This window comes from Cornus florida, unplaced genomic scaffold, assembly GCF_030987335.1.
Source record: "Cornus florida cultivar Cherokee Brave unplaced genomic scaffold, ASM3098733v1 CherokeeBrave_3.0.0_Hap2_Chr04, whole genome shotgun sequence".
Taxonomy (NCBI): Eukaryota; Viridiplantae; Streptophyta; class Magnoliopsida; order Cornales; family Cornaceae; genus Cornus; species Cornus florida.
The window spans coordinates 10,366,045-10,438,133 of NW_026775574.1; the positions used below are offsets into that span (position 1 = coordinate 10,366,045).

General features: G+C 37.9%; 2 protein-coding genes across 3 annotated transcripts; both read left to right on the forward strand.

The window, feature by feature from the left end:
* The first annotated feature begins 13,926 nt into the window (after positions 1–13,926).
* On the forward strand, positions 13,927–14,663 carry LOC132304707 (uncharacterized). Its single transcript, XM_059802438.1, has 2 exons — positions 13,927–14,133; positions 14,550–14,663. The coding sequence occupies exons 1-2, from the start codon at positions 13,927–13,929 to the stop codon at positions 14,661–14,663; spliced, it is 321 nt and encodes a 106-aa protein (XP_059658421.1).
* Positions 14,664–35,110: 20,447 nt separating this feature from the next.
* On the forward strand, positions 35,111–49,326 carry LOC132302713 (uncharacterized). 2 transcript variants are annotated; one of them, XM_059799637.1, is made up of 2 exons: positions 35,111–35,365; positions 47,632–49,326. In XM_059799637.1, exon 2 carries the CDS (start codon positions 48,411–48,413, stop codon positions 49,107–49,109), a length of 699 nt encoding a protein of 232 aa, XP_059655620.1. In that variant the 5' UTR covers positions 35,111–35,365; positions 47,632–48,410; the 3' UTR covers positions 49,110–49,326. The 2 variants fall into 2 exon arrangements, with proteins under 2 accessions (XP_059655620.1, XP_059655621.1); XM_059799638.1 differs by having other exon boundaries at positions 47,632–48,245.
* The last annotated feature ends 22,763 nt before the right edge of the window (positions 49,327–72,089 follow it).

Here is a 72,089-nt window from a genome sequence, read left to right on the forward strand (position 1 = left end):
TGTCAATGGAGCGGATCCTGATCCGGATCCGATCTAAATCCGATCCGATTAGTCGGATATGGATTGAACAAAAAATCTGATAACTTGGTTACGATTCGAATCCGATAATCCGTTAGCTTAACAAATCGGATATAGATTAAGCTGATCCGATCCGATTGAAATTATATATATAAATAATTATATTTATCAATAATTTTACACATATATATATTGAGGTAACCAAAAATTCAAAATAATAATAATGTTATATATAAATATTGTGGTGTTCTCATCCACATGTTAATAAAACTCTTAATAGACATACTAATAAAATCATACTCTTTATATATATATATATTAGTAAATATTAATTTAATTCAATTTCGAATCCGATCCGAGTTCGAGCTAAATAGGATATGGATTAGAACATTCAGTCCGAAAACCCGTTGGTAATCCGAATCCGATAATCCGTTTGCTTAACAAATAGGATATGGATTTAATCGATACGATCTGATCCGAATCAGATCCATTAAGTAAAGTTGCGCCTAAAAAATTAAAAGTTTTTTTAAAGAAATAAATAAAATAAAAGATTGAGAGTTCAATTTCTTTAGTTTCTTACCTTGTAGCTAGATAATTGCATAAAATAACATTGAAGTGTAAAAAGTTATTATTTTATTTATTTATTTATTTTAAAAGTTAAAACAAACACACATCACTATATATATATATATATATATATATATATATTTTTAACTTGATAAGAAAATAGATATACGGCAACTGCAAGGCAAGAATATAAAATCATTATCAAAACAAAGAAACACAATCAACGCCGAAACACAAAACAGTCCCAAACTAACTCTCACTGCTGTCAAGATATCATCCTCGACAATAACCAACATCTAAAAACTGTCAGTGACATCGGAAGGAAGTGCTAGTACCCACAAGCAAAGCACCGGATTTTCCAAAAAAGATTCAGATTGGGGACGCCCAAAGCACCTAAAGATCTCGTCAAATGGCACCGCCTCACACGAAATCCCAAAACACTCGTGGCCATAGCCCACCAAAAGCCAAAAGGAAACTTCCAGAGTAATTTTCATGACATCAGCCATGACGTCGTAGTTTTCCCAACTGAAGAAGCAAAAGCCGACCATGTCGTTGAGCCACCGAGGAACCAACAATCACAAACCGGCAAACACCATGAGCATCGAACTCCCAAAGTCATATTTAGAGTGGGGCCAGCCACGAATCGCGATGCCGCACGTGCCCACGTCCCACCAATCTCCACAGAGGCATTCTAAAGACGCTTCTGCAACAGTACTCACTCCCATTATATACAGTACGCCGGCCAATAGAACCGAACCGCCGACCATGCCACAGACTGCTGAAATTTAACCTCATGACTAGAAAACAGCAGCAGCAACAACCAATTTTGAATACCCAATAGAAACGGTTTACCCCAAATTTCTTTCCACGAGCCAACAAATCAAAGATTTGACCATCCCATACCCGAACCCTACGCAGCAGAAAAGAAAGAAAAGCACGGACCAGATCTCTTACCATACCCACAAGCACTCTAACCAGCAACGCACCCAAATCGACCAACCAATATAGAGTTAAAAAACGAAAGACCAAGAGGGAAATAGAACCGAGAATGCATCACCGGCATGATACTCCACCATATCGGAAGGAATATGGTGAAATTTACTAAAACAAAACGATACCAGGAATAACTACAACCGGGCGACATAGTAGATCAAGATATACATACCCAAGCCACCCACCGAAAAAAGAAACCCACAGCAAGAACACGCACCCAAAGCACTCCTAGATTCGACTTAAAAAGGACAAAAAAACACACAAAAACATTCCACGATTCCCCCCAAGACCAGAGGAAAACAGCATCCAACCAGCCAAGATCAGAGCAAAACGAACTCACAACTTCTCGACAGGAGCGAGAACACTTGCACTCAGACAACCTCGACAGATGTGAGGAAATTTTTTTTGATTGTAGACTTCTGTTTTGGCGCTATTTACCCTTGTGCCTTTACATCACTATATCTTCTTTCCTATACCAGTACTCAATCACTTTTCATTTTCAAAGAAAAATAAGAGCTTACACCATTTAAATTAGAGTTTATTGGTATTATTTTCACATCTCATGACTGTCAAATATCAGATTTTGACTTATTTGATACCCTTAAATCGAAAGTTGTTGTAAATAAAAACACTAAAATATAAATTTTTGCAAGCATCTCCTTTTGTCAAGTTTATCCTTATTCAAAGCAATTGAAACCTCTCTTCATTCTTTTTTTTTTTTTTTACAAAGAAATTAAAAAATCCAATTTAGTCAATTAGATTAATTTCATAAATCACCTTAAATTATAAATAAAAAAAAGGTTCTATATTACCCCTCCCTTAACGTAGGTAATAGGTAGTTGCAATTTTCTTTTCCCTTTTAAGAGTGTTGTGGAATTAATCTTGAGGGAGATTTTGTAAAGGTTGATACTTGTTGAATTTATCTGTAAATTTTAAATTGTTCACCCAGTTTAAGAGGGGCAATTGACAAAATTTTTATAATTTAGGGGAGTGTTATACAATTAATCCTAAAAACCAAAAGATAACGATGAGATTCAACCCAAGTAAAAAAAATAAATAAATAAAAATAGTAATCGAATCCCTCAAAGAAAACAAGAAGAAAACTGGTCCCTGACAAATCGTCGTCCTCCTCCTCCTCCTTCCTCACCTGTGACAGCCCGAAATTTCTTTTAGGCCTTTAGTCTTGATATAAATTTATTTATTTTTAGTGTTGATTTGGTGTTAATTATTGGAGAGATTTGTTTTGGAAGTTTTATTTAATTATTTTTTTGTTAGTGGCTATTTTTGTATTTAATCTTTGGTTTTTGTGTTTAGATAGGCAAGTGCATAAGATAAGGCTTATCTTTTGCCCTTCGTTTATCCTTTTATTTGTTTTGATCACATGGGTATGTGATGACAGCTGGGATGTTTTATATTTATATATTAGGTTTATATAATGTGGTGAGACATTAAAGCATTATATGGTGCCGAAAATAAAAGAAAAGTTAGGGACCAGAGAGAAAGGCCGAGAATTACACAGCGGGCCGAGAGTCAGAGAAGATGATCCTGAGGAAAAATAATCTTATGTGCAGAGTTTTCTGTAACTTGAATGGTTTGAAATGATTTTGCTTCAATTAATTTTTTTAATTGTTTTAATCAAATATATATGTATTTTGTTTATATATTCACATAATATCACTATAATAAATGAGGCTATTTACAAAGCAAAAAGTATTGTAAAATCTCAAAATTAGTGTCAGAAAAGTGTATTAGTGACCCAGAAGGGGGTCGCATATTGGGTCAGCATTGGTGGAGTCGCAAAAGGCACTGTTATTTATTTATGGAAGAAAAAAAAAAAAAAAAAAGGCATTGTTATTTCCGACTCCTATTTGGAGTCAGGAATAAATAGGAGTCGAACTGGCGGAAATATATCAGTACTTACGACACTATAATTTGGCGTCAGAAATATGTGTCTTATTGTGACTCAAAACAACTTATTACCCACCCTTCTTTGACATCACAAAAGGTCAAAAAATAAATTTTTAAAAAATATAAAAAAAAATTTGGTACCTAGTACAAAATTTTTAGATTTTATTTATTTTTAATATACATGCAAAAGATATTTTCAATGAAAAAATTAAAGATCATAACCTGGAAACACCTCACATTGTTCATCTTGCAACAATCTCGTAAAACTATCTGCACCCCATTCCCCCTCACCCTCAAGGATATCACATGGACTACTATTATGCTGAATATCTTCTTATTCAGTATTCATGTATTCTCCAATCTGTATGTCTTCCAAGTATCCATGCACCTCGCCAACATTTCCACTTTGGTCTTCTACATCATTAACACCAAGCTAGACTAGATTATTATTTGAGTTTTGAAAACTCTCCATGATATATCTAAGTTGTGTATTGTTTGTACATTACATACTTGCATATAAATGGTCTTTCACCTTTTTTTATTTTTTATTATTATTATTTTTTTTATCTATCTATCCTGGCAAACAACCACAGCAACAAGATCAACTCAAACTTTCTTTTGCTGCCAAATCCAGAATATCTCCAGGAATATGAACAAGAGTTATATCATGTTGAATATGCGGCCGAGAAAGCTGGGCAATAACATAAGCGACCCCATTGCCATGTTGACGAACATGACTAAAACGCGAAAAGGAGAAACGCCCAAACAACACTTGCACATCAAATGAAACAACATGAATTTCAACCGGTTCATGTAACGACCCACTCTACCACATGGTATAATATTGTTCACTTTAGGCCCGAGCCTGCACGGTTTTACTTTTGGACTTTACCCCAAATCAAAACTTGTTAATCAATTTTCTCCCGAATATCCATCCTAAATATTTATCATGTCTCAATCAAATAAATTCCGGGCATTGTCCGTAATTCCGTGCACTTGACATCGTAAGTCATGTAACACATACTCGGTTCACGGGCTACTAACTCGTTGGGTATGAGTACCACTTGTCCAAGTCTAAGGTTTTTCACCTAAGGGCACCGAGCCCTATCTTACTTTTCCGGTATAACCCCATTAACCAATCAACAACACTTAAACCAAATTCCACACCTTTACCAAGGGTGTCAAATATCACCACTCAATAAAATATTTTATCAAACACCTTGAATGCATTAATTCTCAAATAAATCAAATATCAGAATTTAAACTCCAAATTGTGCAACAATTTATGTCCATGATCAATGGCAATTAACAATAGTATATTCCTGATTAATACACAAATTAAATCAAAAAATTACTTTACTTTAAAATAATTAAACAATAGTTAAAATAAGTATATAGAACATGATACGCAACAAAATCACAAAGAAGAACAAATCACATAATTAAGGGTTAGTAAGGTTAGTATACCCCTACCTCAACCAAAGAGAATTAAAACTTCCAGAAGATCAATAATCATGAATTGTTGCTCCAATTGTAGAGCACGTTGAATAGAGCAACTTTAATTCTTGAACTCCTTGCAAAATCCCACTCCTAGATCTTCAAAGTTTAGAGAGAAAGATTGAAGAAAAAAAGGGTTGGTTTTTTTTTTTTTTTTTTTCCCTCTTATCAACTCTTTGCTTCGCACCATTCTCACACCACCGTTCTTCTGTTTTTTTTTTTTTTTTTTTCTTTCCTAGTTTCATTATTAATACTGCATATATATATATATATCTACCCAATCCAAGGGGGGTGAATTGTGATGACCCTGTGGGCGGGTGCTTATATGTAGGTATGTCACCTTAATTAGTATGAGGCCTTTTGGGATAAATCCTAAGAGTAAAACCGTGAAGGCTCAGGTCCAAAGCGGACAATATCATACCGTATGGTGGAGTGGGTCGTTACAAATGGTATCAGAGTTTCACTCAGGCGGAAGTATGCCGACGGGGACGAAAGGCCTCTAAGGGGGATGGATTGTGATGACCCTGTGGGTGGGTGCGAGACACTGGCAGGCTATCACACTAGACGAGTTACGGGTGCACAATCCCACATTGCCTGGGTAAGGGAAAGGTGAAGTGCTTATCTGTGGTGGTGTTATCTCCAATTGGTATGAGGCTTTTTAAGGTAAAGCCCAAGAGCAAAATCGTGCGGGCTCGAACCCAAAGCGGACAATATCATACCATGTGGTGCAGTGGGTTGTTACAGCCCACACAATTAGCACCATTCACCACTTGAACCACCAATAAAGAATCACATTCAAACCACACCTGATCAAAAGACTTGCTTAAAGCCCACAGAACTACTTTGCGAAGAGCAATAACCTCTGCCTAAGAAGCAATATGTGCAGGAAAAGGAGAAAAAAAAACCACCGTCTGCAAGATCTAACCCAGGGAGTCCTGAAAAATAGCACCCCCACCTCCACCCCCACCCCCACCCCCACCCCCAATCTAAGTTGAAAAGCAAAATGATGTATCCACATTACATTTAACAATACCCATAGGAGGGGGCATCCAGTGTGAAGGAGATAAAGGACGTGGCAATACAGAAACAGCACCTACGTGAATGGGATCCCAACTATGGATAGATGAAGAAGATGCATCCTTAAATTCCCAAAATTGAGAAAAAGCCCAACTAACAACCCTAAGAGGAGTATAAAGCTCCCCCTCGAAAACAAATCTCCTCGCCTTCTAAATACCCCAGCAACAGAACTCCACCAGGCCCAACACATCCTGGCCTCTATCCGATGCACCCATTGGGCCACCAAAGACATCCACCAATCCTTAAAAGATAGAGGACGATTAGATATAAAATCAAACCTCAATGGTGATAATTTTTATATCTAGATAGAATGAGGGCACTAAAACAACAAATGCTCAATGTATTCCTCCACAATACCATACCGAGGGCACACTGGCTCCACATCCATGCAATGCACCAGAAGAAGCCTACGAACTGGGATAGCAAGTTGACATCATTTCCACAGAAAATGCTGAACTTTGGGAGGAACTTTATATTTCCACAAACTACGCCAACCACTAGTATTTGGAAGATCAAAATCAGAAACATCCTGGGATTGGGATTTGCCATTCCATGACATGCGATTAGCCAAACAATAGGCAAACTTCACAGAAAACCTACCATTAGCCTCACCATCCCATCCCAACTTGTCTTCCTTAGAGCAAAAATTGAAGCTACAACCAAGAATATCGGCAACAATGGAAGGCTGGAATAAAGAATTAAGCAATTCCACATTCCAACCAGAACGTGAAGAATTAAACAGCTCATGCACAAAATTTGGAGTCACCATAAAAAATAGCAGTAAAAGTCTACCAGATAATCCAGGGACCCATCGATCCTTCCAAATATTAATAGATTGGTCTTTCCCCAAATCCTACCTAGAACCAGCAACCAGGAGAGGTTGCGGACCAAATACTTCTCCAAGCCCAAGAGGGGTTAGATCCCAATGGCACTTCCAAAAAGGAACAAGTCCAAAAATATTTAGCTTTAAAAAGTTTAAAAGCTAACCCTTGTTGATTAAATTGAAAGTTCCAACCTTGTTTAGCAAACAATGCTTCATTATATGCCTCAAAGTTACAAAAGCCTAACCCCTCTTCCTCCTTCGTAGCACATAAAATATCCCATTTAACCCAACTAATATTAGAAGACTCGTCATCTTTACCCCACCAAAACTCACAAATAAGCTTCCTAATTAAATTACAGAGATTGCAAGGCAATTTAAAACAAGACATCACATACGTAGGTAATGCATTCAACACTACTTTAATTTAAATTTCCTTACATGCTGAAGATAAGAGTATGGATTTCCAGCGCGCCAATCGAGTAGTAAGCGGTTCCGAAATGTAATGGAAAACATCCCATTTAGAACGACTGATAAGAGCGGGCATACCCAAATATTTAGCATGCAACCCTTCCTCCTGAATACCCAGCAACTAACACAATTTAACACGATCCTCAGCACTGGTATTTCTAGAGAAAAAAATAGAGGACTTAGAGAAATTAATTTGTTGCTTAGTGTAATACCCCTAATTTGAAAAGGATAGTCTCGGCATTTTTAATAATTATTTTTTTGCATTTTAATTCTTTATTTGCTTATTTGTCTAATTGTTTTATTTGTTGTTAATTGGTTTAGTTAATTTTATTAATTGTTATTATTTAATTGAGTATTTGACCGGTTGCCTCGTTTACAAGGGTCGCGATACCAAGTCAAGCTTGAAGAGTTGTGAATTTAGGAGGTGGCCAAGTTTTACATTTATAGAAAGCCACTACTACCTTTCTCTATATAAAATATAGATAGGGTGAGTAGGGATCGTCCCAAGGGATTATACGTGTTGGAGTTTCAATTTCGACTTTAGCGTACCAAATGATTGCAAAAGAGAATTGGGTTGGTTGATTATACTAAATGAGCGAAACAATAATAAAGCAATGCAATAAGATAAAGAGTAAGTAAAAAGGAAAGGTCTTGGGGTGTAGAGATCACCACCAAACACTACTATTCCAAATCATAATCAAGTGACTAATGAGGGAAATGAATGTGTTGCAACAATGTTGTGTGTGTAAAAGACATTCAATTGGTAAGGGTGACTCAACAAGTACAGATTGTCTCAATCAACATGTGTGAGGCCACAATATATCTTTTGGTAGAGGAATATATTGTTTAAACATCATGTGAAGGTAACAAAATAACAATTCAAGTCATTGAACCTTTCATTAAGCTCATAGTCCAAGCAATCCATAAGGATGATTTAGTTAAACATGCATTATCTAAACATCATGTGAGAGGTACAAAATATCTATTGGGAGAGGAATAAATTGTCTAAACACATGTGAAAGATACCACATATCATAACTAGTCATTAATCCTTCATTAAGCTCACAATCCACATACAACACAATATTAGAGGAATATGCCATTTGGACTCACAAGCATGGAACATCAAACATCAAGAGTAGATTGTCCTCCCATCTAACATTACACTACCACTACACTAAATCTACACTACTAGCATGAAAATAAAGCTATCTAGACTAGGGGAGAGGCACAAACCATCAAGAATAGGCATAAACCATCAAATAAACCAAAATAGCATTCATTAAGTATATCATCTTGATAATCTCTAGATCTATAGCATCAATACACATAGACATGCATCAAAAACACTAAATCTAGGGATAAACACATGAATATCCTACTCTAGCATACATAGACATATGGATAGAATAGAATAGTCAATTGGAAGCATTAAACCATACAAACCATGAAATAATCAAGATTTATATATACATGAATATCAAGATGTATCATACAACACTAATCCCTCAATAATACACAAGATTAGAGTATAGAAAGCATGCTTGGGGCTAACTCTAGCCCCAAGAGGATGTCTAGCCACTCATGGTAGTGATGATCCAACCCTTAAGGGCTAACTTCATGGCTGCTCCTTGTTGGTGAAGATCTCCTCCAATGGTTGCTCTAACTTCCTCCCTTCTTCCTCTCCAAGAATAGCCTCCAAGATGATTTTCAATGTGTGACAAGAGACTCCCTCAAAAAGTGTATCATATTCCTTATATAGGTAGGTCAAATACACCCCATGATGAGCTGTGGTCGTGCAAGGCATATTCTCCAATCATTGGATGAAGGACGGAATAAATGAGCTGGACTTTAACTTTTTCTCACTGGAGGAAGTTCGATCGATCGAACCTTAACTTGGATCGATCGAAAATGGGTTCGATCGATCAAACTGCATCTTGGATCGATCGAAGTGGTCTGACTCCTCCGGATAATGACAAGGCTGGGATATTTTCAAGATATTTATGGGGAAAAAGACAAAAGTGGTTGGTAGGCGTACAGCTGTGGATAAGATCAATCATTTGAATAGGACAAAATAGGGTTCGATCGATCGAATGTGATGTTCGATCGATCGAACTTGGAATTTCAGCAAAGGCCAAGGTTGAATCTATCGAGAAGTACTGTGATCGATTATAGATGTTCGATCGATCGAACCTTAACTTGGATCAATCGAACTTTTCAGCTGCACAACTTGATTCCTTTTTGCTCCTTTCTTTCTCCACTTTGCTCCCTCCTTTGGTTTATCTCAGGATTGCTTCAATTAAGCTCTTATTTGGCTGAGTTAGCTCAATTTTGGGATTAGTGCCTGAAAATATAAATAACACGTAATAAGTCTAAAACGGCAAAGTAAGATAGATAAAGGTACTAGAATGCTTAAGCTTAACGGGTTTAAATGCGCACTTTTCAGTGCTCATCAGTATTGGTTTAATGTATGCTTCTGTGGAAAATGAAAAAATTGTATTATTTACTTTATTTATTTAATTGGTCTATGTTCTGTGTATACCTAGATAATCTCTAAGAGTTTAATTGGACATTAATTTAATCTTGCATGCTTAGTACGTGTAAAATTGCTTGTCTATACAAGTTGAATTTAATTTGATATGGTTCTTGCAAGTCTGCATTTCAGTTTGGTCTTTAAGTATGTTAAATCTGTAGCGGTTTTAATCACTATAATTAATTCCAACTGTTGTAAACAAATCATTGGGATGCTACTGGGTATAAACATGACTCTTGGGTTCAGTATTAAAGAGAAATAGAAGAGTTGGAATGGCCAGAGACGAAGGAGATGGTAAAAAACGGAGTAGAATTGGACCAGAGGCTCTCAGAGATGAAGAAAGCCAGCTCCATGGAAGTGGGAGCCGGCTCCCACCCCTTTAGAGCCGACTCCAAGAAGCTTGGAGCCGGCTCCATGCCTTAGGGAGCCTACTTCCAAGTCTTGAGAGCAGGCTCTCTCATGTGCACGCGTTCGGTAATTTTTTTTACGGTTTTGTTTGAGCGTTCGGGGTCTGTCCGAGTGGTTTTGGGACTTTACTGGGGCTTTAATATTTAACTTCAGTGTTGTTAAGACCTCTAATTGCATAAGTTACCTCGTTATATTAATGGAACGAACAGTGTAAAATTAAACAACTTTGCACGCTGTTTACGGATGGAAAAGATTTAATTGCCTAGTTTTCATTTGGCGATTTAGCGGTCTATAGCATGAATTTAAATCTTGTTTTAGATGCATAATGGATTTGACCTATGCATGCTCTAGATTTTAAATTGTTGAAATGTTAGTTCCTTTCTGCAATTACATGAATAAAGGATTGGCTTTAATTGCTGAGATGTTTTACACTATTCTGCAATTAACTGGATAATGGTTTTGAGTTGGATTATGGTTTTGGATTTTAATTGTTGAAATATTATACACTATTCTACAATTAACTGGACTATGGTTTTGAACTTTAATTGCTAAAATATTGTACACTATTCTGCAATTATCTGGATTTTGGTTTAAACTGGATTATGGTTTTGGACTTTAATTGCTGAACTGTTATTTAGGTTCTGTAATTTACATAGATGTTGTGGATCGTATGCACTGGTATGGGATGGTGGCATACTAGGGATGGTTCAGCTCAGAAAGCTAAGACCTACCCTATGGGAATAAGGGAATTGATTGTAAACATTGAATCCTACTTATATTTAGGTCAGATCAACTGAGTAAGTTGAGTGACTACATGGATTAACTGTTGAGTGTAGTTAAGTCATATCAACTGAATAAGTTGAGTGACTAACTGGACTATAAATCGTATGTCAGATCAATGAACAATTGAATGACATACTCTGGTTTTAAACGGACTTTAAATATACAATTATGGTATCACGAGATGAGCTTGAGTCTCAGGCTCATAAATTAGGGTGCGTATATGAAATGGATACGTAGCTGGCTATGATAGGTTGAGGTATACCTTGTTAGGTCTAGGTACTCATGCCCACCTTAGGGTGCGTTTTTATATGTTGCCTTCTATTCAGGTTGAGACCCCTTTGTAGTCCAGTGAATGTCCTTTAGTGTGAATATATATGTATTTATGGGCTAGATAGATATTATGAGATATCTAGGATGTATATGCGTATCGGGTCACTGTATGGATTGCAGTTAGAATAGAACTTGTTCGTGGGCCTGACCCACTCTTATATTCTTTTCAACTACGGGATGGTTCCAGCCTTAGAGCTTAATCGTGCTTGTCGGAGACAATCGGAGACAGTCACTTAATCATCCATTTACGTAGGACTTCTCTCTATGTTTTAGTTGGGGATTTTATTTCCAGTTTTTCAGTTTAGTTGGGATTTGGTTTAGGGGTCCACTAGATGGATTCCCGAGTTGTACACTTGGAGGTTTTGAAGAATTGAATTATGATTATCATTTTGAGAATTTTATATTTAATAATTCTTATTAGCGTATTTATTTAATATTTAATTCTTAAATCTTTTATATTCTATGTTCGTTTATATATTCATTGTTTGATATTCCCTCGGGTTTAGGCTTGGGTTTGATCAACCCATGTCTCGGATTCGAGGGGTATCACACTTAGATGCCCGTTCATACTTCTATAGGATATTCTACAGAGAATACAAGCTCAGAAGTAGATGCCTGGCATAAAACAATCGAATTGTCTGCAAAAAACAAGTGTGATACAGGTGGCGCATGGGGATAGATACGAACCTAGATAACACACGATACTGAAGGGCTACTTACAAAGACATTGAGAGAGCCTCTGCACACAAAATAAATAAATACGGAGATAAAGGGTCCCCTTGTCTCAGGCCTTGCGTGGGCCGAAACATAGTCTACCATTAATCAACATCGAATAAAAGATTGTGGAAATGCAAGCATGGATAAGTTTAATCAAATAAGGATGAAAACCAAGTTTAGTAAGCATGACCAACAAAAAAGGTCATTCAGTCCGATCAAGTTTACTCATGTCCAGTTTCAAGGCCATAAACGCCTTCTTCCCTTTACGTTTAGTTTTAAGGTAGTGTAGGATTTCATGAGATATAAGGATATTATCAGTAATGTGACATCCTGGAACAAATGCACTTTGGGACTTACTAACAACTAAGGGAATAATCTGTTAAAGCCTATTAGCAAGTACCTTAGCCACTATCCTATAAGCAACATTGCATAATGAAATAGGTTTATAATGCGATACATGAGTTGGGGACTCAATTTTTGGAGTTAAAACAATGTTAGTATGATTCATACTAGATAACAAATGTCCTGAATGCATAAAACTACGTACCGCATCAACGACCTCATTCTTAATAATATGTCAATATTGCTGATAGAACAATGGAGTCATTCCATCCGAACTCGGGGCTTTGCATGGTTTTCCACTTCTTTTAGTTGCCTCACTAGCTTGTTTTTGCAACTACGAGAGGGACAGTGCGCTCTATTTAAACTGTCCACATGACCACTCGCAAACTAGATTAAAACTTGTATTCCATGTAAATACAATGGATGAATTCTAGTTAAAATTTGCATCAAACTCTTATCCATCTAAATGTACATTAAAAAAGATATTAATTAATCAGGACATAAGTAAACCAGTGGGATAGATGTTACCTAAAATTCGTATGTCTTCCAAGTATTTCAAGCAATTTTAAATTCTTTGATTTTTAGTATTAAAGATATTTTTTCTCTCCCTTGACACTACCTAAAAATCAGAACGATGCTACCTATCTTTGAATTTTGTTTATAAAATGTGTGGTGGTAGTTAATACTTAGGCCATCTGTACCAGCCTCTCCAGATTTTGGCTCTCTAAAATGCCACATCAGCTTTTCCAAGAGCCACGTCAGTAATTCCAAGAGTCACGTCAGCAGCTTTCGCTCTCCAGAAACATGCACTCCATCTGGCTCTCCGAATTTTTGCTCTCCAAAAATTAAAAAATTAAAAATAATTTATTATTATTATTTTTTAACTTTTCCTAAATGGCTATATTTCTAACGGTTATATTCGTAACGACTATATTTTTAACGGCTGTATTTTTCATCTTATATAATGAATACTTATTTACTCATCTAAAAATCATTACTACATTCATCTCAATCCATTGTAGCAAACTATCATTATCCATCTTTTTCAATTTTGAAATTCCAATGGCTTCGTCATCATAAGTTTTTCCTTTGGAAGACTCTAATTCTTCATCTTCCTCGTCATCCTCTTCGAAAGATGACCCTATTACCGCGTTGATTCAATAGGATCAAGACGAATTCTATGAGATTATGAATTCAGTAAGGCCAGAGATAGTTGAACAAGTATTTCAAGTCCATAATAAGAAGCGATACATTCATCGTGACTGAGAGGGAAGCCACTATCAGCTAATGAAAGATAACTTCAATGAGAATTGCATATATCCACCAGAGTACTTTCACATGCGATTCAGGATGCGACAAGAACTTTTTTTTTCGTATCCTTAATGATGTCAAAGCTTATGATGACTACTTTGTCCAAAAAAAAGATGTGACTAGTAGTCTGGGGTTGTTTTCTATACAGAAGATGACAACTACTGTTCATATACTCACATATGGTTGTGCAGTCAGTCACTATGAAGAGTATATTAAAATCGGCGAGAGTACTGCCATTAAATGCTTGAAGGCATTTTGTAATGCTATTGTTGCTGTGCATGCAGAGGAGTATATGCGCCCACCCAACGAAGTCGACATAGCATGGCTGTTTGAAGAAGGGGAGCATAAAAGATTTCAGGTATGCTTGGTTCTATCGACTGTATGCATTGGGAGTGGAAGAATTGCCTAGTTGAGTGGCACTGTATACATAGGGGATGCTCTGGCAAGAATACTCTCATATTGGAAGCAGTTGCCTCACAAGATTTGTAGATCTGGCATGCATTCTTTGGAATGCCGGGTTTAAACAAAGATATAAATGTGTTGGATCATTCCTCGGTATTCAACGGTATCATCAATGGCCAAGTACCTCCGGTTAATTATATAGTGAATGGACATCACTATAAAATGGGGTATTACCTGTCTGACGGTATATACCCTAAGTGGGTAACCTTAGTGCAGACCATCCTGCACCGAACCACTGGAAAAGAAAATTTATTTGCTCAGCGATAAGAGGTATGCAGGAAAGATGTGGAATGGACTTTTGGGTTATTACAGATCAAGTGGGCAATAACGCAAGGACCAGTGCGTTACTGGGAGAAAGATGGCTTGCGCCTCATAATGAAAACATGCATCATCCTTCACAATATGATCATTGAAGATGAGCATTAAGCAAATGTTGAAAGATGGACTCCGTCACTGGAGGATGCAATTCCGATTCTCACTTTAAGTCGATGCCCATCGGTTTTAACGGCACACATATTCTCTCGCCAACTTCAGATTTGCAACAGAGAGACAAATATGCGGTTGATGAATGATTTGATGAAAAATTTGTGGAACTGCTATGGCGATGAAGATGTTTAATTTATGTTACATTTTGTTTGCTTTTAAGATATTATGACATTTCGTGTACTAGAACTTTTATTATGTAATGGTTTTTTAAGTTTAAAAATAATGAATTGGAATAAGAAAATAAGGATTACAAAATCATATGGGAATAAGTAGTTGAATTTGTAATTTTAAATATTTTTTTAAAAAAATTATAGCCGTTAAGGTACTATTTGTGTCAGCCACACAAAGCTTCTTTTGAAGCAATAACGTGTTGATCTAGTCGCCATTGGAGCCATAAAGGCGGCAAATCGCTTTGCCTTAATGGCCAAATGCATTGTTTATGGTACACATTTAAAATTTAAAGTAAGAAAATAAAAATAAAAACAAAATTTAAGGGGAAAAAACAAAAATAAAAGTTTTTTAATTTATTTTTGGCCCAGATAAATTTATTTTTGGACAAACAGTGCCTAAACAATATATTTTTTTATTTAATGAATTTTATTATTATTTTTTTATAAAAAAAAGAGCTCAAAATAACCTATTTTTAGGTTTTTGTAAAAAACAAAAAAAACAATTCTGCCAAACAGTGCCTTAAGTTCAACCACTGTTCCAAGAGTGTTTGAGAATAAAACAAAAAAGGCAACCGAAAATGGTGCCATTTTGCAACAGAAAATAATAATAATAATAATAATAATAATAATAATAATAATAATAACGATCGCGGGCTGGCTAGCGGTTGTTTGCACCATAAATTTAATTTTTTATTTAGACACATGGTGTTGTTTAATTGGATGAAAATATATTACCGTGTTACTAATAGGACTCTTATTTAAAAATTGATATCTAAAGTTACGAATTGTAGCTACATTAGTTTGATTCCAAAAAATACGTTCATTTGGATAAGCGGTAAAATGAGTGTATGTGGATAAGCTTAAGACAAAATGAAGTGTATTCGGATAAGGAAGTTTTTTTAATTTAAATATAATATTTGAATTTTAAAAGAAAACTTCTTTTAGTAAATGCTTGGAGACTCAACTATAAATAGAAGAAGAAGGCCTTGTGCAAAAAGTACCCGACCACATAACACATTTTTCATTCTCTGCAATTTACTTAAGTCTTTTCATTGTATTACACTTCATTAGCTTAGGATTTTTCATTCTCTTTTATTTTACTTAAGTCTTTTCATTGTATTACACTTCTTCTGCCTAGGAGTAGTTCTGTTAGAATCCAATTCTTATTCTTGTATCACTTGTGTCAAAATTTCACTTATGAAATAAGATGGATGCTAGTACTCAAGTGTTCCCTCTATTGTTATTTTATAAGTTTATTTGGGATTAATGAACGCTTGTGCAGTTAGTGTTGCTCCCTTCGTCCAATTTCAACCCTTATTTTATTTTAGTTTGTCAAAAGTCCTCTTAATTAAGGCGTTAAAGAACCTGAAGGAAGGGGTCATCATTGCCTTCCAGTATTCGCCTAATTCATAAAAGGGCCGATTACGAATTCGGTTAGTATCAAGGATAGTTTGGTTATCCAACCCTTTAGGTCGAAAGACTCTAGCACGCCCCTAAAAAAAAAGAGCCAAACAATTTGGCACGCTCGGTGGGACACCGAAAGTGTCTAAATTTAACATTTATCTATGGTATTTACTTGGTCTCAGTCGCAAAATTTTCCTGAGAAATAACCTCAACATCAGGAATAAAGGACTGAAATCGAAGTAAATCAACAGCCAAGTAATCAGATGTTGGCTAAGAATATTAACAACTTAGTGCAACGAATGAAAATTTCTAGCCGTACATTTCATGGAGCACTAAAGCCAATCCATAACACATTGGCTAATTTGAATGACTCTTTGACCGTCCTATCAACAAAGTTTGATCAACACCTTATGGCATGGTCAAATACTATAGATACTTTATTGTATGCACAGTAACAAGTTCCAGCACCTGTTGGGTTCAACAGAATTACTACTAACAATAGCGGTAAGGGTTTCAACCCCTTCTGCAGCCGTTACATGGACAATATCAACCCCAGGCTAATCAATCGCAAGCTAATCGACCGTAACATCAGATACCAACGAAGTATCAACCAATCGAATGGGCTACTCAGAATGTGAATTGGCGACCACTTAATCCGATTTATCAACACCAACTGCATGTAAATCAGCCTAAAGAAGGGCGAGATAATTTTAATGCTGGTTTTAATTTTCTAGTGCCTCAGCCTCAGGTACCGAACATATCTCAGCCTCAAGTACTGTGTGTGCCTCAACTTCAGACACATTATATGCATCAACCTCAAGCACAACAGCCAAATCATCATCCTCTTATGGTTGATAAAGATCAATTAGCTAATTTAATTCAAGAAACTTATGGACCAGCCTCAAGAAGAGTTGGTCGCCTTACATATGGGAAGCCATATCCGGGTTATATAGACCAATATACATTTCTAAGAGGCTATAAAGTTCCCAATTTCGTTACCTTTTTGGGAGAGGACTCCACTTCGACCATAGAACATATTGGTCGGTTTACCATTCAATGTGGTGAGATTGGAGCAAATGAATTCTTAAAATTAAGGCTATTTGCTAATTCCCTTAAAGGGACCGCATTTTCTTAGTATATAAGTTTACGTGTAAATTTGGTCTATACTTGGCAACAATTGGAAGAAATGTTTCATACCAAATTTTATAAGACCGAACCAAAGGTGTCCCAAATGCCTGAAGAGACGGTTAAAGCCTTTATTGGTAGGTTTTAAAGGGTGAAACACAAATGCCAAGTAGCCCTTCCAGAAGCTGAATACGTGAGTCTAGCCTTGAATGGTTTAGACTTTGAGTTACGAAGGAAATTTGAGGGAATGCAATTTTGGGACTTGTTTTAACTAGCCTCTAGTGCTACAAGATATGAAAAGGTCCTGAAAGAAAAATAAGATAGAAGGAATGCCTCTAGGGGTACCTATTACAGGGACCAAACTATAAAATTCATGTGACAAAGGTGTCGAATAATAATTATGTCAAAGATCATACTTATGAGATTCATTTGACAGAGGCTGAAATTGGTATTGAAATTGACGCTGCAGAATTGATAAATATCAAGCTTTACATATGTCAAGCATAGAAAAGGCCTCTAGAAAGGGTTAATAGTATTTAGGTGTTGAATTTAATAAATAAAAGGACACCAAAAGAGGCTGAAAAACAATATAATTTTGAACCAAGGCTTACTTGGCCTTGGGAGGCAACTCGTTCGGCCCAAAGAAACCCCAAGAGGCTGAAAGAATTTTTGTTCGATCCTGGAGGACCCATTAGGTTGTTCAACCCCTTGGGATACCAAAAAAGAATCGGCTATTGTGACCGATTTAAATTATGAGTTGTTAATTGACAGTTAAATATGCACGTTTTGGTTGTAAATGTCAACAATTTAGTGCTCAGATTGGAAATTACCTGAGGGCTAAACACAATCAGCCTCTACATAATTCAATCATGCACCTAGACCACTTACTTGTCACTTTGGTGGCAAGGTTTGATCAACACCTCAATTGATTAAGTGCTCAAAACGATTGTATAGTGAATGTGCCGTAGTTAGGATGTGACTGAAAGATTGCTGATAAGCGAAAAAAAAAAAGAAAAAAAAAGGGCTAACGGTAATAAGGTGTGATCGACGGATCGATTACAATTATAAATCAACCCGTTTTGCAATAGCACAAATCATTGTAAAATAGGATTATTGGTCAAGTAAGTCGAACCACTGGGACTGCTAGTTTATGGCAACCTAAGTGTCTAAAATCATCTTTTAGAATGACAAGGGAGGTTTATAGAGGATTTGTTGGTTTGTCACTAAAACTATGAATTGAGAAATGCATAAAATGGTAATGCTACGAAATAAATAGGCAAAGACAATTAAAAAGAACTAGGGAAGTGAATCCGCACTAAACCCTAAACACATGCTAGATCAAGACTAAATTGGGGATAGATAATATATATATAATGGTCAAGAATTATATAGCAACACGTGGTTATCCTATAATCATCAAGAAGTTCATTAAATCAAAACAAGAATGATCCATCAAAAGTTCATACATTTGAATTACCTAAACTAGTGTGTAGCATCAAACCTACTACCTTAAGCAAAAGACCATCAAGCCGTTAATCAAATGATAAAGCACATGAAGCTAGGAATCAAGTATAAACCATCAAAGGGAATACCTAAGCAATGGACTATCAAGTTTCTCTATCAACATGCCATGAAAACCACTCATAATCTTATTTCCATTGTCACCATGAAAATATAAGCATTAAGATTAATATAAGGATCATCAAAGATAAGATAATTAACTTACATAAATCATTTATGAACATTGAAATTCATTACAAAAAGTAATATGCTCTAGATTATGAGAAGACAAAAAATTATACATATTTATCCCCAGAATAGGGCCTAATCTAAAACATAATTACAAGGGAAGGCATCATCACCTCCCTAGATGGAGGTTTAGTTACCCATTAATGCAAGGAGTGGAGAGAAGGAAGAAGAAGAATTCTCCATTGTTGCACCTTGAGCTCTAAGAACACCCAAAAAGCTCTCCACCTCTCCTCTAGCTTTTCAAATTTGAGATATGAGATATGTATGATCATACCCCCTTCTTATCCTTCCAAAACCTACTCCCCATACTCCAAAATCCTGAGCTCCCCCCTCTGGCTCAATCTCAACCACATAAAAGGAAGATAAGGGAACAAAAATGCTGAAAAAAAGGGGCAGGTGAACTGCCTGCAGAGGGCCGGCGGGTGCCTGCGAGGCGCCGGTGGGCGCTGGCGGAAGCTGCGGCTCGCGAGGATGGTACTGGCATGTTTGGCGGGCGCTTTCGGCGCGATGGCGGGCGTCTGTGGTGGTGCGCGGGAGCTACTGCGGGGGCTTCTGCAAGGCACCGCAAAACTAGACAGAGAGGTGAGGCATTCGGTGGGCGCCCGCGGTGGCGCGGCAGGCGCCCGCTGGAGCTTGCCTTTGCAACATTATTAAGGCTTCTTAGAAGCCTTCTTCAAGCCGGACCGTGGATGCACTTCCACGATGAACACTCAGTCATGACTTCATAAAACGGCAACAGGAAAAGTCAGGTCGAAAAGATGACTCCCCGGCACAGTGCACGTATTTCAATATAATTGATGCCAAAACCGCTTCTTTGATCAAATTCAGGGAGACCGACCTGAAACAAGACAAAAGTGCAAAAATAAATTAAAACTGTACATTCTACTCCATTAACAGACTTAACTAATGCAAGAAAGGGCGCTCGAATATGCAATATTCGGCGCTTATCACACCCCCAAACTTACATTTTGCTAGTCCCTTAGCAAAACAAAATCTAGAATCTAGCAAAAATGACAACATGCATCAATCATTAAGCAAGAAATTTATCTATGAAGCTCAAATGCAACATGGAATGACAAAAAAAATTAGAGGAAGTTCCATTAAACAGACTACCTTGCATATATGAAGCCTTAATAATCAAAATGGCAAAAATGAGTTCAATCTTAAATGCATCAATCATTAAGCTCGATATAAAAACTTCAATTATCATCTCTTGAATAACATGAACTCTAACTTCAGTGATAGTGAGCCGAATTCCCAATATGCGGCTTTTACCCTCTTTTTCCAATCCCAAGAACACATTTTCACATCCTTAAATCTCCTTCAAAATGAGGTCCCCATGGCATAATTTTATTCACAATGCAACTTTTGTTACTTATTGAGAATTCTATTGTTCAACATAAAAGAAAGCATACCATTGGTTGTGCAATGCCAAAATCCCTTAAGCTACCTATGTAGCAAGCATTAGGCCAATAACTCCCAAACCAGATGGTTTTAGGGTACTAAGTGTAGAAACACTCCTATGGCTTAATAACTCGAGTTGGAAAGGCTACAAACTTCAACGAACCAAATTTATTTATTTATTTTTTTGAATAACCATGCAATGTCTAGGTTCTTTAAGCTTTCTAACCAACCCATGTAACAAGCGTTAGGCCAACAACTCCCAAACCAGATGGTTTTAGGGTGCTAAGTGTAAAAACACTCCTAGGGCTTAATAACTCGAGCTGGAAAGGCTACGAACTTCGACTGGTCATTGATTGCTCTCTTTTTTTTTTTTTTTTCTTTTTCTTTTTTAATCAAATACCAAGGGTATCCATTCATTAGGGTTGCATGCCTCACAATTAGGTTTCCGGTGTGCAAATGTGCAATGTGAAGCATAAAAGAGTATGAAATCCGACAAAAATTTAATTGAAGTCTTTATACAAACCAACTATGAATCAACATGCTTATTTCAAAAGTTTCCTTATTTTCAAAATTATCTTGGCTTCTATACACAAAGTATTAAGTACATGCTTCAACTTTCAACAAGTTCCATGATTACACTATCATTGCTTTCAACAACATGATTTTATTAACTTATGAGCATAAAAAATGAGCAAAAATCATACGAATGAAAGCACATGCACCCCCAAACTTGAATGTCACATTGTCCTCAATGTGAGAAGACAAAGGATAAGAGAATTAAAATGAAAACTGAAGAGTGCGAAGAACAATAGTACCAAGTTGAGGAGGAATAGAGTGGCGGTGCAAAAATAAGCCACTTTGTGAATTCCAAGAGCATACCTCCAAACTTGAAATTAAACACCTGTCAAAAGCATCTATACAGAGCAAGAATTAAATGAATCCAAAAATTACTAACGATAACTGCAATTTATTTCAAAGCTAAAATCCATGCAAACTAACAAAGAGATGCAGTTAAAAGTTTAAAAGAACTGGAAAAGAAATGCCAAACGCGGCCCAAAAGAAGTCTAAAAGTAGTACTACGGCACAAGGGAAATAAAACGAGAAACAGGAAATCAATCCTCCATCGGCGTGGAGGAGGAAGCACTAGGTGCGCCTGGCGCTCGGTCTATCAATGACTGGAGCATAGCCTGCAAAATCTCTTGATTCTCATGGGTTTTCTGGACGGCACCCTCTATAGCATCAAAGCGCAAGGAAAAAGCATCGAGACGAGCATCCAAAGCGAGATAGTCGGCGCAAGTCATGACATCCGGCGGCGGGACAAAAGTGGCAGCTGGGAAGCGGGGGCATCAGGAGGAGTAGGAGCAGGAGCCACAGGGGGGGCCGGAGCACCCCAATCCAACTCGTTACCAATGCGGGCCTGACGGGATGTCTGAAGTTGAGCTGTACTGGACTTCCAGACCCCAAGGTTGAAGGTCAACACATCTTTCTCTTTCTGTTCACCACGGGAAGCTCGGAACCCCATATTTTTTAGCAGCCTTGTAATAAGGTATGGAAATGGGAATGCCCAGGTTGTGGTGGTGTGCGACCGAACCAAGATTAATTCCTTGTAGATTTTCAGCATAGTAGAGGGTTTTTAGAAATTCCCCCTTTCGCTCGGAATGGCCTGGCACGGGTATGACGTTCTTGGCCAAGACCGAGTCGAGAAACCATAGCCGGCAAGGTAAGAAAGATTTATTGGTGCTTATGGTTCTGTTTCCGGTGAATTGACCATGACAAATTTCTCCCATAATGTCCGCTAAGGGAGGCTGATCGGGACCTTCAACATAAAAGGGGAGGCCCGCCTCATCCACTGGCGAAATCAAGGGGCAATCCATAGCCATAGCAAGGTCATCGAGGTCGAATTCATAATCATAGTCATCAATGGTGGTTTTGATTTTGTCCGGTTCCTCACATGAGTGGACCATGTTGGCATAGAACAGACGGACCACACGCAGGAAGTAAGAATGAGCGCGCGGTTTGAAAATAGAGGCTAGGCCACGAGCCCTCAATTCGCGGACGGACTTTGAGGTCTCCACATGGCTCTCGAAAATAGGTGTAATGTCGAAATGAGCTTCGGTTTTAATTGGCCATTCAGCCCAATTTGGGGGCGGAGGAGCATTAGAAGGGCCCTCGGATGACCCAACATGCTTGGAAATAACCCTAGGAGCCATTGGAATGAAGAAAATTAGTTCAGGACTTTTGTCAAACACCTAGTATGCAGCAGAAATTAGAAGAGAGCAAAATGAGATTAAAAAGGTGAAAATTCCAAAAATTTGCATCTAAAATCAACCATGCACAATCCCAACAAATTCTACAACCTTTACCATATCAATCCCATCCTCCATTGATCTATAAATTGAAAGAAAGGAAAAAGAAGACTTACCTCAAGTTGAAGAATCAAAAACTCTCCTGTTGGGGCTTGGGGATGGAAGATTAAGAGGATGAGAAAGATGGATGGAGATTAGGATGGAGGAGGATCGATGATAATGAAGTGAGAGTGAAAGATTTAGGGGTGAAGGAAGGTTTGGGGCGCAGGTTGAGAGAGGGAGGAGGGTTTATATGAAATAAAAATGGGGGGGAAATGGGCTTAGAAGCCCATTTAAACTGCCAGCGACAGGTGGCGAGCGCCCGTGGATGACTTGAGTGTACTGACTAGTTTGGCGGGCGCTAGCGGTGGCGCAGCAGGCGTCCACGGGAGCTCATGTAATGCTGCCTTGTGCAGCATAGTCAGGTTTGGTCAACCCACGGACGGAAGCATATGAACTTCCAGCATAGATTAGAGAGCAACGGGATCGTGATGACTGCGAAGAATGAAATGGAACGAACTAATTCACCACGACAGTCCTACGATACAAACTTTGGATAGAACGGGAGATGTGTCCAAACGACTTCGAATATTCCCCGAAGTTGAACAAAGATATGGACATGATGAAAATGACCAAATGTGATCACCAGAATGTGTCTCGAGAATGTCTTGACATTGGTCATAAAGAGAACGGAAGCGTGGAAAATGGAAGAATTGCTTCCCATGAGTGCTAAATTTTAACGTCGATAGCTAGACGAACTAAATGCGCGCATTAGTCCTCGTAGACTGGGTACATTAATAGGACTTTCTCTACTTTACGGATTGGGACTATGCCGTCAATGAAGGGCTTAAGGCGTTGGCCATTAACCTTGAACAACAATCCATTAGCAGGATCTTGAGGCTCAACCGCTCCATAAGGAAAGACAGAAGTGATGAGGTATGGACGATCCCACCTTGACCAGAGTTTACCAGGAAAAAGTTTCAAGTGGGAATTGAAGAGCCAAACTTTTTGTCCCCGGGCAAAAGACTTATTGACAATGTGTTTGTCATGGAATGCTTTGGCCTTTTCCTTATAGATTTTGGCACTCTCATACGCATCATTTCGGATTTCCTCAAGTTCATTAAGTTGCAAAGCACAGTTAGAGCTGGCTAATTTGAGATCAAAGTTGAGCCTTTTTATAGCCCAATAAGCACGGTGCTCTAATTCTACAGGGAGATGACATGCCTTGCCAAAAACAAGTCGATATGGCGACATGCCAATAGGTGTCTTATAGGCCGTCTGGTAGGCCCAAAGCGCATCGTTTAGTCTTAATGACCAATCTTTGCGGTCTGGTCGAACCATTTTTTCCAAGATGTGCTTAATCTCCCGATTGGATACTTCCACTTGACCACTCATTTGAGGATGGTAAGGTGTGGCAACCTACTGGAGGACAGAGTACTTGGAGAGGACGGATTTAAGATAACGGTTTCGAAAATAAGATCCGTCGTCACTGATGATTGCTCGGGGCGTACCAAAACGACTGAAAATGTTGGATTGAATGAATTGGATCACGACTTTATGATCATCGATTCTGGTAGCCTCGGCTTCAACCCATTTGGAAACATAATCCACCGCTACAAGGATATACTCATAGTCATAAGAAGATGGAAATGGTTCCATGAAGTCGATCCCCCACACATCAAAAATTTCGATAATTAGGATTGGAGTGAGGGGCATCATGTCTCTCCTAGACATGGATCCGAGCTTTTGGCAATGCTCACAAGATTTGCAGAAGTTGTAAACATCCCGAAACAAGGATGGCCAATAAAATCCACTTTGAAGGACTTTGTTGGCTATCTTTTTGGCATTAAAATGGCCGCCACAAGCAAGAGTATGACAAAAATTTAGAATGTTAGTGGTCTCAGTTTCGGGAATGCATTGCCGGATGATTTGGTCCAGGCAATACTTGAATAGTTCCGGATCTTCCCAAAAGAAATGCTTAACTTGGGAGAAGAAACGGTCTCTTTCCTGTTTGGACCAATTGGAGGGAATTTTGCCTACCGCAAGGTAGTTGACAATATCTACAAACCAAGGGAGACTTGAATGGGAAATCTGGAAAAGTTGCTCATCCGGAAAGGAATCACGGACGGCAGCAAATTCTGAGGATTTTTCAATGAGTAAGCGCGAGAGATGATCGAGGACAACATTGTCAGTCCCTTTATTGTCCCGAATTTCAATGTCAAACTCTTGAAGTAAGAGTATCCATCGAATTAGGCAAGGTTTGGTCTCTTTTTTCATTAACAAGTGCCGAAGAGCGGCATGATCCGAGAAGACTATGACCTTGGAACCAAGAAGATAGGAGCGGAATTTATCCAAGGCATACACCACAGCTAGCAATTCTTTTTCAGTGGTGGTGTAATTTAACTGAGCATCAGAGAGAGTCTTGCTCGCATAATAGATGGCATGCGGAAGCTTATCCACATGCTGGCCCAAAACCGCACCTAATGCATAATCCGATGCATCACACATGATCTCAAAAGGGAGAGACCAATTGGGCGGTTTCATGATTGGGGTGGATGAAAGAAGAGTACGAAGTTTAATGAAAGCTTCCCTGCAGGCTTCATCAAAATTGAACGGAACATCCTTGGCAAGAAGATTACACAAGGGCCGAGAAATTTTGCTAAAGTCCTTGATGAAGCGACGATAAAATCCGGCATGGCCAAGAAAGGAACGGATTTGACGGACTAAATTCGGAGGAGGAAGATTAGAGATTAACTCAACTTTTGCCTTGTCCACCTCAATTCCTCGTTTAGAAATGACATGTCCTAGAACAATGCCTTCTTGGACCATGAAGTGACTTTTCTCCCAACTTAGAATGAGATTTGTTTCCTTGCACCTTTGAAGCACAAGGGATAGATTGTGGAGACACGAGTCAAAGGAGGATCCAAAGATAGAAAAATCGTCCATGAACACCTCTAAGAATTTTTCAACCATATCCAAAAATATGGACATCATGCATCTTTGGAACGTGGCCGGAGCATTGCATAGCCCAAAAGGCATGCGTCTATATGCAAAGGTTCCGAAGGGGCATGTGAATGTGGTATTCTCTTGATCTTGCGGATCAATTGCCACTTGGTTATAGCCAGAATAACTATTAAGGAAACAATAGAAGCTTTGGCCGGCTAACCTCTCTAGGATTTGATCAATGAATGGGAGTGAAAAATGATCTTTCCTAGTGGTGGAGTTAAGTTTCCGGTAGTCAATGCACACACTCCAACCAGTGGTGGTGCGTTGTGGCACGAGCTCTCACGCAGAATTTTTAATGACGCTGAGGCCGGATTTCTTAGGAACAACTTGAGTGGGACTCACCCATTTGCTATCAGAGATGGGGTAGATGATTCCCGCATCTAGCAATTTTATCACTTCCTTCATTACCACTTCCTTCGTGTTAGGATTTAACCGGCGCTGAACCTCTCTAGTGGGCTTTGTGTCCTCCTCCATATGAATGCGGTGCATACAAATGGAGGGGTCAATTCCTTTCAAGTCAGCCACTACCCAACCAATAGCTTCTTTGTGCTCTTGTAGCACTGTTAAAAGGTTGGTTTCTTGGTCCTTTAGAAGGTCCGATGCAATGATGACCGGGAGAGTTTGATTTAAACCAAGGAAAACATACTTGAGATGGGCTGGGAGCGGCTTAAGCTCAAGTTGTGGTGGAGATTTCAGAGATGGAACCGGAGGAGTAGTGGAGAGCTGAGGAAACGGCTTTTTTGGAATTTTTTAAGAGGGAATGTCCATGATAGCATCAACATCAAGCAGAGAATTAACTTCTTGGATGGATTGATCAATGTCAAAGTTTGAGAAGTCGAAATGAGACATGCAAGTTTCAAGGGGGTCCTTGCTTAGAATGAAGGGGAGAGATTCTTCGACCACTTTATCAATGACATCAACAAGGAAACAATCATCCTCATTGGAAAGATGTTGAGTTGCATGAAAGATGTGGAGTTTGATTTGCATGTTTCTAAAAGCAATGTCCATCACCCCAGTTCAACAATTAATTGATGCATTAGCTGTAGCTAAGAATGGCCTACCAAGGATCATGGGAAAGTGCTTTTTTGGATCATGGACCGGTTCCGTGTCAAGAACCACAAAGTCTACCGGGAAGTAGAATTTGTCCACTTTGATGATAACATCCTCAAGAATGCCTCGTGGATGCTTGACCGATCTATCGGCAAGTTGCAAAACCACGGAAGTCGGCTTTAGATCTCCTAAACCAAGCTGTAAGTAAACTGAGTATGGAATTATATTCACACTAGCTCCTAAGTTAAGGAGGCCCTCTCGATTTTGTTGTCACCAATGACGCAAGAGATTGTGGGGGCACCCGGATCCTTATACTTTGGAGGAGTGCTGTGCTGAATGATAGCACTAACATTTTCAGTTAACCTCACTTTCTTTGGCAAATGATTTTTAGAAGTGCGTTTTTGAGTGCACAAGTCTTTGAGTTTTGCATAGGGAGGGATTTACTTGATAGCATCCAAGAGGGGTAAGTTGATCTTCACTTGCTTAAAAACTTCCCACATGTCTTGAATTTTACAATTCTTGTTCTCAATATGTGTTAACTCTTGAAAACGTTGAGGAAACGGAGTTTTTGGCTCATAAGTAGTTTCCACATTTGGGTTAACATGTGTGGGATTTCCGTGAATGGTATTTGGACGAGAAGAGCTTGGAATTTGATTGGAAGAGCTTGAATTTGGATTTTGCAAAGGAGGTTCTTTTTCATTTTTGTCTCCATCAACCTTGTTGTCAACCACTCTACCACTCCTAAGGGTGGTGATTGCTTGAACACGCTCATGACTCGGCCCACTCGATGGAGGGGTTTCATTAATCACATGCGGACCTCTAGGATTTTCAAATGGTTGAGCGGGAAGCTTACCCTTGTCCTTTTGAAGCAATTGGTTCATAGAGTTAGCTATTTGGCCCACTTAATTTTTGAGCTTAGCTATGGATTGAGTATGAGAGTGAACCATTTGAAGAGTAGGCTGCAAAGATGTCAAGAGTTGCTTGTTGGAATCCATAATTTGCTTGTTTAATGACTCCATCATTTGCAGCCACAATTTCATCAGTTGAGTACACCGGAGGTTGATTGGAAACATTTGGATTGTACGAAGGTCGATAGCTTAAAGAGGCTTGAAATGGTCTACCTTGATATTTGGAAGAGGGTTGATTTTGATGCCTTTGATGTTAAAATTGGGAATTTTGTAGGGCTTGTTGCCTCTACGAAAAATTTGGATGATCTCTCCAACACAGATTGTAGGTATTGGAATATGGATTATTCCCGGATCTTGAGAACATGGCATTAGCTTGCTCTTGATTTGGATTGGAAAATTGCTCCGGTGTGGGGCAATCTTCCGTAAGATGGAATGAACTAGTACATGATGAGTATACCGAACTTGCCGAATTTTGAGATAATGAAGGAGAGAGATGTGGTGCCATCAATTGATAGAACTTATAAGCTATGGCATCCACTTGAGATGATTCCTCCCTTATTGATTTTGGTTGACAAGGGTTGGTGTTCTTTGTATTGGTTGAGGTCGGAGTCCTACAAGAATTATGTTGAAGTGAATTTTCGCTTAAATTCTCTAGTAGGGTCCAAGCTTCATCCGCATTCTTGGATATGAACATCCCACCACAAGAAGAGTCAACCATGAATCTATAGGGTTCGGTCAAACCAGCATAGAAAGCTTGCACTAATTGCCATTTTGGAATCAAATGATGCGGACATTTTCTAAGAAGATCTTGTAACCTTTCCCAAGTCTCGTGGAGTTGTTCTCCATCCATTTGAGAAAAGCTAAGAATGGAACGCCTCATTTGGTTGGTTTTACTCACCGGATAATACTTCTTAAGGAATTCTTGCTGTAATTGAGCCCAAGAAGTGATGGAATTTGGAGTGAGTGAGTTCAACCAATACTTTGCCCTATCTTTTAAAGAAAATGGGAAAAGATGTAGATGGAGTGCATTCTCAGGGAAACCTCTCAACCGGATGGTCGAACAAATTTCAAAGAATTCATCAAGATGCTTATAAGGATCTTCATTATCAAATCCATGAAAGGATGGAAGCATTTGAATGGTACTGGATTTGATTTCATATTGAGCTGTATCAATGTTTGGCATCACTATGCAAGAGGGAGAAGCATAAGTGGTAGGGATGAAATGGTCCTTAAGAGTCATGGGAACCACATTTGGAATTTTGGCCCTATCATTATTAATTCCCTCGTTTCCGACATTTCCTACATTTTCATCCATTGTGTTAAATTCAGTTTCAAGCTCTCTTATGCTAGAAGATTCCCTAAGGGTTCGTCTAAGAGTTCTTTCAAAAGAATTTATATTAACTGGAGATTCAAGAGTTGGTAGGGAGAGTGATCTACGGCCAAACATCAACGACTCACAACACAATCATCATAACAATTTATCATCATCAACTCCATATACGATGTTCCCTTTCTCCTCAATTATCAAGATAGGAATTAAATGGTCACGATAAGGACCGATGCTTTGTAATGTAAATTCACAATAAGTAGCCTCGACAAGGGCTTCACAGTTTAAATATCTCTAATTTTAACACATGCACGATATTAATAATTTTGAAACTAAAAGGTCGAGAGACTTACCTGGAGTCTTCTAGACTTACAAATTTGCTAGCGTTCCCTCGGCAAGCATCAAGTCCCTAGAATCTCACAAACAACTTACAACACCAAGATGGTCAGAACCACACAAGAAATATTCACAAATCACAATATTAATAATCAATCCAAAATTAACCCTAGAACTTTGGTTGCAAAAACCGTTTGCAGTCCCCGGCAACGGCGCCAAAAATTGATCGACGGATCGATTACATTTATAAATCAACCCGTTTTGCAATAGCACAAATCATTGTAAAATAGGGCTATTGGTCGGGTAAGTCGAACCACTGGGACTGCTAGTTTATGGCAACCTAAGTGTCTAAAATCATCTTTTAGAATGACAAGGGAGGTTTATAGAGAATTTGTTGGTTTGTTACTAAAACTATGATTGAGAAGTGCATAAAATGGTAATGCTACAAAATAAATAGGCAAAGACAATTAAAAAGAACTAGGGAAGTGAATCCGTACTAAACCCTAAACACATGCTAGATCAAGACTAAATTGGAGATAGATAATATATATATAATGGTCAAGAATTATATAGCAACACATGGTTACCCTATAATCATCAAGAAGTTCATTAAATCAAAACAAGAATGATCCATCAAAAGTTCATACATTTGAACTACCTAAACTAGGGTGTAGCATCAAACCTACTATCTTAAGCAAAAGACCATCAAGCCGTTAATCAAATGATAAAGCATATGAATTTAGGAATCAAGTATAAACCATCAAAGGGAATACCTAAGCAATGGACTATCAAGTTTCTCTATCAACATGCCATGAAAACCACTCATAATCTTATTTCCATTGCACCATGAAAATGTAAGCATTAAGATTAATATAAGGATCATCAAAGATAAGATAATTAACTTACATCAATCATTTATGAACATTGAAATTCATTACAAAAAGTAATATGCTCTAGATTATGAGAAGACCAAAAATTATACATATTTATCCCCAAAATAGAAACTAATCTAAAACATGATTACAAGGGAAGTCATCATCACCTCCCTAGATGGAGGTTTAGTTACCCATTAATGCAAGGAGTGGAGAGAAAGAAGAAGAAGAATACTCCATTGTTGCACCTTGAGCTCCAAAAACACCCAAAAAGCTCTCCACCTCTCCTCTAGCTTTTCAAATTTGAGATATGAGATATGTATGATCATACCCCATTCCTATCCTTCCAAAACCTACACCCCATACTCCAAAATCCTGAGCTCCCCCCATTGGCTTAATCTCAACCACATAAAAGGAAGATAAGGGAACAAAAATGCTGAAAAACAGGGGCAGGTGAACTACCTACAGAGGGCCGGCGGGTGCCCGCGAGGTGCCGGCGGGCGCTCGCGGAAGCTGCGGCTCGCGAGGATGGTACTGGCATGTTTGGCGGGCGCCCGCGGCGCGATGGCGGAAGCCCGCGGTGGTGTGCGGGAGCTACTGCGGGGGCTTCTGCAAGGCACCGTGAAACTAGACAGAGAGGTGAGGCATTTGGCGGGCGCCCGCAGTGGCGTGGCGGGCCCCGCGGGAGCTTGCCTTTGCAACATTATCAAGGCTTCTTGCAAGCCTTCTTCAAGCCGGACCGTGGATGCACTCCCACGACGAACACTCAGTCATGACTTCATAAAACGGGATCAGGAGAATTCAGGTCCAAAAGATAACTCCCCGGCACAGCGCACGTATTTCAATAAAATTGATGCCAAAACTGCTTCTTTGATCAAATTCAGGGAGACCGACCTGAAATAAGACAAAAGTGCAAAAATAAATTAAAACTGTACATTTTACTCCATTAACAGACTTAACTAATGCAAGAAAGGGCGCTTTAATATGCAACATTCGGCGCTTATCAAGGTGCTGATCGGAAAAGCAATCGAAGAATTGTCAGAAGATGTATGGACTAGTTAGCTATGCGAATGGCCGAATAAGAGTGACTGATTAAAATTGTGATCCATCAGTTCAACTCTTTAAAATTTCGGTCTGCCCTTATTTCAAAGAGTTGGGGGGCATTGTTTGCACTATAAATTTAATTTTTTTTATTCAGACACATGGTGTTATTTAATTGGAGGAAAATATATATATAGTGTTACTAGTAGGACTCTTATTTAAAAATTGGAGTTTAAAGTTACGAATTGCAGCTACGTTAGTTCGATTCCAAAAAATACGTTCATTTGGATAAGCGGGAAAATGAGTGTATGTAGATAAGCTTAAGACAAAATGAAGTGTATTTGGATAAAGAAGTTTTTTTAATTCAAATATAATATTTGTATTTGATAAGAAAACTTCTTTTAGTAATTGCTTGGAGCCTCAACTATAAATAGAAGAAGAAAGCCTTGCGCAAAAGGTCCTCGACCACGCAACGCATTTTTCATTCTCTGCATTTTACTTAAGTCTTTTCATTGTATTACACTTCTTTAGCTTAGGATTTTTCATTCTCTGCAATTTACTTAAGTCTTTTCATTGTATTATACTTCTTTTACTTAGGGGTAGTTCTGTTAGAATACAATTCTTGTACTTGTATCACTTGTGTAAGAATTTCACTTATAAAATAAGATGGACGCTAGTACTTAAGTGTTCCCTCCGTTGTTATTTTATAAGTTTATTTGTGATTGATGAACATTTGTACAGTTAGTGTTGCTCCCTTCATCCAATTTCAGCCCTTATTTTATTTTATTTTGTCAAAAGTCCTCTTAATTGAGGCATTGAAGAATCTGAAGGAAGGGGTCATCCTTGCCTTCTAGCATTCGCCTGATTCAAAAAAGCGCCGATTACAAATTCGGTCAGCATCAAGGATAGTTTGGCTATCCAACCCCTTGGGTCGAAAGACTCTAGCACGCCCTTGAAAAAAAAAAAAGCCAAACAGTGGTATTCCACGAGCTGGCCCGTAAGGCAAAGTGGGCCCCAAGAATTTAAGCGAGCCCGTTGCCCGGCCAAAAGGCCACTTGCTCGTGGAAATGGGCCTTTAGCTAGCCCGCTGCGGCTGCTCTTAGTAGACCAATGTATACGGACCAAACTTGGCCACATCTTACTTAGCTAGTTCTAATATTTCCTATATGTTATTTTCAACTAAAATTTCCTAGAACTCCAACCGAAGAAGTAAAAATAATTACCTTTGAACTTCCTCGTCATTCAATGAATTTTCGTTGATTAGTATTTTTTTACTTTTTTATTTTTGCCGCTAGTATTCGTTACTTGCCATCAATATTGTGAAAATTACATAACGCGTATTACAAGACATTTTCTTAATTATATATGCAGGGTCAAGATCTAAGCGCTAAGATTAATGAACGATTCCAATTTTAATCTTTTAATTTATTTAGGTTTAAGAGTTTTCTAACTAAAAAAATTATTAGTCACCCAAGATTGTAATCTAGTGCAATGACGTAATTAGAAAATTTCATGAGGGCGGCCTTTAACAACAACATGTCATTCAAATCATGGAGTGAGACGTGTGAAGTGTGATTGTTGTTTATACGCATTGAAGCAATAGTGAAATTCTTCTAGTAATTTTAGTGGGGGTAATATTAATATTCATTAGTTGCCCCTACTTAAAAAATTTCAGGGTGGGCAACTAATGAATAGGACCATGCATGATTTAGTGGTACATCTTCTTATAGAACTCTATAAAGTAGAAGCTTAAGAGTTCAAGTTCTTATAAGAGTAAAGCGTGTGTTAGAAGTTTAATTTTTTAAAAATAAATAAAGTAGAATGTTGATAGTTCAAGTTCTTAGTTTTTTTTCATGTAGAAAAATTAAATAAATAAATAATTGCACAAAACAAAATTGAAGCGTAAAAAGCTTTTCTTTTCCGGAAAGTTTACAAAAATACACATCACTATATATTCTCACTGGCTACCGGTACTCGATGATTTTTCATTTTGAAAAGAAAAAAAGAGCTTACACCATCTAAATTAGAGTTTATTATAGCATCTCCAATGCAATGCTATATTGCATGCTATTTCTAAAATCTAGCAAGTGGACTTGAAAAGGAGCTCTCCAATGCAAAGCTATAATGTCTGCCAAATTTTAACTTTGCCAAAATTGATGCCAATTGTAGCACAAGAAATAGCAGTAGCTATTTCAGAGAGAGAGAGAGAGAGAGGGTTTCAGATCTATACACACACACACACACACACACACACATATATATATATACAATAGAATTACAGACCTTCATCATAAAATAGAATTACAGGGAAAAAAAAAAATTAAAGCAAAACCTATACATACAAGTTAGCTGTTGTAGAGAGAGAGGGGGGCAAACTTGAGAATTGAGAGACAGCGGCTGAAGCTTGCTAAGGGCGAGCCCGAACTGGAGTAGCGGGCGATGGAAACTGAAGATATGGGTTTTGATTTTTTGAACAATCTGAAATGATATGGCCGAAAGAGGGGGCAAGTTCAGTGAGAACGAGAATAGAGATGGTTTTTTTTTTTTTTTTGTCTTTTTTTGACTAAATATTTTAGATTTTTGCTTCTTTTTAATTAGATTTAAATTTTAGTTTTCTTCTAATATCTACAACTTGATTTGGAATGTGTCTAATATTAATATTAGTGATCCAAATATGAATGGTGGTAATGGTAGTTGAAAAAGAATGGTAATTGTGTTAAAAAATAACATTTTGCATGAAATGCACCATTGAAGTAAAATTAGTAAAATGTAGCATTTTGACACTGTAACACCTATCAAAATATAAATGTGACATGTAAAAATAACTTTTAGCATTGGAGATAGTCTTAGTATTATTTTTACATCTTAGGAGCCCTCAGATGTCAAATTTTGACTTATTTGATACCCTTAACTCGAAAATTGTTGCAGATAAAAAGACTAAAATATAAATTTTTGCAAGATCTTCTTTTGTCAAGTTTAGCGTTATTCAAAGCGATTGAAACCTCTCTTCTTCTTCTTTTATAAAAAAAAAAACTAAAATTATAATTTCATAAATCACCTTAAATTATAATAAGGTTCTATAGAACCCCTCCCTTAGTGATCCAATTTAGTCAATTAGATTAATTTCATAAATCACCTTAAATTATAATAAGGTTCTATATTACCCCTCCCTTAGTGTGTGGGGAATAGGTAGTTGCAATTCTCTTTTCCCTTTTAAGATTTTTGTGGAATTAATCTTGAGAGAGATTTTGTTGAATTTATCTGTAAATATTTTATTAATTATTTATGATAACTACAAGTAAATAAATAATTTTTTATTAATTATTTATGGTAATTACAAATAAGTGAAAAAATTTATTTTTTTTATTTATTACATAAATAACTAATTAAAAATAATAAGTCTAATAATTCATTATAATTAATCAGTGCAAAATTTATTTTGCCTGTAAGTTTATTTAAAGCTGATTCCAGTGACCGGGTCATTCAAGTAAAAGGGTGGTTCCTTTTGTAAATTGATATGGTTGTCGGTCCGATTTCAAGTCATCACGGCGTCAATACACTAACAAGTCAAGTCACCACGCGTTATGGGAGGGTTGGCTTTATGTATTCAAGTCATGACTTGTTCCAAGTCTAAATTTTATAATCAAAAAATAAGAAATTAGAGACAGTAAGTCCTTTGAGACCACCACCGAAACTGCATCCTTATTCAGCTCTCTCTACTCTCCTCCTTATGAATTGGAAAATGACATTCTAGCAGCGAAGGACTTCAGCCGAAGTCCGAGGATGATAATGCGCGCATTTACACAGAAGTTCAAGAACCAGAGTTGCAGAGGCATTTACACAGAAGTTCGAGAACCAGGCTTGCAGATCTTGCTTCCTGATGATTACTTATACCGAATAATGAGGTAACAATTGCAAGGATTGGGTATATAATGCAGATATATTTTTCTTTGAATTCGTGGTCAGTCATTCATCAGACAAAGGAATGAGACAGTATATCTTAGATATAAGAACTGTTTTTTTATAATTATTTAAAGACATTATAGGTTAGAGATTAGAACTGTTTTTTATAATTATTTAAAGTTTTTTTTGTTATTTTTCAAATACTTTATAAAATAAACTAAGCATGTCCTAAATTTTGCAATTTTATTTTATTTTATTTTTATTATTTTTTTATTTTTTAACTAAATCAGCATGTTATATCGGTAGAATGGAGGTGTAGATGGTTTCCACTATATATATATCACGCTCCAAATATTGAGGACATATATACCCAAATATATTAATGCACCTATGACACACAACTTGAACCAAAATATATGAAATTTCATATTTGAATTATAATATCATTCAATCTCTCATACAATTTTTCTAATTTTTTAATTTTATTTTCCTTTTATAGTGTTTATAATGGAAAATACTTGATCAGTCATCCATATTAGTCAGCGATTCCCTGAACAATTATATATATATATCTATACGTGTGTGAGAAAATTTATAAGGCCAATGGCCCAAGAGAGCCCAACACCCAGGTTCTCCAAAGAACATTATACAGCCCAAGAGAAATTACCAAAATACAGCCCAAGAGAAATGTGACCCAAAACAATTTGGAGCGAAACCACTACACCAAACCCAAAATTAATTAGCCCACTTACCGCAAATTTTTTTTTTAATTAGCCTGTGGTTACTTGACTGGGTTTGTATTTTGGAGAAGGAGTTCAATTTGGGTGGACTAACCCAAACGTAACTTGAGTTCAACCTGATACAGGCATAGGCTACCCAATATATAATTAGAATTGGGTTTAGGTTAAAAAATTCTCTAACTTGAGTCCACCCAAACACATTTCGAGTTCATCCCAATTTTTTAAAGGTTTGGGCTACCTTAATTTACAATTTGAGTTAAACTTAGGTTGAAGAATATTAACTCGAACTTAATTAGGGTTGAATTTGAGTAGAAGTGTTAGCAATTCTAAGCCTAATCCTAATCCTAACCCTAACCCTACCCAAATTCTAATTTTATTTTATTTTATTTTAAATATCCTATAAATATAATTATTTCAATTATTAGTATTATTTTTTATAATTGACAACAAACACATGCACTCCACTTACGCACCCACTTTGTTTTTTGGGAACTCGAATCCTCACTATCAACTTTGGAAGGTAAAAGAGATACATTGAGTGAATTTCATGCTGTAAAATGGAGTTCTTTTTAGCACGAAAGGTTCGCCCACTGGCAAGTTAATTTCTAATAATTTATAAACACACTTTTGCACCACACAACTACACAATCACAGATCGAGAAAGCTTGATAAAATGCCATGGGAACGCACATTCCTTTCGGATTAATACTGGTGATGTTGCCTTGTTTCGAACTGGTGACTTTACAAATGAACAATTTTGTGGTAGCATCAAGGCTTACCCTCAATGTGGTGAATTAATTTTCGATTTAGAAAAATATATAAGGAAGAAAAAATTAAAATATTAACAAGATAATTATTTTTATAATTAGGATTGGGGCTGAAATTTTTTAATTTAAATTTAATTAGGTTGGGCTTGATTTTAGTTCATTTAAAAAAAAATATTATGATTATTACTTTATTTTCAACTTTCTTTGTTTAAAAATCTTAATTTATTGTATATTAGTTCCCTAAGAATTAGTTTATAAGTGTTTAGATTTTTTTATATATGTTTAGGACTAACTTAATTCAAAATTAACTTGAGATCAACTTAATTTTTAGGTTGATTTATCTAACCTAGCTTAATCGGAAAGTAATTTTTTTTTTTATTATTAGTACCTTTATAAAGAAAAATAGAATATAAAAAAAATATCATTCACTCTATTAATCAATCACTCGTATTCTTTAATACCTACTATTGGAAGAAGAAGAAGAAGAAGAAGAAGAAGAAGAAGAAGAAGAAGAAGAAGAAGTTAACTTAAAAAATATATTGTTATTCCCCCGTCCCATATTTAGTATCGTCATATTGGTAACAATGACTTTTGTGAGTCACGGTTACTAAAGACAACACTACATATGAGATGGAAGGAATACGTTTTTACATTTAGAATATTTAAAACATATGGAGTTATTTGTAGTATTTAAATACATTTTAAAAAATAAATTCTTTTCATATACATTTTTTTTCCAACAAAATTTAACCTCTCGTGATTTAAAAATGATCAAATTTGTGGTTTGATTAGGAGCTCTTTTATGCTAAAATTTCAACTATCATGTTCTCCTACTCGGGTCATCGCTGTTATCGACTTCTAGAATGCCATAATCTTGTAAAAAAGAATTGTAGTTGTTGAAGTAAAAAAGTTTTGTTTGACAAAGATAGTGTTATTAGCTAGACCTAGCTTATAAAATTATCACACAATTAGCTTCTCGATCATCTAGCTAGGTCGAGTTTTCTCCTCATCGTAGGAATCCTCCTCTTCTTGTAGGACTTCCTCTGCTTTTCGGAGTGTTCTACCCCTTTTTTCTCTGCGGTTGATGTCACGCCCCAAAATCCCAAATACATGAACTTTTATCTCGTATTAAGATTTGACATGACTTTCCTTACACAACCACAACTTTACAATAGAAATAATTAAATAAAGAAGTAGATGAAAACCACCCTCTAATTTATTAAATCAATACAACCATAATATCAAACAACCTTTTCAAACATAATCCATGATAACTGGACAAAATGAACTAACTCTCAAAAAAAAATATCGTCATTCTTATTACAATGCGAAAATTGAACTAAACCAAAGAATGCGACAAACAAGCCAAAACTCATCTCCATCATGTAATCCCATCACGTTCCTACTCAACGTGTACCTGAAATGTGATAATGGGGTGAGCTCACAAGCTCAGCAATAAATGCTAAACACAATCATCGTTCAGCAAATTAACCTTACCTTATATTCATGTATATATAAGCAACTCAAATAAGTTCATTATTCAAATGTGTATAACCTAGTTAATTATAAACTTAATAAATAACCATCTTTTATTTTTGTTAATAAATCGGCATATCTCACATGAGCCCCAGGCTCCCGTCCAATAAAATGGTGTGAATCGTATAGTCCCTGACTACCAAAAACACACGTGTGGCTGGATTGTACGTCTACTTCCCAAATGATCCCTGATCACGTCCACACAATAAGGGCTCATTAGACCCATGGCCATAACAAAAGGGCAGTGCATTCCCAATTAGGTAGGTCCCTGACCATACCCAAAAAGTCATCATAGGGTCAGTCCCTGACTACCCCTCCGACTAATCCAAACTCATCCATTAATTATTAATTATGGTGAATTGTGATATAATAATATAATATGAAATTTTATCATCATACTCGTACCCATAAACCTTAACTATCACTTATTCATCCAGTACTGTAACTAATAATGAGGCATGCAATTGGAAGTACAAATAATACCAATTCTGGCTATGAAATTTCGTCCCAGTAAACTTAGTCAGCAAACATATTCAGTTTAACATTCATCTAAACTTCCTTATGCAATTGTATAACTGCACAAACAAATATATATATATATATATATATATATATATATATATATATATATATATATCACAGATCAACCTAATAGATTTCATATATATATATATCCACCTCTTCAATTAATCAGTTACAGGTACTCATAATTTGACATAGTGAGTTTCTTAAAAAATATATTTAGTCCAAGTACTTCATGTATGTATAAATTTTCCAATTATTTATAAACTAATTAAATAGAAGATTCAAGGTTCAGTGACATGTCTAATCTATTCCTAATAATTAAATAGCATAATCAATTTAATTAAGCAAAGTCTTTAAAGTTCAGTCCCACTATTTAGGCAAATTTTATACTAAATAGATACACGTAGTCACCTATATATAGGAACACAAATTCTTTCATGAAATCCAACATAAGTACCTATATATTTACTAGTCAGCATACAAATTTTTATGTCATTTACTTCCCAAAAATCCAATCACAATTGGTTCATGCTATTAATAAGTTCATAATTCTGTATATGTCCCCACATAAGCATATATATTAACTAACTTTCATTCAATCAGAAAAAAAATCTAGAATTATAGGCAATGAATATAATAAGTACCCAATAGAGTGCATGTGGTAACATGTATACTGGAACCCATATGTATTTATAATTAGATCCAACACGATTACACCTACAACTCCGTATTACAATTCATTAAATACCAAAGAGCGAGTAACAACCACATATTAATCTACTAAACAGGTTCATATATCAAATAATCATAGATTTCCATCAAACAATTGACTAAAATATGCTAGAACAGTCTTAGAATAATTCTTTAAGAAATTTTATAAATTAAGTCGTAAACATATATAAAAATATAAAGCAAGATTAACTTGCCTGGTATAAATAATTCTTCCTTTCTACGTAACTTCCCGATTACCGTTCCTTTCCCCCGGCTACTGCAGGAAAACACGACGTCAAATCACTTTCTCTGGTCCCTTCTTCTCCCGTTATCGTGCTAGTATCTCTTTTTATATATATATATATAAATAAAACGTATTAGAGAGCTATAGAGATATAGGGAGTCTGGTGAGATAAATTAGTTTTTTTTTTTTTTAAATTTAAATTATTTAACAAACTTTATGACAATCACCCGTTTAAATTAAATCAGAGATAACCATTAAATTATATTAAGTAAATAAATATATGATATAAATATATATATGTATTTTACACGGGTCTTACATTCTACCCTCCTAAAAAGAAATTTCGTCCTCAAAATTTGCGTACCTTATTCGAATAGATGTGGGTACTTTCCCTTCATTTCTGACTCTAGCTCCCAAGTAGCCTCTCTCTCATCCTGATGATTCCACTGTACCTTCACCAGAGGTATCTCTGGCTGCCTCAACTGTTTCACCATACTGTCAACAATGCGAACAGGCGTCTCAACATAGGTCGTATTAGGGCAAATCTGGATCTCTATGCAGTCAATGACCTGAGTTTCATCCCTCAAGCACCTCCTCAACATAGAGACATGGAAAACATCGTGAAAAGCTGATAGTCTAGGTGGTAGAGCCAATCTATATGCCACCACTCCAACCCTCTCTGTGATCTCAAAAGGTCCAATGAATCGAGGAGCTAACTTCCCTTTCTTCCTACCAAATCTCGTAACCCCCTTCATTGGTGATACTTTCAAGAACACCAAGTCACCCACACTAAACTCCAAAACACGACGGCGTCGGTCTGCATAACTCTTTTATCGACTCTGAGCTGTGCGAAGTCGATCTCGAATGATGGCAACCTTCTCCGTAGTCTCTTGCACCAACTCTGGCCCCAAAAAACTACCATCACCAACCTCAGCCCAACATACAGGTGAACGACAAGGTCTACCATAAAGTGCCTCATATGGTGCCATGCCGATACTAGCCTGATAGCTATTATTATAAGCGAACTCAATCAATGGAATGTGATCCTCCCAACTGCCCCAAAAATCTAGCACACAGGCACGAAGCATATCCTCCAACACCTGAATGACCCTCTCGGACTGGCCATCGGTCTGAGGATGAAAAGCAGTACTCAAACTCAAAGGAGTACCAAAAGCTGCTTGGAAACTACTCCAAAATCGAGATGAAAAACGAGGATCACGATCTGAGACAATAGACACCGGCACTCCATGAAGCTTAACTATGTCTCTAATGTAGATCTTACACAATTCCTTTACAGTATCAGTAGCTCGAATGGGTAGAAAATGAGCTGATTTAGTCAATCGGTCCACTATCACCCATACTGTATTATGATTATGTATCGACCTTGGTAACCCCACTACAAAATCCATCGTCACATGCTCCCATTTCCACTCAGGCACAGGCAAAGGCTGTAATAGTCCTGCTGGTCTCTGGTGCTCAGCTTTCACTCGCTGACAAGTGAGACATCTAGATACAAACTCTGCCACATCACGTTTCATGCCTTCCCACCAGAACTGCCTCTTAAGATCATGATACATCTTAGTGCCACCTGGGTGCACTGTGTACCTAGAGTGATGTGCCTCCTCTAAAATCTCTCTCTTGAGGTTTGCTAAGTCTGGAACACATAGCCTACCTCGAAATCTCATACCACCATCAGCTCCATACGCCCAGTCAACATTACCTTCATCATTAACAGACTCAACTGCTTTGGTCTGTAACCTGTCATCCAGAGTCTGAAAATGAATGATCCGGCTGATCAAAGTAGGTTGTACAGTCAAACTACAAAGAATAGCCCCTGTACTCTGAGAACTCGGCATGATAGAAAACTCTGCCAATGCCTCTAACATCATCCACTCCTGAATCATCATAAAGGCAACTAATCCTCTCGGTTTCCGACTCAAGGCATCTGCTACCACATTCGCCTTTCTAGGATGATACTGAAGAGTCATATCAAAATCCTTCATCTTCTCCATCCACCTTCGTTGCCTCATATTCAACTCCTTCTGAGTGTAGAGGTATTTGAAGCTCTTGTGATCAGAGAATAACTCAAATTCCTCGCCATACAAGTAATGCCTCCACACCTTCAATGCAAGAACCACTGCTGCCAATTCCAGATCATGTGTAGGGTAATTCTGCTCATGTGGCTAAAGCTGCCTAGAGGCATACGCTACCACCTTGTCATCTTGCATCAAAACACAGCCAAGACCCTGATGTGATGCATCTGTGTAAATCACAAATCTCTCACCACTAACAGGAATGGTAAGAACTGGTGCCGAAGTCAATCTCGTCTTCAGCTCCTCAAATGCCTGCTCACAGCGGTGATCCCAAACAAACTTCACATCCTTCCGAGTCAAACGGGTCAATGGTGCAGCAATCTTGGAGAAACCTTCAATGAAACGCCTGTAATATCCTGCCAGTCCTAAGAAGCTACGAATCTCAGTGACAGTAGTAGGCTGTTTCCAACTCATCACAGCCTCCACCTTGGTAGAATCTACTGAAACTCCATCTTTAGAGATCACATGCCCCAAAAACTGAATCTGCTCTTGCCAAAAGTCACACTTCTCAAACTTAGCATAGAGCTGATGCTCACGCAAAGTCTGAAGTGTAATGCTTAAGTGTCTCTCATGTTCCTCCTTAGTCTTGGAATATATCAGAATGTCATCAACAAATACCACAACAAACTGATCCAAGTAAGGTCGAAACACTCGGTTCATCAAATCCATAAAAGCTGCCGAAGCGTTAGTCAACCCAAAAGGCATGACTAAAAACTCATAGAGGCCATAACGAGTCCTAAAGGCAGTCTTAGGAATATCCTCATCCCTAATCCTCAACTGATGGTACCCAGTCCTCAAGTCAATCTTAGAGAACAACTGCGCCCCTCTGAGTTGATCAAACAAATCATCGATGCATGGCAATGGGTACCTGTTCTTAATAGTGACCTTATTCAGCGCACGGTAGTCAACACATAAGCGGAGTGACCCATCCTTCTTCTTGACAAAAAGAACAGGTGCTCCCCACGGTGATGTGCTAGGTCGAATAAACCCCCGATCTTGCAACTCTTGAGTCTGCTTCTTCAACTCACTCAATTCAACTGGCGCTATTCTGTAGGGTGCCCTAGAGATAGGTGAAATACCAGGAGTGAGGTCGATGCAGAAATCCACTGCCCTCCTAGGAGGCAAACCCGGAATATCCCGAAACACATCTGCATACTCTGACACTATAGGCAACTGCTCTATAGTCACGCATTGCTCAACCACCTCGATGTCGGCCAGAAATCCCATAGTCATGGTGCCCTCAAACTCCCCACACTTATATCGAGAAGGAAACTGTCCCGGAACTGAGAATACAATAATCCTCTCATGGCAGTCCAACTGAGCATGATATCTAGCCAACCAATCCATACCCAGTATAGCATTAAATTCTCTCATACGTAATACTATTAAATCAATAGGATACTCCAACTCCCCAATTGTAACAGGGCAAGCACGACATATTCTATCAAGTGTCGTTGCGCTCCCGAGTGGAGTTGTAATAGATAAGGCATTACTTATATGTCCAGGTTCTAATCCCAGTGTATTCACAAATGATAGTGCAATAAAAGAATATGAAGAACCTGAATCAAATAGTACTCTAGCTATACTGCCATAAATAGTAAGTGTACCTTCCACTGCTGGTGGTGCACGATCCTGTCTCCCATCTGGAACAACTGCATAAACCCTTGCACCTCCTTGTTGCTGTGGTGCCTGACCTTTCTGCTGGTTATTCTTGTGAGGCTTGGGACAATTACGAGCCAAATGTCCTTGCTCACGACAATTGTAGCAATGCCCGCTGAACTGATATGGCTGTGCATCATAAGGTGTGGCTGGTACTAAAGCTGTGGATTGCTCACATTCACCAACTCTCTACCGTTTCCCTGCTCGCCAATCTTGTCTACCTCTCTGCCAAGACTGACCCTACCAGTTTCTCTGAGTCTGCTGCTGCTGACCCCTCTGATTCTGTTGAGAGCTACTCTGATTCTGTTGAGTGCTGCTAGCCTCCTTACCTTTCTGTTCTGCCCTACGCTCCTTCTGTTTCTGAAAGGCAATGTTATTATTCTCCTCTACTGCCATAGCACATTCCACCACTTTAGCATAAGTGTCAAAACGATGACCCACCACAAACTTCTTCTCATAAGAGACCAATCCTCGCTCAAACTTTCTAACCTTGTGTAACTCATTCGCAACAATGTGAGGAGCGAATCGGGATAGCTCTGTAAACTTCCTCTCGTACTCACTAACTGACATCTCATTATTCTGTTCCAGCTGCGTGAACTCTGCTGCCTTCTTCTCCTTCACTGATTGTGGAAAGTATTTGTCATTGAACCGAGTTTTAAAATCATCCCAGGTCATAGTTGTAATGTCCACAACCATCCTGGTCTCTGACTGCCACCACTGGCGTGCCTCACCAGATAAAAGAATTGCACCAATCTTCCTTTTCTGCACCTCAGTGCAGTCCATCATCTCAAAATACTTTTCCATATCTTCAATCCACTTCTCAGCATCAAGTGGATCGGTTGCTCTAGCAAATTCAACAGCCCCCAATTTGCGGATATCTCTAATAAATCCAATCATAGGATTTGGCACATGAGGTGCATCCTCCAACTGAACATTGTCATGGTCAACACCACCACGACCAGCACCTCCCTGACCTCTACCTCTAGCAGGTCGTCCTCTGCCTCTTCCAGCTCCTGACATCCTATTTTCAATAACGAATGTCAATAATAAGTCTCACAAGTAATTTATACTTAAACTGGAGTATGGTAAGAGAGCAATAATTCGTATAAGTATATGCTCCTATTCTTACTATCACTTCTCTTAGCCAGGTAATTCTTAACCTAGGCTCTGATACCAAACTGTCACGCCCCAAAATCCCAAATATATGAACTTTTATCTCGTATTAAGATTTGACATGACTTTCCTTACATAACCACAACTTTACAATAGAAATAATTAAATAAAGAAGTAGATGAAAACCACCCTCTAATTTATTAAATCGATACAACCATAATATTAAACAACCTTGTCAAAAATAATCCATGATAACTGGACAAAATGAACTAACTCTCAAAAAAAATATCGTCATTCTTATTACAATGCGAAAATTGAACTAAACCAAAGAATGCGACAAACAAGCCAAAACCCATCTCCATCATGTAATCCCATCACGTTCCTACTCAACGTGTACCTGAAATGTGATAATGGGGTGAGCTCACAAGCTCAGCAATAAATACTAAACACAATCATCGTTCAGTAAATTAACCTTACCTTATATTCCTGTATATATAAGCAACTCAAATAAGTTCATTATTCAAATGTGTATAGCCTAGTTAATTATAAACTTAATAAATAACCATCTTTTATTTTTTTTAATAAATCGGCATATCTCACATGAGCCCCAGGCTCCCGTCCAATAAAATGGTGTGAATCGTATAGTCCCTGACTACCAAAAACACACGTGTGGCTGGATTATACGTCTACTTCCCAGATGATCCCTGATCACGTCCACACAATAAGGGCTCATTAGACCCATGGCCATAACAAAAGGGTAGTGCACTCCCAATTAGGTAGGTCCCTGACCATACCCAAAAAGTCATCATAGGGTTAGTCCCTGACTACCCCTCCGACTAATCCAAACTCATCCATTAATTATTAATTATGGTGAATTGTGATATAATAATATAATATGAAATTTTATCATCATACTCATACCCATAAACCTTAACTATCACTTATTCATCCAGTACTGTAACTAATAATGAGGCATGCAACTGGAAGTACAAATAATACCAATTCTGGCTATGAAATTTCGTCCCAGTAAACTTAGTCAGCAAACATATTCAGTTTAACATTCATCTAAACTTCCTTATGCAATTGTATAACTGCACAAACAAATATATATATATATATATATATCATAGATCAACCTAATAGATTTCATATATATATATATCCACCTCTTCAATTAATCAGTTACAGGTACTCATAATTTGACATAGTGAGTTTCTTAAAAAATATATTTAGTCCAAGTACTTCATGTATGTATAAATTTTCCAATTATTTATAAAATAATTAAATAGAAGATTCAAGGTTCAGTGACATGTCTAATCTATTCCTAATAATTAAATAGCATAATCAATTTAATTAAGCAAAGTCTTTAAAGTTCAGTCCCACTATTTAGGCAAATTTTATACTAAATAGATACACGTAGTCACCTATATATAGGAACACAAATTCTTTCATGAAATCCAACATAAGTACCTATATATTTACTAGTCAGCATACAAATTTTTATGTCATTTACTTCCCAAAAATCCAATCACAATTGGTTTATGCTATTAATAAGTTCATAATTCTGTATATGTCCCCACATAAGCATATATATTAACTAACTTTCATTCAATCAGAAAAAAGATCTAGAATTATAGGCAATGAATATAATAAGTACCCAATAGAGTGCATGTGGTAACATGTATACTGGAACCCATATGTATTTATAATTAGATCCAACACGATTACACCTACAACTCCGTATTACAATTCATTAAATACCAAAGAGCGAGTAACAACCACATATTAATCTACTAAACAGGTTCATATATCAAATAATCATAGATTTCCATCAAACAATTGACTAAAATATGCTAGAACAGTCTTAGAATAATTCTTTAAGAAATTTTATAAATTAAGTCGTAAACATATATAAAAATATAAAGCAAGATTAACTTGCCTGGTATAAATAATTCTTCCTTTCTACGTAACTTCCCGATTGCCGTTCCTTTCCCCCGGCTACTGCAGGAAAACACGACGTCAAATCACTCTCTCTGGTCCCTTCTTCTCCCGTTATCGTGCTAGTATCTCTTTTTTTTTATATATATATATAAATAAAACGTATTAGAGAGTTATAGAGATATAGGGAGTCTGGTGAGATAAATTAGTTTTTTTTTTAAATTTAAATTATTTAACAAACTTTATCACAATCACCCGTTTAAATTAAATCAGAGATAACCATTAAATTATATTAAGTAAATAAATATATGATATAAATATATATATGTATTTTACACGGGTCTTACATTCTACCCTCCTAGAAAGAAATTTCGTCCTCGAAATTTGCGTACCTTATTCGAATAGATGTGGGTACTTTCCCTTCATTTCTGACTCTAGCTCCCAAGTAGCCTCTCTCTCATCCTGATGATTCCACTGTACCTTCACCAGAGGTATCTCTGCCCGCCTCAACTGTTTCACCATACTGTCAACAATGCGAACAGGCGTCTCAACATAGGTCATATTAGGGCAAATCTGGATCTCTGTGCAGTCAATGACCTGAGTTTCATCCCTCAAGCACCTCCTCAACATAGAGACATGGAAAACATCGTGAAAAGCTGATAGTCTAGGTGGTAGAGCCAATCTATATGCCACCACTCCAACCCTCTCTGTGATCTCAAAAGGTCCAATGAATCGAGGAGCTAACTTCCCTTTCTTCCCTTTCTTGCTCGGCCGCCGGAGCCTATGTGCGCGAGGCTTTGTTATCTTGGGGTTTTTGCGCTTTGACAGGATCGCTACCAGCCTCTCGTCGATCTTTCCATTTGATCCGGGTATTGCTATGTTTGCCTTTGTTTCATGTTTAACTCTAATGTTTGTTCTGTGCTTTTTGGCCTTTTGTTTTAGGTGCTTGTCTTCCTCCTCCTTTTTCTATCTCTGGGTTTCCATGGCGGGCCGATCCACTGTTAGTGCTGTATCTCACCTGGTCGGCCTGGCCTTTGGATCGTGGTGGGGTGTTGACGGACAGCTTATTTGGCCGCCACATGCTTTGCTATGGGGGGTGGAGATGTCGTATATGAGCTCCATGCCAGCGTCCGGCGTCTATGGTGTTTGCGTTGTTGTTCTTTACGGTTTCTTGGTGGGTCGGCTTTGGCGATCGGTTGTTGGGTATTCGGTTGGTGAAGTTGTGACGTCATGGCTGACGTGTGGTGATGTTTTTTCCCAGCGTTCTTTTGGTTGTTGGCGGGCCCGATCATTGATGTTTTGTCTTTGTGTTAGAAAGGGCCGATATGTATCTTTCGATGTAAGCTTTTTCTTCTCGTTTCTGGTGGGTATGGCTTTTGCATCCTTTGGAAGTTTATGTATGGCGGTGCATTTTTATCTATGGGTGGTTGTGTTTGGTGGTGTCTCTTTTTGTGTTTGTGCTGCTAGTTGTCCACTGTAACTGACACTTTTTCTTGATTTGTCAAGACTGTGATCTTGACTATATAAGAGGTGTTTAGTTTGATTTGGTTGGTTTAGTGCTTGATGATGTTAAATGTATCTTTGGTTCTATGTATTTCTATGTATTTCGCAGATGTACTTGTATGTAGATGTCGTATTGCGTTTGAATGTTTTCTTGCCAAGGTAAAAAAAAAAAAAAATCATCAAACTCGGTCTAATTTGCTCATCTCATTCTCTTTTTCATGGTATGGCTGGAAACTGGTACCGATCATCACCTGTGCTTGTTTCAATCATTTCTGTGCTCCAATCTTTCTTTTTCAAATCAGAACCACAAGTACCACAAGAATTACCAGATATTCTGGATTTGGGCGATGTCTCTCGTTCAAGTCCAGGATGCCCCAGCTGCGCCAGGGAAAAGAATAGTACAATGTGTCAGCCACCATCAGCACCACCACTACCATCACCACTCATTTCTGACACCTCAGCTGGCCATGAAACCTCCATCACCGTCGCCAGCTGCTCAATCAAGCAAGTCCCAGAAAATGAATCCCATTGTCAAGGTTTTCCGAGATCAAGAACTCGGAAAAACCCTACTTACTTATGTTATACCAATATCCACTGCAGTTTTGACAGTGAATGGCATCAAACACGCCTCTCTTCCATTACCCTCCATCGTAGTGTCACTTTGCATTGGTCTCCCAGCTCTGTGGATTGGAATTCTGTTTCGTGGCATCTTTTCTGACACCATGTCAAATGGTATAGAACAGTTTGGAGCTTGTTCTATATTTTTTGCCTTCCTTTTTGTGGTTAGCTCACTGCTTCCACCAGGCCTTGTTTGGATCCCCTGGACATGCTTTTCTGTCACTCTCTTACGTTCTATACTGAGCTGTCTTCCGCGAGCTTGGTTTCAGTTAATTGAGAACCCTGATGATGCTCTTTGATTTTGGTTGCAGAAGATTTACCAGTAAGTTTAATTAATTAGATATATATTAATTACATGTAAGCTTTGATCTTGACATGGTGTCTGAAATAGCCAAGTGCTCTATTAATTACTGTTTACAAGCATATATGTATCTACTATCTATCATGATTGTTAAATGCTGATGAGTTTAAATGAATTTGGTTTTGATCTCGACAAGTAATTCTGTCAATTAAACTTTGTCGGTTCCATAGAGAACTTGTTTGTACATTCATTTTACTCAATACTACTTACCCAATTTACCTAGAAAGACACGAGGAATTCTATCAAGAGGGTAGTCAAGTCCCTTGATAACTACCATTTCATTTAGATTAGTCAAGCCCTTAACAACAAACCTAGATCATTCATGTCATACACTGGTTCAATCTTAACGTATTTTGTTGGAAATTGTTTTCTTTCCTTTAATTTATTTATTTGGTTGTTCGTGGTTAAGGTGGTGGTTCATTTTGATATAGTAAGGAATAAGGCAAATTTTTACGTTGAAAACACTGGTTCAATCTCTATCTTTTAAAAAATTTAGCATTTTTTTTTTTTGTAAAACAATTACTACACAAACTTGATGTTCATTTGTGTTTTCCCCAATCTTAGGGAGAGTTAAAATAGATTTTTTTTCCTTACATAAATCAAATATTTTATGCACACTTTGTGCTATAAAAGAATATAATTAATACTTGAATATAACACTGGTTCAAGTAATCATACTCTTAACGCTAAATTGTGATTCAAGAATCCGAGTTCGTGTCATAACATAAATTGTTAATCCAATCCCTACATATGATCTTGAAAACCTCCTCCATCCATCCAATGTAAGATTTTTTATTCAACCATGTTGGTGTGTGTGTGTTTATTATTCCTTGGAGTCTTCATTAATTTTGCGGCCAAAAAAATAATAAAATAAATATTAAGATACATATTGGTTGATCTGCTTAGTGTAAATGAATGCTTTGGAATGTAACTTGCCTGGAAATAAAGGAATTTTGTTTTTCATTTGGCGGAATTAAACTTAAATTGGTTGAATCTTCCTTTTGATGTCCTCTAATAGATGGGTTTTGTTCAGATAAAATTGGCATAATTATGCTTTATTCTTGATTTATTTATCCGTTCTTATAATTTGATGGTTATTTAATTTGTCTTCTATCCATCTTTAGGCTGCATTTGCATTCCTGAATAGGTGATTATATCCAAATGAGAAGATTCCATAATATAACTAGCGTACTTGCTCCTTTATCCAATTTTTATTTCTTTTAATCAAATCATAAAGCAAAAATAAAGTGCATGTAAAGTAAATAGAGTTTGAGAGATGGCACCAGGATTTTGGCGAGGAAACCTCAATTGGTAGAATAGACCAATTGTAACAGGAAAAGCATCGTTGGATTATGCAGTCCTGAGATAAACGATCCACTATGTTTGAAGCAAAGTATACTGAACTTTGACTCGGTCTCACACCCTATCGTTCTACCAAAAACCAATCGCTGACAATTCCTGGCTTTGCGACTCCCCCGTCCAACAGCTCTCGACCTTAGGCTTACTCTTGATCTCTGTAGAAGAGTTGCAAGTAGATCAAACAAAAATCCACGAATGCTTTGACCCCTTCAAAGTGTGATCGCTTTACCCCTTTTCTTCTAGATCTAAATTTGATGAAGAATGAATGAATTCTGCTTTTTGAAATTTCTGAATCTTCAATTATACTCAAATTCCAATGAAATAGAGAACAACACTACTAAATCACTCTTGTGTTTATATGTGTGCTCTCAAAAATAAAATCAGAAAAAATAGATTGATTTTCTGAATAAAAATATCTTTCAAAGATGGCCCTCTATCAGATCTAAATTTTGTATACAAAAGCCATGAATAAACCTAGATGACTATCATGGTTTATATAGAGTTTAGAATGTCCTAATCCCTCTGAAAATATAGAAAATTTCGTGCATGGGACTTGGAAGGAATTCTAAACCAAGTAGGAAACAAACAGAGCAAGAAAGGAAAGCTTCCAACACTAAAGAACATAAATGTATACATAATGAAGAATTTAAGTGAAATTTCAACCAACCATGCTCACCTTACGTACTGATTCCATGACCTCCACCACCTTTCCTTTCTCAACCACCACCACCACCACCACCACCACCACCCACTATGCTCACCTTACTTACTGATTTTATGGCTGGCTTACCACCACCTTCACAAACCCCCTCCCACCTGACTTGCCCTAACATTCTCCTTTCCCCCACTGATAAGCAGTCTCCTGCGAATCTTCTTAACCATGGTACCCAACCTGGCTTAGGCACCATTCATGAAGAAGTAAAGGAAGGTGAATGGGATGCTACTGCTGAGGAAGCTAAAGCATTAGCTGAAGCCAAGCTGATGTTGGAACAGGCGCCTGCTAGATCACTTGCTAATGCTAGAATTGAACTTGCTATTGCCAGACAGAGAATTACTAAGTTGGAAAAAGCCTTTAACCACAGAGCTGATATCCAAAGAGGGAAACAACCTATCAACATTGAGGTTGATCCAAGTCCAACTCCCCACTCTTCTAATGAGCTAGGGAGTAAAAGTTCCAGCCTTCACACCTCAAGTAAAGGAAGAGGTAGAGGCTCTGATGGAAGAGGCAGAGGTGGAGGAAGAAGATCCAACACCATTGTTTCTCAGCACCAACTTCAGAAGAGCGCGCATCCACGCGCCACCTTTGGAGGTGGGTCAAAGTACAAGTCATGAGTTAAACATTGGGGTAAACACTTTTGCCCAACTCATACCTTCACAGAGTGACTTTCCTTCATTTCACCAAAATGGAAATACTAGCCTTCCAAAGGGTCTGGACCTAACACAACAACCATTTCTGATCAAGTTAGACCTCCAGACACTTACACCAGCTGGTCAAAAGTTGCTGCCACTGGTTATGGTTCTGTAGCTGAAAAGTGCAGAATGAAATTTGAATTTTTGCCCCCCACTGCAACTACTGGATCACCCATTATTGTTGACCTTCCTGCTAACCTAGCTGATGAAGGAGCTTATGAATGGAAGGCCAGTCTTATAGGATATTTTTTGCAGAAAAAGCTCCCATACTCTTTTATTCTTAAGCAATCTCAAAAGTTATGGGGTTCCTTGGGTTTTGAGGAGCTCCTTGGGGATGATAGAGGTTTCTTCATTTTCAAATTCTCAACCGAGAATGAATGTAAAAATGTCCTTGTGAATGGGCCATGGATGATGATGGGAAGACCAATTATTCTCAAAAAATGGGAAAAGGGGATGGAATTCAACAAAGAAACCTATAGCACTATTCCTCTATGGGTGAAATTTTCCAACATCCCATATGAGTACCGGACTACTAAAGGCCTAAGTTATATTACTAGTGCTGTGGGGAAGCCTCTATTTGCTGATGAGCAAACTGAGTCCATGACTAGAATAAGTTATGCTAGGGTTTGTATTGAGATCAATGCTACTAACCCTATAGTTGAAAGCTTTCAAATTAAAGTTGAGAGTGGTAAACTTATCACCATTGAGGCTGAGTACCAGTGGCTGCCTCTGGTGTGTGATGTTTGTAAGTGTTTTAGGCATTCTTCAACTAATTGCAGGTCACAGGTAAACCTCACAGGTCCCTCTCTTACCTATGTGATCCCTAATGTTAGCAACCCAGTGAAGTCTACCTCTGAATGGAAGGTAGTCCAAAGGAACAACAACAAGCCTATTCCTTCTACCAGCTCTAAACACCATGATCTCATTCCTAGCACAAAAACAAACCAAATGAATGCTCCTCCTTCTACTGAGGGCATTAACCCATCCCCTCCACTATTAGAGACCAACAAGTTTTCCACACTTCAATCTGATTGTGAGCTTCCTACAGAAGGCTGCCCTATCCCATTGGAACATGAGATTGTTCCCATTTGTATCAACCAAGGTCAACAGAATGATACAAACTGTGATGATGTTAACTCCAGCACTAATATGGCTGAATCTTCTCACACTTCCAGTGACATTGCCCTGTCAACTACAATGCAAGATAGCAAAACTGTTACAAATGGGGGAAAAGGCAAGGCTGATGATATGGAGAAGAAGAAGAAGGGGGATATTACCCAATAGATGTCTGTCCTGGGCTTTCCTGGCCTTGTGATGCGGTCCAACAGTCCACCCAATGATTAATACAGCTGCATAGAATATCAGGGGTCTTAATTCCCCTGAAAAACAAAGAGAAATAAGGAAGTTTATCTTTGACTCAAAGCTCCAGTTACTTGCCACTTTGGAAAATAAAGTCCAATAAGGTAATGCTAAGACAGTGATGAGAAACATTGCTCCTTCTTGGCAGTTATTACACAACTACAAACACTTCATTCTAGGGAGGATATGGATTTTGTATGACTTAAGGTTCATTAAAGTTTAGATGCTAAGTGATAGTACCCAAGCCATCCACTGCTATGTTACTATTGAAAGTGACCACATAAATTTCAATCTTTCTATTATTTATGCCTACAATAGTGCAGATCAGAGAAGAAGCCTCCTGTGAAAAGACATTTGTCAACTTGCTACCTTTGTTCCCCAAACCCCATGGCTTCTTATGGGAGACCTTAATGTTATCAGGCATCCTTCAAAGTGTTTTGGAGGCTCTCAGAGATAGACCCCTGCCATTGATGAGTTCAATGATTGCATTCACTCCTCTGAGTTGTGTGACCTGAGGTATAGTGGGATTTTGTATACATGAACAAATATGAGTCCAGGGGTATCCAATATATCTAAGAAACTTGATAGAGTCTTGTCCAATGACAAATGGCTCACCACCTTTCCCCTCTCTGAATGTGAGTTCTTAGCCCATGGGATCTCTAATCACTCCCCTATGGTGGTGAAGGTCGGTAGCCCAATTCCTAGAAGAAACAACCCTTTCAGATTTTTCAATTTCATTGGAAATCACAAGGACTTCTTGACCACAGTTAATACAATATGGAGTAATAATGTTAATGGTATCCCTATGTTCTAAGTGACTAGGAAACTCAAGATATTGAAACAGTAGCTCAAGCTCTTAAATACTAAAGAGTTCTTGAGGCCAAGGATGCTCTTAATTTTTGCCAAAAGAAACTTGATTCTAATCCCTCTGATGAACTACTAAGGGCCAGAGAAAAAGAATTACTCCAAAGTGACAATGATGTTATAGCAGCTGAGGAATCTTTCTTCAACCAAAAGTCTAGGGTTAATTGGCTTAAAGAAAGGGATGGTAATACTGATTTCTTCATGAAGTCTTTCAACAACAGATGTAATAGGAAGAAAATTGTTAGCCTGTAACTTATTGATGGCGCTACTACTACAAATAGTCAACTGATCAAGAAGGAGGCTCTCAACTATTTCAAATCCATTTTTGGTGGAGGAACTAGCAACTACTCAGGTATGGATGCTCTTAGACCTGTTTACATGAAAACTATTCCAGAAAGCTTCATTGCTCAATTGAGTTCCATCCCTATTAATGAAGAGATTATGAAATGTTTTTTCTCTCTCAAAAGTAACAAGTCTCTAGGGCCTGATGGGTATAATGCATATTTCTACAAAAAAGCTTGGCATGTAATTGGTGTTAATATTGTTAAGGCTGTGAAGGAGTTTTTCTCAACTAGTCTTTTGCTTAAAAAGATTAATGCTACTTATTTAGCTCTCATCCCCAAGGTGCAAAATCCTAACTGTATGAGTGACTTCAGGCCCATTGCTTGTTGTAACACTATTTATAAAGTGATTTTGTAGTTGTTTGCTAATAAGCTTAAGCCTATTCTACCTTGCTTTGTGGATAAGAGTCAAACTGCCTTTATAAATGATAGAAGATTAGCGGACAATGTGTTTTTGGCTCATGAATTGATGAAAGGGTATCATTCTAACTCCAACAGCCCTAAATGTACCCTGAAAGTTGACTTGAAGAAAGCTTATGACACTGTCAATTGGACCTTCTTGCTGGGTATGATGAGCACTGAAAGTGCGTATTTAAACCCCTTAAGCTTAGGCATTCTAGTACCTTTATCTATCTTACTTTACTGTTTTAGATTGATTTCGTATTATTTCCTTTTTCAGGCACTTATCCCGAAAATAAGCTAACTCAGCCAAATAAGAGCTTAATTGAAACAATTCTGGGATTAAACAAAGAAATGAGCAAAGTGAAGAAAGAAGGAAGCAAATGAAGCCAAATGTAGCAAGCAGCAAAGTTCGATCGATCCAAGTTCAAGGTTCGATCGATCGAATAATGATCGATCTCAGCATTTCAAGATAGATCTAAGCCTTAACCCAAAAGCATAAAGTTTCAAAAGTTTGATCGATCCAACACCATCCTTCCATCGATCGAACACTTTGTCCTTATTCAAATGATTGATCCTATCCACAGCTGTACCACCCACTAACCACTTTTGTCTTTTTCCCATAAATATCTCCCATAAATATCTCGGATTTGTCTTTTCCAAAAAGCTCAGCCAGTTGGATCGATCCAGCCTAAGTTCGATCGATCTCACTTACTTTCGATCGATCTAAGTTTAAGGTTCGATCGATCGAACTTCCTCCAGTACGAAAAAGTTAAAATTCCATCTCATTGAAAGTTGTCCTTTATCCAATCATTAGGGAAGATTGTCTGCACGACCCCAGCTCATTTTGGGTGTCATTTTGACCTACCTATATAAGGATAAGGATTGCTTTTACAAGGAGGAGCCAATATTATTTTGATATCATCTCTTGGAGAGGAAGTTTAGAGGAGGAGGAGGAGGCTAGAGACACCATTGGAGACTCTTCATCAACAAGGAGCAGATTTCAACCATGGAATTAGCCCTTGAGGGTTGGAGCATCATCACCATGAGTGGCTAGACATCCTTTTGGGGCTAGAGTTATCCCCAAGCATGCTTTCTATATATTAATCTTGTGTATTATTGAGGGATTAGTGTTGTAATTGATGTTTTGACACTTTGATATATATAGATCTTATTTATTCAATGATCTATGTGGTTTAATGCTTCCAATTGGTCATTTCATTCTATCTATATGTCTATGTATGCTAGAATAGATGTTCATGTGCATGTCTCTAAATTTTGTGTTATTGATGCATGTCTATGTGTATTGATGTTATAGATTTGGAGATTGTCAAAACATTGTGTTTAAAAGAAAGCTTTTGTGATTCTCTTGATGGTTCATGCTTATCTCTTGATGGATTGTGCCTCTCCCTTAGTTTATTTTCATGCTAGTAGTGCATATGTAGTGTAGTGTTAAATGGGAGGACAATCTATGCTTGTTGTTTGATGATCCAAGCTTTTGAATGCAATTAGCATATGTCTCTAACCTTGTGTTGTATTTGGATTGTGAGCTTAATGAAAGGATTAATGAGTTGTTTTGATTTATTGTACCTTTCACATGTTGTTTAGACAATATATGCTTCATTGCTTAGATATATTGTGCCTTTCACATAATGTTTAGATAATACATGCTTAACTAGTCATCCTTGCTTGTTGAATCAACCAAATACATACACACCAATATTGCAACACACCATTTGCCCTCATTAATCACTTGTCAATGATATAGAAATGCATTGCTTGGTGGTGATCTCTAAACCCCAAGATCTCTCTCTCTCTTACTTGCTCTTAATTGCACTCTTTTGCTATTACTTAGTTTAATTTAGTTGCTCTTTTATCAACTAACCAACCAATCGTTTGATCACTCGACCTACTAGCCCTAATTGTGATTCCACGACATTGCTCGATCCCCATAATCCCTTGGAACGATCCCTTCTTACTCATACTACATAGTATAGGTGTTAAGCGGTTTATAAATTTAACTATGATGCCTACTTGACATTAATTTCCAAACTCAAAGTGTTGTGCATTATTTTGTGCACACCTAGGGTCGAGCCACAATAGTTTTTGGCACTGTTGCCAGGGATTTGTCGGTTAGATTTGGCACATCGGATTTGTGAAATTGATTAGGATTAGTACTCTTTTGATCGTGTCTTTACTTTATTTTTATTTTTCTTTTTGGTTACTTATTGTATTGTTCTTACTTAATAGGTGCATTGTTGGAGAGGAAGCAAGCAAATGAGCCATCAAGCATTCAATTCAAGCAAACAAAGAAAACAAAAAGCTAAAAATTCTAAAATTACTAAGCCAAGCTTTAAAATTTGGAGTTGAAGTGCTAAAGGACCTTTGTGAGATTTTCTTTACTCAATCCCTTAGTTAAATCGTCAGCCCGCGTGGAGGCTTATTTTTAATTGTCTTGCATCATTGTTATTAAAGTATAGGAGTGTGAATTAAATGTTTGTGGAAGAAGTCTAATTACATTGTTGTGAATGCATAGTGTTTGTCATTCTTTGTGTTTGTTGTGTTTTGTATTGTGCATGCATGGGCGTCGTTCATTGAGACCAACTCTTGTCCCTCTTAATTTGCATCTCAAATCCATCGTTAGAAATCCTAGGGGAAGAGGAAGTTCAAATAGAGCCAATCTTTTAATGGATGACTATAATGATAATCATGTTGAGGACATTGGTCACATAGACCAACAAGGTATCCTTCATCCCAATGTGCACAATGAGAACATACAAGTACCATTAGGCATGCCTAGGCTATTCATTCACCAACCACCACAACAACAAGGCCAAGTTCCATATGGAATGCCAAGGCCAATGTATGCTCCACAACCTTCCATCCATAATCAAGGAATTCAAAACCAAGGTGTTCATGTTGCACCTCAAGTAACTAATCCACCTCTTGCTTTAAGAGACCATTATGTGCCTAATGAGTATAGTGCACCTATATGCATCCAATTGCCTCCATTTAGAGCACATCATTATGAAATTAAGCCACAAACCATTCAAATGCTTCCTAACTATCATGGACTTCTAAGTGAAGAACCTTACAAGCATTTGGATAAGTTTCTTGAAGTATGTTCCACCGTAAAATATACGGATATGCCAAAAGAGGTTTTAAGACTCAAACTTTTTTCATTCACCTTAAAAGACAAGGCAAAGTATTGGTTTAACAATCTTAGGCCTTTTCAATCATTTCTTGGGCAGAAATGCAATAAGAGTTCTTGAAGAAGTACTATCCGGTTTCTAAGATCAATGCCATGAGGACCTCAATTCGAGAATTTTCACATGGGGATGGAGAAATGTTTCATTAGGCATGGGAACGCTTCAATGAATTGCTTAGGAAGTGTCCACACCATGACATGCCCAAATGGAAATTAGTTCAATACTTCTTTGAGAGCTTATCGGACAACTATAAGGGCATGGTTGACGCTTCCATGGGTGGCTCATACATTGATAGACATGAGGATGACGTGTGGCATCTCTATGAAACCATGAGTGAAAATTCTTTGCATAAAACACTATCATCCAAGAATTGTAGAAATTCACAAGGTAGGAAGAGTGTTGGCTTACATCAAGTCGAACATTCAAATGAAATAACCGTCGAAATGAAATCTTTGTCTCAAAGGTTTGATTAATTTTTGATTAACCAAAACTCGGCGAACCAAGTATCTTCCTTCCCTAACCATTCTCATCGTGCATCAAATGAAACATGTATGATTTGTTCTAGTGTTCTTCATTCTACTTCTCATTGTCCTCACGGACAAGTGCAAAGTGAACCTAATGAACAAGTCAATGCGGCTTTTATGAACCAAGGGAACACTCCTTATGGTACTCATTATAATCCAAGTTGGAGGAATCATCCGAATTTCTCTTGGAAAAACCAAGGAGAGGGCTCAAACCCTTCCCAAGGCGGTTTTCAAGGGAAGTACATTCCACCTCCACTTTAAAACCAAGGATCCCAAGGTTATAGACCCTATCAATCACAAGGGAATTAATTTGCTAATTCTTATTTTCCCAACCAATCTTATTCCCAAGGTAATACTAGAAGTCTCGCCTTTAAAGAGAAAGTTTTGAATGGTTTGGGCACTTTAGAGGCTAATACTCAATTGTTTCATTCTCACTCTCAATCTATTGCGAAGCTAGAAACCCAAGTAGGGCAAATAGTAAGCACTGTCAATGCAAAAGAGAAGGGAAAGATGCCTATAAATGCCCCACCTAAGCAACAATGTGTTGTGGAAACCCGTTCCTCATCGGAAGGCCACACCATTGAACATGTTAATGCGGTGACTACCTTGCGGAGTAGTAGGATTGTGGACAATCAAGTTGGAATGTCTAATGAAGAGAGTGAACCGGTGCAACCTCAAGTTGTCACCCGTCCCATTTCACATCCCATTCCTCCTTCATTGCATATACATGACCTTGTAAATGAGAAAGTCTTAAAAGATGTGTTTGAAAAAGAAGTTTCGAAAAATGATGTTAAAAAGGTTTTATTGAAAAATGATTTGAAAACTTCTTGTGTTGAAGAGAGTTCAAAAGAAATTTTTGAAAAAGTGTTTGAACCAAAGGTTCCATTTCCGGATGCCTTAAAAGGATTAATTTCAAAAGACAAGCAAAAGGCAAAAACCAATGAAATCATGGAAATGTTTAGGCAAGTGAAAGTTAATCTTCCACTATTAGATGCAATCAAGCAAATTCCGGCTTATGCCAAATTCTTGAAAGACTTGTGTACCCAAAAGCGGAAGAACAAGAGCTAAGCACCAAGAAAAGTGGTTTTGACCGAGCAAGTAAGCTCAATTTTGCAACATAACACTCTTCCAAAGTTTAAGGACCCCGGTTCACCCATTACATCATGCATTATTGGTGATTATATCATGAATCGGGTGCTTTTTGACTTAGGAGCAAGTGTTAACCTTCTTCCATACTCAGTTTATGTCAAATTAGGCTTAGGTGAATTGAAACCGACGTCGGTAGTTTTGCAATTTGCCGACCGATCCATTAAGAAGCCTAGGGGTATAATTGAGGATGTTTTGAAAAAGATGTTGATGTGGTTTGCTCTTTGAATGACAAAAATGGTAAATGCTTAGCCTTGAAGCTAAATGGTATCACCTATCTTAAGGTTTACCCTTTGAATAACAAATACAAGTCTTAAGGACTAAAGGCTTTGAAGCATAATATCTTTTACTCACAAGCGTATATTAGTCTTTCTACTCATGGGAACAATCTTGTCTTACCTGTTTTTGATATTTCATTAATATTATATTAAAGGTTGAATTGCTAACTCAAGGGCTGCAACAAGTAATATTTAATTTAAGTGACATGTATCAATCAAGGGGTAATTCTGGTATTACAGTGAGATTTATGGTGTATTGATGGATTCTCCATGTTGTGCCATGTTGACAATGGTGGTCCTAGTGAAAAGAGGATAATGACAGCAATGTATAGTCTTGGATGTATACACATATAAAGCAATATTGCACAGAAGACACAAATAGGCTACAAAAGGTGTATGTTTGTATCAAAAGCTAAGAGTGGTGCAGGGGCAATGTGGTCCTCTTGATTACTGAAAATGCCAGAATATTATTGTTACAAGGATTGGAGGATGTCAGCTAAGCTTATCTACATTTCTAGGGCTGTGTAACTGATATATAACATATATAAATAGTCTTTATAGTAAGAAGCAATTGCAGCACAAGAGAGAGCCCAAAAACTGTCTGTGAGCAAAAATGTGCAAAAAGACCACAAAAGTAAAAAGTCCTAGATGATTTCAGAGTGTTCTTTTGAGGACTTGTGATGTAATTAATCTCTGGAATCAACCCAAAATGCTGCTAATCCACTGAAGATGTTCAAGGTTGTTTGCTGTTGTTTTTCTGGTGCAAAAAGGAGGCTGTGGGGGTTCAAAAATTGATGTGGCTGCTTCTAGGGTTCGAGCAAGGTTCTAGCAAGTTTGATTGAAGTTTTAACATCTGCAGAAGGTGCTCACTAGTACAAAGTTGAGCTAGAGTAAGATTTCATACCTCAAACCTTGATTAAAGCTGTCTTTCTATTTTAAGCCTTTAATCTGAGTACTTAGTGACTGTATCTTGCTATGAACCACCTGTTAATCATTCTAGCAAGTTTCCATGACTGGTTAAAGGCCATTGAAGTTCAGGATTTAACAGAAACACCATCAGTTATATGTTTAGCCTAATAAACCTCACTTGTTAGGGTTTTAGGCTTGGTATGTGATTACACTTAATTAGTGAAGATTTTTTGAAATAACTTGCTACATAAGAACTAAACATCATGTGAGCAAGTTTATATATGTGATTCAAGTTTGAAGAAATTGATTTAAGAACAGTGCAGCCACGAAATTACAGATTCACCCTTTGACAGCAAGCTTTTGCAGAAATTGTCTGAGAACAGCTTTGGGGCTTAAGCTTTTATATATCTTGATGGAATTGACATCTACGATTTTGTGTGAAGATGATACAAAATTGTGAGAGTATTTTTCAGGCTTGAGGCAGTGCAAAATAACTGTTATACCCTTTGATTAAAACTACTGAAGTTGCAACAAAACTGAAACTGCTGAGAGACTTTATTGGTTGTTTTATTACATTACATTGATCTAATCTTGCTGTGTTATAAGAGAACATTACTTTTGCAAGTGTGTAATGATTATTTGAAGCTGAGGGAACATGAATTAGCTCTAGTTTCAGGTGGTGTGACTGAATTACCCCTGTTTGCTTGAAAACTAGAGTTTAATGAGTTCCAAACCTTTTGTGCTCTGATATTGTTAGATCCTGCTCTATTCATTGTTTTATTCCTTTGAGCATGGTTGTATGAAGATTTCAAGGTTGTGGTAACAGAAGAAGAATCTGGATTGAAGCTACAGGGTGATTTGACAGATTTACCCTTGTTTAGGGTTTTGAAGCCTTATATGCTGAAATTGTTGCATACTTGCTGTCCATTCTCCAATGTTGATTTGAGCAAGTTAGTTGAGCTTATTCAAGGCTGTGGGAACCTAGTGTGAGCTACAAGTGAAGCTGCATTGTGATGTTGACAGATTTATCCATCTTATTGCAGAGAAGTGAAGCTAGTGTTTCATGTGTTGTGCTTCTTCAAGCTGTGTGTTCATTCCAATCTTGTGTTGTATTTGAAGTAAAGTGTACTTGGTGTGTTGACACCTTATTATCTTGTTGATAGAGCTGTGAAAGCTCAATGAGTCCAAGCAGGGTTGCTTAGGACAGGAGGGGTGCTTGTGTGCACATTGTTGAAGCTTGTGTGTGTGTAAAGGGAGTGAAAGTTAGTGTCCTAGCTAGTACAAGGTGTGTGGAAAGTGGGGCAGCTGAGTGAGTAACTATTACATATAACAAGTGAAGATGAAGAGCTAGTGTGTGTAGTGGGTGTGAAAGTCAATGTTCTTACTTGTACAAAGAGTGTACTGAGAGTGAGACAGTTGAGTGTGTAACAACTTACATCACCCAGTGGAGCTTTTATTAGCAGGAGCCAAGAACCAAGGTTTTTCCCTATTGAGAGGGTTTCCTTGTATACCTTGTGTTATGTGCTTTATGTGTGAATGATTGGCTTTCTTGTTATCAAGTAAGAAGTTTAATTAGACCAATTCACTCCCCTCTTGGTCTAACAAAAGATTGACAAATTCTTCTTCCCAGTTGATTTCATTGTCATAGACATGGAACCGGTTCCCAATCCTAAAAGCCAAATTCCCGTTATCCTTGGCTGTCCTTTCTTGGCAACCGCTAATGCCAACATCAATTGTAGGACGGGAATAATGAAGATTTCATTTGGCCACATGAAGGTGAAGTTGAATATCTTTAATCCCACACCCAATTCATTTGACAAATATGAAGGAGAAGTCAATGTTGTAGATGAATGTCATGATCTTCAATGCCAAGGAAATGAGCTTTTGTGTAAAACCAAAACTTCCAAAGGATCATCTTCAACATTGCATTCTAAAAGTCTTGTTTCAAACTCTTGCTTTGAAAGGCCATGAAAGCCCAAAGGTTGTAATTGCATAGACAAGGGACCAAAGACTTCTTTTGAGCTTAATCCAACAAGTTCTTCAAAGAACCATTTGTTGGGAGGAGTTCAAAGCATCTATCACCCCAACAAGGAGGGGATGCATTATAAGATCTTTGATCCAGGCTAAAAGAGCCCAATGTCTTGCTAGAGACGTTAAAGACTAGCAAAGGTATTCGTAGGGTGTCAAAACCCTATTCCTCCCTCATTTCTATCTTTCAATTCATTTCTTGCGAAGTCTAGATACTTGTTTTTGGTTCATATGCATTTCAAGGAACTTTGGTGAGGATTGCATAAGCTTTCATGTCATTATTGAGCATTCTGCAAAGTTCGATCGATCTCAAACTTGAGTACGATCGATCGACCTCCTCTCTGCATCCAACACTTAAAATTTTTTTCAACCTGCAGCAACCTGCATCCAAATCACCTCTCTGTCCCATCGTTCGAACCAACTCTAAGATCGATCAAGAGACCTTCGATCGATCCAACTTCCAAGTTTGATTGATCTCATGACTCAACACTTAGAAAAATTTTGAGCCTGTATCAACCTACATATTTCAGCTCTCTGTCTGATCGTTCGAGACATTCCAAGATCGATTTGAAAGTTCTTCGATCGATCCAACTTCCCAGTTCGATCGATCTCATGTTTCAACACTTAGCCAAATTTTTGAACCAAAAACCTGCATATTTTTACTCTCTGTCTGATCGATCGAACTCTTATTTCGATCGATCTCAATCGTCATTTCATTATTTTAACTTTATTTTGACTTTTCAAATTTTCAAAAATCCAAAAATATTTTCATTTTTGTTTTTTATTTTATTTCATTTTACTTTATTTTATTTTCATTTTATTTTATTACATTTTCATAAATCCAAAAATATCTTAATTAATTTTTAATTATTAAGTGTTTATTCGATAAAAAAAAAAAGACAAACAAACAAACTTTGAAGATAGTTTATCAAAGTTCGATCGATCACAGTTGAGTTTGATCGATCGAACTTTGTCGGGAATTTTTTTAAAAATAGAACCGAGAGTTTTTAGATCGATACCTTAGATCGATCCAACCCTCTCAAACCCTATCCCTCACTCCCTCTCTGCGCTGCTGTGAGCCTCAACCATCTTCATCATCTCTGGCGTGTTTTATAGGGAAACACAGTGAGCTTTGACTTTCTTTCTCTCTCTTGCATTTCGGATCTCACCCCCTCTTCGCATCCACTTCTCTCATTCGGTTGAGTTAAGATCCGAAGCACCATAGTTGATTGCAAGCTTTAATCTCATGTATCTATGCTTTATATGCCGAATCCATGTCATTTTCATGATCAAATCCTCCATGGTTGAAGCTTGAAGTATATTTGTATATATTTGTATATATGCATATATATTTTTGTATTTTGATTCGATTTGGAAGGATGGGCCATGATTGGGAGTTAGAAATTGTTGATTTGTTGTGTTGATGGGCCCACAAACACTTTCGTGTGGGCCCCATGCTTCCACGGTCATAGATCTGTGACCTTTGGATTTTCATCGTCACATAGTTCGATCGATCGAACTAATATCTCCGATCGATCTTGAGAGATCGATCAAACTCATGTATTCGATCGATCGAAGTAATGAGATCGATCTCACTTACTTTCGATCGATCCAACTTTTGTGATCGATCTCACTTCTTTTTATGATCGATCGAATTTCACAGATCTCACACACACACTTCATTCATCATATCATATGTTCATGCTATCATATCTATGCCCAATGCCAGTGATATTCCACATTGGATGCATTTCATACTTACATTGTTTAGCATGTTTCATATTCTACCACTTGCATAGATTCATGTCATATTTGTTTTGTCTATTTTACTTGATATATATGATTCTATTTCGTGCTTTTAAATTTCTTATTCTGGCACTAACTCCCATTGCAAGTTTTTTTTTTTTCTTTTTGCAGGCCATGATAAAGAGGAAGACCGTTGCCAACAGGCAACACGGGCCCACCCGCCATACTAGGCTACAGACAGAGGAGCCCGCAGAGCCCTCTTATACACAGCGGGAGCCAGCACAGGCTACCCCGCCTCATTCACCATCTCATGAGCCTGAGGATGATCACATACCATCCACTTCTACGGCTCATCCTGCTTTCACTCCATCACCATCTCCACCGCAGACTGGAGCTGAGCATTCACATATACCACCTCAGACAGCTTAGCCTGCTCAGCCAGCTCATCTGTGGCGTGATAGGCCCACGCCTCGATATGCACACATGACATTCGACAATGAGTTAGAGTTTGACACAGCCTTCTTTTCTTGATCGGTGCTGACCCGATCCGCCTACCAGGATATTATTCAGAGGGGCCTAGCCGCTATTCTTGCCCCCGTTACAGAGCCGGTCTACCCACAGCTGGTTCGGTTGTTCTACCAGAACCTTCAACCATCGCCGCGTACCACAGCCGAGATGGTCACTTCTATCGATGGCCATCCGATCACTATTACAATGGACACTTTAGCCTGCTTTTGCCGCTGTCCACACAGATGTCCTCCAGAGCTTCAGGATACATATCCGAGGTTATTCAGGCCTTCATATGCCGACATGATAGTTTCCCTCACAGGTCACCATGCTAGTGGCGAGACTTTCGCCACCCGGACATACCTTCCAGACGACTTATGGTTTACTGATTCCGTCATTTACCGGAATATCTACATGGCGGGGCACAAGATTCAGAGGAGGGGCGATTATCTGACAGCCCTTTACTCTTTCTACACCGGGCACTAGGTGTCCATTCCCGCGCTCATTTAAAGCGTGATGAGGAAGCTGTATGACGAGTACATCAGCAAGGAGATGCCCGGACGGGCTAAGTCTCTTCCTTTCAGCCACCTTATCACCCAGATTCTCATTGACCAGCGCTATCCCATCTATCCTCGGGAGCACCCCAAGAAAGGTTCCTGTCACTTCCTTAGGAAGGACTGGAACAAGACCTACCGCTCCCTTATTACCAGGTTACGCGGTACTGGCTGCAGTAGAGTTGGAGCTGGAGGAGGCACGGGAACAGGCAGAAGTACCGACAAAAGCAGCAGCAGCACATCCTACAGCCGACGACGCACCAGTCGATCCAACTGCCGAGCATTTAGACATCGACTTAGAGAGCCCTGCAAATGATGCAGAGTAGGACTCTCCAGCCAGGTCGCCCATTCATGAGCAGGAGCAGACTCAGGAGCTTTCTTCTGATTCATCTATGCCTGAGACTCTAGATATGACCCCCAGCTTTGGAGTACGTCTGCAGACGCTTGAGGATGTTGTTGTTTCCATTCGAGCTGACCTCACAGCCCACAGAGCTAAGTTTGCTGCCTTCTGCACGGATGTCGCGACCATGTTCAGAAATTTATCCAGAGACATCCGTGGAGCCAGACCTGCCCGTCCTACCTCATCTTCTTGAGCTCCCAGTCCTTTCTATCTTATGATCCCTCTCTCCTTTTGATACTTTACTATTATCACTGTATTATTTTTACAGCCGGTCTGTCGGCTTTGATATTTTTGTTGTACCTGCACTTTCTCTATTTTATATATCTATTTATGCTATGGATGTCATATGATTGTATTCTCATATCTGTATGTTTGACTCCATCAGGTGCATCACAGTAACTTCAGTGAGAGAGTGCTACCTAATTTCCAGGACCACCCTTATACCTCTCTTATTTTGTTATCTGTTTATCCCATTTACACTTGCATGTCCACTGTGCACTGATTATCCCATTTTGTTATCTGATAAGTTTATCCAAGTGTCAATTTTTAGGATCACAGTTCATCCCAAGTTTGGGGGGGGGGGGGGGCAATGCCACCCACTTCGGATACTTCAGTCCCGATCATTCTTGCTTAGTTGCACTGGTATACTCTTTCCTTTGTTCTCTTTGCACATTGAGGACATTGTGCAATTTAAGTTTGGGGGGAATGTTGCTCTACAGTGTTAGTTTTAAATTCAAATTTTGAGCATAACTTGTGTATTTGAGGGATATTTCTATGATTGGTTCATATCTAGGTATGATTTTGATCTTTTGAGGACTATATTGCTTAAAATTTAAAAATTGCTTGACTTGAGAGTCCAATACTCCTTGTATGCTTTATGAATGCCATTTAGGAGTAAATTTTTCGAAAAATTGATATCATGCTTGTACTTGTGGTCCACATCATCTTGATTTTGTGATTGTTTTGAGATTCACTCTAGTCTTCTACACTAGCACCGGCATACACTAGCATTCATTTGTGGGGTACATGCTTTGTTAATTATTGAATTGGTTATATCCCAATTGAGCTAGTAGTGCATTGAAAGCTTTCATTCTTGATAAAGGTGGATAACAACCCCTTTTTACTAAGTAACCGGGATTCTAGCCTCATTAAGCACTGAACTTCTCGCGCCGAAAGGTGGAGGGCCTAAACTCTAGGTTAATAATTGAATACAATAAAAAAAAAAAAGAAAAGAAAAAAGAAGCAAAAGTAATAAAAGTGAGGACTTCTCCCAAAAAGGTGAGAAGTAGGAAATGATTAGATAGTTGTTGTCTTGATTTGTAGCCTAGTTGATTTGAGCTTGTAAGTCCGTAAGTGTATTTGAATGCCTAATGCCCAAAAGCCGTCTGGTTTGGGAGTCATTGACCTAATGCTCGACCTCATGAATCGCTAGAAAGCTTAATAGATCAACATATTGCATACTTGATCCTCAAAAAAAAAATTAAAAAAAAAAAAAATCGAGTGAAAAGAATAAGCGTACCTAGAATAATAAAGCTTTAATAAAATGTCCACTTTTTGTCTTGATGATCGGTACTAGATTTGTGTGGTAGTTTGAAGATAAGGAAGTGATTAATTCTTTAGTTGGCTAAGATTGCAACGCATTTGATGCCGGTCCGCTCAAAAAGGATTCTAGAGTTGTTTTGATTTGCATGATCATTTTCTTGATGTGTGGAGGACCATACTTGCTCGCTTGATGTTGAAATTTTGGAAGATTGCTTGGAAATGTTTGAAACATTGCATACTTGAGGTAGTTTTCTCCCAATGCTTGTTTGCAATATTGGTGCCTCTTTTGAAAGAATGAGCTTAATGTTTGTGGGTACCATTTCTGGAAACCCTCACGAGACTTCACTCGTCCACTAGGGATAACCTAGGGGTTTAAAAGGCTTGTTGCATATGCTAAATGCAATCGTGTTCCCTACAAAAGTAGCGTTATCCATTTATTGTTTTCTAGTTCATACTTGTATAGTTGTTTATTTCATTTCTTTACTTTCTAGTTCATTGCTAGGGGCTAGCAATATTTAAATTTGGGAGTGTGATGAGCACTAAAAAGTGCGTATTTAAACCCCTTAAGCTTAGGCATTCTAGTACCTTTATCTATCTTACTTTACTGTTTCAGATTGATTTCGTATTATTTCCTTTTTCAGGCACTTATCCCAAAAATAAGCTAACTAAGCCAAATAAAAGCTTAATTGAAGCAATTATGGGATTAAACAAAGAAAGGAGTAAAGTGGAGAAAGAAGGAAGCAAATGAAGCCAAAGGTGGCAAGCAGCAAAGTTCGATCGATCCAAGTTCAAGGTTCGATCGATCGAACAATGATCGATCTCAGCACTTCAAGATAGATCCAAGCCTTGACCTAAAAGCATAAAGTTCCAAAAGTTCGATCGATCCAACACCATCCTTCGATCGATCGAACACTTTTGTCCTTATTCAAATGATTGATCCTATCCACAGCTGTACCACCCACTAACCACTTTTGTCTTTTTCCCATAAATATCTCGGATTTGTCTTTTCCAAAAAGCTCAACCAGTTGGATCAATCCAGCCTAAGTTCGATTGATCTCACTTACTTTCGATCGATTCAAGTTGATGGTTCGATCGATCAAATTTCCCCCAGTATGAAAAAGTTAAAATTCCATCTCATTAAAAGTTGTCTTTTATCTAATCATTAGGGAAGATTGTGTGCACGACCCGAGCTCATTTTGGGTGTCATTTTGACCTACCTATATAAGGACAAGGATTACTTTTACAAGGAGGAGCCAACATTATTTTCATATCATCTCTTAGAGAGGAAGTTTAGAGGAGGAGGAGGGTAGAGACACCATTGGAGACTCTTCATCAACAAAGAGCAGATTTCAACCATGGAATTAGCCCTTGAGGGTTGGAGCATCATCACCATGAATGGCTAGACATCCTCTTGGGGCTAGAGTTAGCCCCAAGCATGCTTTCTATATCTTAATCTTGTGTATTATTGAGGGATTAGTGTTGTAATTGATGTTTTCACACTTTGATATATATAGATCTTGTTTATTCAATGATTTATGTGGTTTAATGCTTCCAATTGGTTATTTCATTCTATCCATATGTCTATGTATGCTAGAATAGATGTTCATGTGTTTGTTTCTAGATTTTGTGTTATTGATGCATGTCTTTGTGTATTGATGCTATAGATTTGGAGATTGTCAAAACATTGTGCTTAAAAGAATGCTTTTGTGATTCTCTTGATGGTTTATGCTTATCTCTTGATGGATTGTGCCTCTCCCTTAGTTTATTTTCATGCTAGTAGTGCATATGTAGTGTAGTTGTAGTGTAGTGTTAAATGGGAGGACAATCTATGCTTGTTGTTTGATGATCCAAGCTTTTGAATGCAATTAGCATATGTCTCTAACCTTGTGTTGTATTTGGATTGTGAGCTTAATGAAAGGATTAATGACTTGTTTTGATTTATTATACCTTTCACATGTTGTTTAGACAATATATGCTTCATTGCTTAGATATATTGTGCCTTTCACATGATGTTTAGACAATACATGCTTAACTAGTCATCCTTGTTTATTGAATCAACGAAATACACACACACCAATATTGCAACACACCATTTGCCCTCATTAATCACTTATCAATGATATAGAAATGCATTGCTTGGTGGTGATCTCTAAACCCCAAGATCTCTCTCTCTCTCTCTCTCTTACTTACTCTTAATTGCACTCTTTTACTATTACTTAGTTTAATTTAGTTGCTCTTTAATCAACCAACCAACCAATCGTTTGATCACTCGACCTACTAGCCCTAATTATGATTCCACGACATTGCTCGATCCCCATAATCCCTTGGGACGATCCCTTCTCACTCATACTACATAGTATAGGTGTTAAGCGGTTTATAAATTTAACTATGATGCCCACTTGACACTAATTTCCAAACTCAAAGTGTTGTGCATTATTTTGTGCACACCTAGGGTCGAGCCACCAGGGCACACTTCAAATCCTTAGCTTTCCTCTTAATTTTATTAAATGGATCAGTGCATATATTACAAGTCCTGGGTTCTCAGCCTCTATCAATGGTGAGCTCTATGGGTTTTTCAAGGGTTCTAGAGGCCTGAGACAAGGTGATCCTCTTTCCCCTTTCCTATTTGTTATTGTGATGGATGTCTTATCTTCTATCACACAACAAGCTATATATAATGATCACAATTTCTTGTACCACTGGAAGTGTAAGAAGTCCAAATTATCTCACTTAATGTTTACTGATGACCTTATGTTCTACTACCATGGTGATGTTCAGTCCCTCTCTGTCATTACTAAATCTCTTACAATATTCTCTGAGTTATCTGGACTCTTTCCTAATCTTTCTAAGAGCTTGGTGTTTACTGCCAATGTGTCTGAAGACATTCAACAACAATTAATCAACTTGTGTCATTTTGAGTTGGGAGTCTTCCTATTCGATACTTGAGGATACCCTAAAACTCTATGAGACTTAGTGCTACAGATTGCAGAATATTAGTAGAGAGAGTCACAGCTAGAATCAAGTGTTGGACAGCTAGATTCCTATCTTATGTAGGTAGGTTGCAGCTTATAAAATCCATCCTCCTCAACATGATTAGTTTCTGGAGTGGTTTATTAATCCTCCCTAAAATGGTTATCAACCAACTCAACACTGTCCTAAGGAACTTTCTTTGGACTGGAGTTAATTTGAAAGCTACTGGTGCTTAAGTTGCTTGGTGGAATGTGTGCAAACGTAAAGACTTTGGGGGTGTAGGAATACCTCACTTAACTGCTCTTAACCGTATTTCCATGCTGAAGCATATCTGGAACCTGTTCAAAGATGAAGGTCAATCCATTTGGTTTGAATGGGCTCATGAAAACCTTGTCAAAAATTGTAGTTTCTGGATTTTGAAGCATCCTCAGGTATGCTCTTGGAATTGGAGGATGCTCCTCCATCTTAGAGGGCTTGCTAGACCTTTTATCAAGCATTTGGTGGGGAATGGGAAGGATGTCTCACTGTGGCATGATTACTGGCTCCCATTAGGTCCTCTTGACACCAGAATTGACCACAACCTCATTACTTGCTCTCAATAGGAAGATTGGGCGAAAGTCCAAAGATTAATTAGGCATAATCAATAGAAACTTCCACGGCTTTTCAGAGATTTAGTTCCATCCATTGGGACTATAGAGCACCTTCCTGAACTGAGTGTTTGATCTCAAGACTTTGTTGTTTGGACCATCTCCTCTACGGGTAGCTTCCATTTGGATACTACCCATAGAGCTCTCATTTCACCATCTCCAGCTGTCCTGTGGCACTCGGTCGTCTGGTTTTCAAAACATATTCCACAACATTCATTTATTACGTGGGTTGCTCTTAGTCATAAGCTCAAGATAAGAGACAGTCCTACTCTTGCAAAGAAAATTGCCCTAAATTATTGTTCATTGTGTCTTGCTACTGCTGAGACTCACCAACATCTCTTCTTCAAATGCAAGTTTGCTTCTGAGATTTAGATGTTTTTCCAACACCTTTGTGGTAACTATGTTGGTGATTACAACTTATACAAGATCAATAATTGGATTGTGTCAATGTGGAAGAATGGTACCAAGGCTCCAGAGGCGTATGTTTTGAAATTTTGTCTTACAATTACAATGTATTTCATATAGAATGAAAGGAATAGGCGGCATGCCTTGAACCAAATGGCTTCCACTGCTGCGGTCACTAAACTGATTTACAACAGTGTGAGGAATCGTCTCATGTCTTACAAGTTGAAGGATTCGAGGTTTGCGAGGTCTATCGCTGCTGCGTGGAGTTTGCCTTCCTCGGTTTTTCATGGAGATCATTGAGGGTTTGCCCTGTGTTGCCTT

Bases quoted from the DNA above. Each gene is read 5' to 3' on its own strand.
- LOC132304707 (XM_059802438.1), top strand. From the start codon at position 13,927: ATGACAACTACTGTTCATATACTCACATATGGTTGTGCAGTCAGTCAC. The intron at 14,134-14,549 runs GTATGCTTGGTT...GGGTTATTACAG, and splicing joins GGGAGCATAAAAGATTTCAG to ATCAAGTGGGCAATAACGCA.
- LOC132302713 (XM_059799637.1), top strand. From the start codon at position 48,411: ATGGTATGGCTGGAAACTGGTACCGATCATCACCTGTGCTTGTTTCAA.